This window comes from Megalops cyprinoides, chromosome 2 (genome assembly GCF_013368585.1).
Source record: "Megalops cyprinoides isolate fMegCyp1 chromosome 2, fMegCyp1.pri, whole genome shotgun sequence".
Taxonomy (NCBI): Eukaryota; Metazoa; Chordata; class Actinopteri; order Elopiformes; family Megalopidae; genus Megalops; species Megalops cyprinoides.
Window position 1 is genome coordinate 16,825,518 of NC_050584.1, and position 72,089 is coordinate 16,897,606.

Genomic DNA, 72,089 nt, shown 5'->3' on the forward strand with positions numbered 1-72,089 from the left:
GTACCACGGGGACACTGAAAAACAGCTAACAGTGGGTCAAATTATCGTTTTTTGTTAGGAAGAGTTTAGTCAAGGACATTGACTGTGCCGCAGTGTGTAGCGTTCACAACGGTAGTAGCTGGCACCCTTTTATTTTATTTGATAAATGAATGGGTAAAAATGCTGCACATTCGTTGATGTTTTGTTCCTTGATTGTAGAAATCAACTCAGGACCATTCACGATGAAATAAAAGATTAATGTTGTTTAAATCATGAGCAACAATTTATTCATGAGTCTGTATTTCCACTTTTTAAGAATCAACCACTTGTAAGAATCAATATATCTCCCAAGATGATTTCTTATAAGAAGAGTGCACTGTACAAAATTCTGAGAAAACATTGGAATATTTTAGATTTTAGGGCAGTGGATTTTGATACTATGAGGAGAATTAAAATCATACTGTTTTTACAGTCATAATGACAGGTTTTGACAATGTTGCTTGGTGTAAAAATATAAAGCGGTGCTAGCCAATGAATGGCACTGAGTGCGGTATAGTTGATGTAACCAAAAGTATTTTAACAAGTGTACTCTTAATATGCGCAGTAGAGCCTGCAGTGCGATTTCCATTTCCTCATGGAGGAAATCACTTTCTGAGAGAGGGCACGGCAGTGTGGAGCTCATCAGAGGAAATAAACATGGAAAACTGGAACGTCATTTTTGTGTCACACTGCTCAAGTATCTGATTCGCATCCGCAACACGTGAACAATAACGTCGTGGAGAGGAATGGTTGTTCACTGTTTGTGTTACATTTGCTGCAGTTTCTCCAGAAGTATACAGCCCGCAATAGGTTTTAAATGAAAAGCTCTTAAGTCAACATACCACCCTGAGAACAGTCCTTGCCAATCCCGTTCTGACAGCAGAAAGGCCCAAAAAAAAGTCTGGCCTGATTCACACTAGGGAGCAGAGCGTGTTTCATATAGATGCACAGGCATTGCACAGAGGTACTCGGTGGATGCTGTTAGCATTCGCTTCACCAGTCTCATGCATATAGTCTTTAACGGTTATTAACCTTTGGTTATTTTTGAACTTCTTGTCATGCCTCGAGTCATTTTATGTGACGCCAGCATGATGGGAGGCAAGCCGCTAATAGTTCACACACCCTCCAAGACTGTGCAAAACCATGAGGCTCAGCATCTTCCCCAGTCCTATAAAATGAATGGCATTCCCTGTTCAGATAATCCAAGTGTCTCTTTTTATATGCACATACACCAGGAGACAGAGGCAGGGAATCTCAGCTGTTAAATGTCCAACCTAGAGTTAAAAATGAACTGGGATCTGGCACCGGTTAGCAACACACCACCAAATTTTCACTGACACCATATACGGTAGATGGGAAAACACCGCTAGCATGCTTCAATTTGTTTCCGGAGCATTCTTGCAAGTAAAAGTGTGGAGATGGTTTGAATGTGTTTATTAAATGGGGGAGTTTTTTTGCTGTTGTTTATTTTGCATCCATTGAAAAATAAATAATTTGGTGTGTAGTGAGCATGTTTTAAAAGTTTAGATTAGATAACTTGCAAGAATTTTGACATATTATGGACATCCAGGTTTCAAGTTACACAAAAAGTATTGGATAAAGTAATTAATTATAATGTATGTTGCCATAACCTGACTACTACTGTCTTGTTTGTCTTTTTACACTACTTTCTTTGCAGTGTTGGACTGTTACCTTGATTCGTCTAATTGATCATAGTTACCTGTGTTTACACAGTGAATGCACAGCTCCATAGTATTTGCGGTCATTGAATTAGCTGAGCTCACAGCACAAACTGTCCAATGCAGTATGCATAGTCAACAAGCAAAAGAGAACCACCCCAAAGCAATCTGCGCTCATTTCACCAGTTTAAGTTGAGACTGTGAACCAACATTTATTTGTCTAATGTGTTTTCATTATCTGGGCTCCTGGCTTCACAAATGTCCAGGGGAGACGTGTGTCTAACCTCTGTGGTTTGAGCTCTTCCCCTGCTGGGATGGCACTGGGGTGAAACTAATCCTAACGGCGGACTGTCCTCTCAACAGGGGGACAGCCTGTCTCCTCCTCCCATCTGAGAGGAGCTCCTGCTGTGCACTGGTGTTCAGCAGTCTGGCTGCAGCGCAGCGCTGACCTGGACCCAACTGGGGAGGCAGCTGTAAGGGCCGGGAATGCCAAATCTCTGGATGCACAGGGCCTGCAAGTAAGTGGCCGAGACAGTTGGGGTTTCTCTGACAAATGTTTCCGCGGACGTTCGGCATGCCGAGGTCAAGTCATTAGGAGGGCTCCAAATTTATTGCCAAACATATCTGTATTTTAGGGTGCAGCTGATTTAAATTTAGTGCGCTAACTTTTTCAGGAATTGCTGATTGTCACAGGGACCTCTTATGGGCTTGAATAGTTGAAAACATATGAGGACTCTGGACAAGACAGTATTAATGCTTGATATATTAACTAACACCAAATTAGAAACTGTTTTGCTGTGAATGGAATTTTTGGTCACAAGAATTGTATGAGTTAAGTAGATATTATGGGGTGGTTTTTTGCTGTTTTTTTTTTGTTTTTTTTTGCATTGAAAACAGTGATTGAGAAGCATTTTGCCGTACTATTCACACTGGTTAACTACATGTAAATTGCTTACGTCCAACTACTAAAAAAATTTCCATTACCACAGCATTAGCATTTTGGTTTACAGTGTTAATCCTAACCCCATGGATGCATCAACTTGTGAAGTGGTTTTGTCTTTGCAACGCAGAAGCTTTGCAGAAGCACTGGGCTCTATAGAAAACCCAATGTGCTTTGCATTTTAGCCTTTAGCTTTCTCATGCGGTGTGGAATTCGTTCAGGACGTAAGGCTGAAATGACTTTGTATGTATATATATGCAGCATTACTCACTGACTATGGTGGACCTCCCCGCAAAGGTCACAATGTCAGAGTTTTGTTCCCACTGGATATGCCTGCCAGTCCCCTCTTCAAGGGCTTGTGAAACTGTTTTAATCCAAAGTCCAGTGTGCAACGACATTCCCATGCACTATTACACATGACACTTCCCCTTTTTTCTAAAAATTGCATTGTAGGGCTGTAACCATATACATTAGAATATTGAGAAGTCAACAAGCCACCCACAAATGTTTAGATGATAGTCATATCACATTTGATAAACTGACCTATCAACACTATTTCCATTAGAAACCTACTTTTTATTTTTTCCAACCAAATTCCAAAGCTAGCCCTGCATAGCTTGGTAATATAGTTATGGTTACCTCACGCTTTCTATCTGCTGACAGTGTATGCTAGTTTTAAATAACTATGCAGTGTCATATGTCTCTATTGTGTAAAAATCTCATCAATAATGTTCGCTGAGTCTCAGTATTTTCACAACAAGGCACAGCTGGTAAGAACATTTACATAACATGAAATGTTATGTCATGATCAAACCACAACTGTTGCATAGCCTTGTAATAATTTTAGTAATTAGTGTTTAAAATATTCACTGTTGATGGTTTCTGTGTTAACTGCAATTTTGAGGGATTGGATTTCTCTGCGGTCTGTGGATCAAGTGGTTTGAAATTTTGTGTCTGTCCTTTATGGGTCACATACTTTTCCTCAAGTTTAACTGGCTCAAAATATGTCTGATTGTTTTTTAGTTATAAGAAGCAAAAAATAGAATGAAAATTTTTAAAATGTTTGTTTAGATGTAGTTGAAAATATTAATGAAACTGGAGCTTGTATGGTGTTTGGGGACCAAATCTTTTTGTGGTATCTACTTGTACACAGTGTATTTTATTCTGTTTGATTTTTTTGTCTGTTGACTCCAGTTGATTTCCAATGCTTACTACAGCTAACTCTGTAGTATTTTACCTTCTGAGTCAATTAATTCTTTAATATGCAGCACCCATATGCTTTTTCAACAGCTAGGAGCTTACATCTGCTGCTGTTCTGTCCTGTCACAACTTCATGACTGTACTTCCTTTAAAATAGGCCATGTATATATGAAGACCATGTCCGGTGACCATAATGTACACTTGAAGCTGCATTTGCTCGTGGACGTTAGCAAGCATATCCACATAGATTTCCTGCACAAGCCAATACAGCACAGCTAGCTATCTAGCACTAGCATATGCAGTAAAATGCTTGCCGGCAACAGGCTGAAATGAGACACAACAAACTCGCTAGCGAGGTTTGCCAGATTTTCATCACACCAACACTGGTGAAGTTATTGAATCTGCATTTGTTTATGTTGGCTTATCAAGAAGCAGTCATTCACAACAGCTAGTGCACAAAGTATAATTTGTAACAATTACATGAACAGCTTGTAGTGGAAAGATGGGAATTGAGGTTGAGCTAATCAGGAATGTAGCATGGAGTTTTGAGAGAAGAAGAACTTTCCATTTACTATCACACCCACTGTGTGAATAATGCAAATAGGCCATGCAAATAAACCCAGCTAGCATTTGCAGAACCACTGAGCATGAGATATTATTCACATCTTTTGAGGTGCAACTGCTACGTTAACTCAGGTCTTACACGCAGCCATAAAAACTATCATTTAGATGAGTTGCTGAACAGATAGACAAGCTACCTTTTATGATTTGGTGGCTTGAGAATACAGCAAATGATATGTCACATTGCATTAAAACAATGTCTTCATTCAGCTGTGACTCCCAATATTGCTGAAAAGGGGGGTGGGGATGGTTCCTCTGGTTTTCACTTCCTGTTCTCTTGTTTTAACAGCTCTTTGGGCTCTCTGCTGAGGAACCTTAAACGCTGTAGCACACCTTAACCCAGTTCATTTATTTTCAGGTGCACTGGTTCCACATCGTGCCTACACGCAGTTTACTGCTCTCCTGTTCTAAGACAGGAACCATGCTTGTAATAAAGTTAGCTATATTTGAGGGATATATTTGAGGGACCCAGCTCCCATGAATCCATCTGTGTTCCTCCCTGTAAACTGTTCATTCTGTGAATAAGCTCACTAATTTTAAATCTTACACAAACAATGCCTTCACAATATGAAAGTAATGGAAACTCCAGACGAAGGTGGGGCTTAGGTGGCTATAAGAGTTGAAATGCTAAAACTACAGGGAATTAAAGTGAGAGGATCACTGCACTCTTACTGCCACCTTTCAAAATACTGTCCAACATACTCAACATGGCACTGTAGTATATGCAGTTTCATTTCAGGAAAAAATGTGCTGTTGGGTGAGGGTGTTTCAGACATTGTTTTTAGGAGATAGAATTATTAATGGAACTCAACCAAGAAAAAATGAACTAATTTAACTGTTGAAATCTAGTAGATTTATTCAGAATTTCAGTTTTCATGACATTGTTTTAGATTCTGGAGTGGTCACTATATGCACAATAGGCCTCAGACCTGCACTTTCCTCTTGCTCCCAGCAGAGCGGTGAAACGTCTGCCTGAGCATTATGGGGACTCACAGGCCTTCCCCAGGTGTGCTCTACTCCTTGTAAAACTACTACACTTTGAACTGCATTATATATATATAGGCAAGAGGTCCTCCCCTGTGACTGCGGGATTTTATCTAATGGAAGACAATTGTCTTTGTTTCATGATGACTTTCACACGTTCACCTCTTGCTTGACTGATGTTTTGAAATGTCATAGGACTTCTGTATCTCTTTCACTTGAATAATAATTTGTAAATGTGGGTGCAAGGGCTAATGATTAATGAAAATTTGTAAGGTCTGGTTATGTGTTTATTTTATGTGTGTGTATGGAATGAATTCTTTTATTTAATGAGATCATATGATCATCATGTGTGTTAATTTGTCATGCCTATTGTGGATAACTGTTGACATATCCTAATAAGAATTTCAATATGGAAAAATCTAAATTTCGGAGAGTTGGCTAGATATGTATTTGATGTATTTACAGTCTCCACTGTTCATTTACATGACAGACAGAACTAGAGTTTGTTTAGGAAAAAGTCTGGTTTCACTGTAACTTTCATTCACCACATTAAAGTACCTAAGTTCCTACTAATTTACTCTGGAGACTTTTGAAAGTTTCTGTCTGTACTGTCAAATGCTTTATTGTGGTGACACCTTGTCATCAACAAAGATCGTCTTTGAGCAAATGAAAATAGTGTTTAGTTTGATCAGCTGCCTGCTGTTCTCCTGTGGTTGTTATTCCGGATTGATAAAAGGAAAATGGAGTATATCTACAACTTGGAAATAGGCACACTGTCCATGCTTCCAGCATGGGGCTGTAGCAATAATTTCAGCTTTGAATAGCCCTATCAGTTTATATATCATAATAATTGTCATAAATGAATTGGTAGTTGGTAATATAAAGTCAAACAATCAATCAGTAGTTTCCTATTCTGTCATCATTATTAATATGTATTCCTGTTAGTTTACCTAAAGTGAATGGCAGTCTTTTCTCACCAAAGTCCTCACTCAATACATCTATGCAAGCACAGTTACATACATACTGTATTAACCTGTGCTACTAATTGAAAACTGTTTCTCAGTTCAATTGCTTATGCTTCATGCTCTTTACATTCACTGCAAGTATGTGCTTACCCCTTAATCCCTTTGACTTCTGTGTGTACATCTGGCACTTGTGTTTTCAGGGTGTCCTTTTAAGAAACATTAACAACAGTGTACACTGCACAGACCGTGAGACATGGGATGTGATGAAGGAGAATTGAACAAATAAACTATCCTCCTTCACCTCGTAAGTGTACTACTGGCTTGCATTTACCAATAGTGTCACGAATAGCTGTAAATGATAATCAGAAGTCCTGCAGATATGCATCCCTCACATATTTACTCCTTTCGCCATCAGCTTGCTACTGCAACTCATACCCTTTCATTGTATGTGGTAGCTAGCTTGCTAGCGCGCTACCCTAACTAGCTGTCATTTTGTACATTTTGGTTGCTCTTTTTTGATTTGATTCCTAGAAACAGTCAGTTCACGTTAAGTATTCCTTACAAGTAAAATGACTCATGTGACTGTTTCTCAGCATAAGGACCACATCCCCTCAGTGTTTATAGTTTGTTTCTAAAGTTTTGATTGCCCTTAGCAACCGGGCAACCTTTACTGTTGATCCCTGCCTTAAAACGGGTTCAAGGACAAGCTGAACACAAATTCAGCAGAAGTGTGATGCACAACTTAACTGCATTTGAAATATGAATGCCTGACATTGCAGAGTTTTAAAAAAGCAGTTATTCTCACTTGGGGTAGGATATGCAACCACTAACACTGGGCAGTGTAACTGCACCATGCTCTAAGCAGTCCCGTTGGCATGTAACTTGTGCTTTTGTTAAAAGTGAACTAATTTATTGGTTGATCAATCAATGACTGTTCAAAAATGCTATGATCTATAACATGTTATTTATGCTTATATTAGATACTATTACTATTACTTGTATGAGATACTATTTTTGTGATTTTTTTTTTTTTTTTTTTTACAAGGGGATTCTGAAACTGCTTATGAAATCACTCTGTGCTCCCCGTAAACTAAGTACATATTTCTGACCAAAGGTCACCAGGGGTCAGGCTGTAGGGGAAGGCATGACGCTCGGTCATGGTGAGCAGCCTAAAACAATAAGGGAAAATCCACACCACAGGATATGGGCAGCGCAGCTGACCCTCAATTAATGCTACAGTGAGGTGAAATGAAGCTGTGGGGAGCTGTGGCCTCATCGCTCCGCTCCATAACATGTGTCTGGGTTCAGGCAAATTATGGTTAAGCGTATGTTTGTGCAGAAACTCGGTCTCCCTGCGCCCAGCTCGCTGTGAGCTTGCTCTTCCACTCGCACAACTGCCTCGCGGGGCAGGATCACGAGCAGAAATCACACCAACATGGCCGACGAGAGCGGCAGGACGTGCAGAAAGGTAAAAGCCGGTATCAGACAGTTTATTTTGAAATTACAGTCGGTGTCTTCATGAAGAAATGCAGTTGGCGTTGAAGTGGAACAAATTTAATCTTTCATGCTCAGAACTGGTAAATGTCATATTTGTGTGCAGTGATATTTAGTTGTTTCTCAGAAGCTCTTCTACACGACAGTTTGCCCCTCAGCCGCAATCACGGGACATGTTTTCTGAACTGCCATTGGGTCTGTTTCCTTGGCTCACCCCACAGGGGACATTCATTTTGTAAGTGTTAAAAAAATCGTCAGTATCTTAAAAAAAAATAATAATCACACGGATGCCATAGCCGAAGTGCCGTCATAGCATAACATGGGAAAGTATTTCTAGATATTTTCAGGGTCACCAATAGTGCTTTTTTTTCCCCCTTCCTCAGCGCGCTATTGTGTTACGCAAGGCCCGTCCTCGTAGCTGGGTTATTTGGAAAGAGAAACGGCACCCGATCAGTGAGAACGAGGGGACGCGAAAAGGGAGCGCGGAATATCCCATGCCAGCTGCGCGGCCACTTGACAAATTACCATTCAGCAACCTTTAGGTCCCCAGTGCGTCAGGGGACTGGGGAGAGTTGTGAGGTTTAGAAACTTTATTTTCCTCGTAGTTAATAGAAAAACACTTTGCTGGTTAAGTGTCTAGATAAATATATGAAAGGTGTTGTTTTCATTAGGGTAAGGGCCAGAGTTCAGATTTCTCATCTCTGGGGTAGGTTTGGAGAGTAATGGTCACAGACTTGTGGCAGGAAAGCAACTTGATCCTCCAAAAGTGTGACATTGTATAAATGTTGTAGTAGTTCTACCAAAACAAACCTGCCGAACACGCACATGAAAATCTTACAAGTGTGGTGCAGAGGTGTTGCTGAGGTGTTATCGAATAGTTACGTCTGCCTCGCTCTTTCTCCTGCAATTGGTTGTTTCTGCTTCCTTTCCAATGTGTGCTACCTCTGTGGTCTGCAGCACAGATATTTAAATCATTGAGCAATCCAATCCTAACACAAATGTCCTATTGGATATCCCAATTTTCCATAGGGTTCTGTAGTAAATTGATTTTTGAGGGGCTGGCTTCTAGAAAAGGGGTCAAGGCAGTGTTGTGACATCAAAAATACTATTTTCCCCTTTCTTCTGATTGTAAATTTTAACACATCAACATATTTGTGACACATTCTGTAGGTAACTAATGGAAGAGGAAGAACACTGAAGGTCCCTTTCTAATTGCAAGCAGACATCCCCACAGCCCTGTATTAAGGCCATGGAGTCCCAGCAAGATAATCTTTAATAAAGAATGGCTTCACATTTAATCTTGGCCCCGTTCTCATATTTCTAACTTGATATAGTTTTTGGCAAGTAATGTTTTAGCACAGATGTCAGTCTTGCTAAACCACTGCAGCTTTGTTAAGTCCAGATTAGGCAGCTGTAAGGACTACACAGCATCATTTATTTCTGCTAATAGTGGAAGGTGAAGGTAAAATACCTTGACTGCTTTAGACAGGAATCTTTTAATTTTCTGCTTTTGCTTAATGAAAGTGTAATTAAAATTTATGTAACATATATTATTTTAAATGAATTGCTGGCTGTTAATGCATACATATAAAGGATACATACAAAAATAGATCTTAGCCATTGAGGTGTTTGATGTTTAAGTGTTTTGTTTGAGGATCTTAAGCCATATAGTGCATGAATCAGATCCTTAGGAGATATAATGTAAGAACAAGTTGTTGCAGGTTTGAGGTCTGTCTCAGTGGAAGATTTTGCCATGGGGGAGGGAGAGAGGGAAAGTGTAGCTTTTACTGCAGTGTCTGAGAAAGGTACATTTTGCATTTTAACTATTGCAATTACACAAAACCAAAACTGCCAACTCCTCTGGCTCTAGTAACATCTAAATCTGATTCAAAACATATACCAGAGCTTACTGTAGAGGACTGGGCATGAAGCGAATATGAGATAGTTTAGTACGAGACATAAACAATTCAGTGTAATTATACTGTGCAATTTCAAAATAACTCACTTGCAAAATTACATTGAAAGTTAATTTTATACAGCTGGTCAATGAGCGAGAGTAAATTGCAATAACTCAATAGGCATTTATGCCCCTCAGCTATTACAAATAGTTACTTGAGAATCCCCGAGCATTTATTAGTCTATTGAGTTATCAAGAGCCTCTTCAAAATGTAATATATTTCATTTTGAGAATTGGAAACGTGAAACTGCTGGTTTACCTGTAGGTATGGGCTTAGCAAGGGAAGGATGATTATTGTCTTAGTGTCGCTGCCTCAATATCTCAGTGCACTCAAATCAGGGAAAGTGCAACTTGGTCTATTTATGTCAGCCTCTCATACACGCTCAGCCGTGGTTTGCTCGTGTTGACCCTGGTCTCCCATATATGGTTGGTGAATATTACACAGTTTCACAGCAGCACCCAGGCAAAATGAAATCCAAGGTGTGTGTGTGCTGCTTTAACCTCCTGTGTAGTTCTAGCAATAGATTCTCCTTTTCTAAAAATTCTCCAGTTTACTCAGGTAACTTCAAAGAAAGGGTATACACCAACATATACACATGGTGTTAATGGATACCTACCATTAGGATACCTATTTTTGCCAGTTCGGAATATTCCTGTTTCGTTATGATTTGTTGAAAAGGTAAGGTAACCAATGTATAAAATACATGCATCACAGAGACAGGCAATGCTTCTTGCTTCTAGTTGTTTGCTACCTTGTTGTCTTAGATTTTTGGGTCGTTTTGCCTATCTTTATAATCAGTGTTATTTGAAAACAAGCTCTACTGTCTTTATGTCTTTTAAAATAGTACTTCAAAGCATTTCTATTCCCATTCTATGCTCAGTACAGTGCTGTAATAAAGTCATTTAAATGACATATTGCTAAAGATTTTAATGAACATAAAAATGACTTCAGTGATATGTATAAATAAAAACTGTATTTGCCTATGATGACTAAAACAAATAATTTAAATTTCATTTCTTTTTCTGCATTTTTTATGCATTTATGCATTTCGATCACAAAATCATGCAAGCCCTTTCTAAAAAGCTAAAATAAACTTAATGCTATTTTCCTCCAAAAGACAGCTTTTTTTCAGAGCAATCTGAATTAGAAACTGTAACCTACAGCAGACAGAATGCACTCATTACCTTGTAAACAGCAGTGGTGGCTACTTGTTGAAGGAGGACTTCCACTGCGCTGCTGGTGAGGCGCGGCGGTCTGCTCCGATTATATGAGGCTTGATCATTTACATAATGAATTTATGTTAGAGTGCGACTCAGATCTGCTAAGGTCCTTTGTCAAATTGGAAGCCGCAAGGCCAAATGAAGATTTTAAAAAAAAACTGTCGTTTGTCCTACAAAAATAAAAACAACAGAGGGAGAAAAGGGGGGGGGGGGGCAAAGAGAGAGAGGGAGAGAGAGGGAGAGAGGGGGGAAAAAAATTCTGTGCCCTCAGGGTGTGTGAGCAGAACCACAGGATTGTGCAGACAAGCAGTGATGGTTGAAGGATCTGCTTTTTCATTGTCTTAGGATCACTGATACAATCTGGAAAAGGCTGTATTGCTTAAAGCTGCGAGTGAATGACATACGGAGGGCCGGTGCGGACTAAACTCCCCAGTGCCTCCTCCAGCCTAAAGTCTTCCTGTGAAACAGTGCGGGGCAGCGTTCTGCTGTTTCAAATAGCAGCTTCCCCCTCTCTCTTTTTTTCCCCCCTCTTCCTTAGACACTCGCTAGTCACAGCCTGCAGCAGTGATCGGACAGCTCTCCTTCCCTCGCGCCGCGGCAGCCCTCTGAGATACTGCGCCGGGCTCTCTCTGGGTTTTCGCACCTAAAATGAAAAAGAAAAAAGTTGGCTCATGCGTAATTTATGTTTGAGCCCGCCACAAAGCAAAGACTCTCTGTGCAGTAGGTGGTATTTCTGAACCGGAGAGACACTCTGTAGAAGATAAACTAAACAGGGTGGAGAGAGGGAAGAGTCTGCGGATCCAGCCGTAATAATAATTGTGAGTATTATTTTGAATTCTGAAGGCAGCCTGTGTATGTCTTTTTTTACTTCCTTTTTTGTAACTGTAGTCTGTCATGTTTTAGTTTCCTGCCTGACTGCATTTTTATGTTTGTTGTAGGACTGTGCTCAATAAAAGGGGGGTTATCGTTTTATTTTCCAGACTTAGCTGTGATGTGAAAGTAGGTGAAAAAATGGAACATAGATGTAGGTTTCAGTCAACATCCAAAAATTTCTCAAGCTTGATGGAACTTTTAGGAACTTATATAAATAAGTGTCTGTAATGCTCTTTTAAAATATGTAAAGATGCACAGTAGTCTTGATATCAAAAGTTAAAAAGTAATTTAAATACCATGTAGTCGCATTCACATCATAGTAGTTCTATAGTCAATTTAAAGCTAAATTGCCTTTTTCAAATAATTTGTTGCTTTCAATCAATTAATTGAAACTATACTATACATTGTAAATACGCAGTATTAGGTTCAGAGATAACATTCAAAAGGAAAATGTTGATTTTAATACTTGGAAAAAGTAGATACATTCAAGTAGTATGTTTTAGTAAAATAAATACATGTCATAGTTAAATGTATTCATATTTCCATAAGTGCGGCGTGTGGTTTCCTGTGGTGTGTTTTCAATCTGTCTGCTTTGGTAAGATAGTTAATTTCCTTCATTGTAAGTGATTGCATCTAATTTGCTTCACAATAGTGTAAGTGCATCTTTTCAATGAAATTTGCAGATGTGTCAACCGCGCAAGACAGATATCTAAGTCTCTCACTTTGTGGGCTTGTTTTGTTTACTGTAACCCTCATTTCTGCTTTTCTTACAATAGAACAATTGCCACAGGCCTAGAGGCAAACATTACCTGGTAACCTTGCTTTTCCAGCTTCCTTAGTCTGTACACACACACACACACACACACACACACATATTAAGTCATTAAAAAAATACTGCTATCCTTTTGAAATTCACAACGGGGATATAAATACACAAAACAGGTGTACAGACCCGATCCTGCGAAAAAAAAAAAATAGAGAGGTACAATTGGAAATATTTGACAGAGTTTTCTGGTGAAGGATATCCTCACACCCAAAAAGTTTACGTCTTCCATGCAGCAAGCAAAACACAGCAGTCCCCACAGGAGAGCCTTTTCGGCAGGCAGAATAAACAAAAGCAACACAGTGAAAGCGGCTGACATCCAATGACATGTGCTACAGAGAGGAATGCACTGCCGAGGCACACAGCACGGACAGTGTGTGACTCCCAGACCAGAATATTAGAAAATAATCACTTTGCATTCTCAAGAGAAAAAAAAAATATACTACTCAGTTTGGCCGCTGAACAAAATAGTTTAAATGAATGAATCACATGTGTAGTGCAATCCCGAGGAGCAGTTGGATTAATTGAGAAATAAATCCGCTTTTGCTAAAAGATATGAATGTTCACAGTATAGGTTAGGACGATTGTCGTATGTAAGGTAATATAATCTTTTTCTGAAAATGCTATGAAACAGAAGCGGTCCGCTATACTTCTGAATCTCCCTCGCGCTCTGTATCTCACATGGCTACAACTTAAAAGTGCCGCTGTCGACCAGGACAAATACGACAGAGAGCATTTTCAAAGCTGAGAAATAAAAGAAAGGAAATAAAAGATAGAGAGGAAAAGAGCAGTCCGCGTAAAACGTTTCTTCCTCTGTGCGCAAACACGCTGTGTGGGCCTCGGTCTGCTTCATCCATTCTTTCGCACAATAAGCCTGTTTATCTAATTAACTGATAATGAGTTGCCTGATTTAGATTGTTTACTCACTGTATTTGTTTTAATAAGGCCTTCATTTGAGTGAATTAAGCTTTCCTTGATAAGCTGCCATGCAAGCAGCCTCTCGCCGCTGCGTTGTTTGCAGAAGGCCCAATGCGTTCCGTATGTGTGCGGCTGAGGTCTTTCAAAGCTGGAAATTGTGTGCGGTGAAAGACACAGAGGGCTAATTGATACTGCCCAGCTCTGCTGTTTATTAGAAAGAGACAGAGGAAATGGAACCCCAAAGCCCATTCTGAGTGATTAGCGAGGTGAGTTGTTTACTAAATACAGAGGGGTGTTATTTTGTTAACACGCCGCTGTTTGTCCCTGGAATATGTTGCAGAAAGAGGAGGAAATGAGGGCTGAGCGTTTCACGTGATCTTTAGAAATCCTCTCTCAGGAATACTTATTTACCTGTTTGTGGGTAATTGATTATTTATTTGACTTTTAAATAGGCTAATGGGGATTCTGTTCATTTGAAAGCACGGAGGAGAATTGTGCTTGACATTAATTTTAAAATGACATCTCGGGTTAGCAATGATTGTGTCTGTCGTTTGCTTGTACAATGAACAATATTACATTTAGATGAAACACCAAAGTGAAATTTTGTGTTTGTATCGACAATTTTTAAAATTTATTTTTTGTTTTCATGTTGGCTTTTAGGTAACATCAAGGAATGGTTTCATATTTTTGAATACTGTGATTAGAAGTCATATTGACAATGTAAAGGGTTTTGCACAGTTTGGATATAATATGGATATGTTTCAATACACGTAATCGATAATACATATACCATATAACACTATGTGTGATTATTATATTATTTCAATTTTAATATTCCATTGCATTGCTAAAGTGGGAAGTTTGACTTTAAACAATGATTCTCTTTCTTTTTTTTGCCCAAGTTAAATTCTCAGTGTTTTCAGAGAAATACAATAGTTTCATTATGCATTCTAGACAAGACAAACCAGTTGTTTATGTTGCTGGATTTGTTGTATTGTTACCTAATTTCTCCGCATCGTCAATGTGTGGCTCTGCGGTAGGGAGAATGTGATAAAATGTGTACCTTAAATCTTGTTTGATGGGCCCTCAAAGTGAGCGTGCCTTCTGGAAATAATTTTGAGGGTTGAAGAGCACAGTATTAACAGATTTAATGTAGCTATTCAGTGGATTGCTGGAGCACCATGTCAGATTTAACAAAATGAGAGAGACAAATTGCACATCAACAAGCCACACATCTGTGAAAAATTACACTTTTAATTAAAGGAAAGTGAAAATTGAAAATTGTCTATCTTCACTCTTAAGTTGGTATCGTTGTAGTGGCATTATGTTAAATTTTGTATAGTACAATTCAGTGTTTCACACAAAATTTTATGCTATTATGTCTTGTTTGTTGACTGACAAACTAATGCATATATGGAATTTGACTAAATAACTAAGTAAAAAAATATGTATTATTTTATTCTGTCCTAAAGAGGACACAAAGGTAATTTATGTTTGGGATTATTTTTGCACCGAGCAGTGATGTTTCTTTCTAATGAATTTTTGTGATTTAAATATTTTTCTGAACAAATGGCGAGCTTGCAATGTAACACGACCCACGTGGGATGTAGGAAGCCAGGCATTCATATTTAGTTATATGTCCATTGTTCTGTATGAAAAGTAAGACTCATCAGCATACTGTTTGTTCATTTTGATGTCCACGTACAGAGACACAAGTGAAGTGTAGCGTTTTGTAAACTGTGACTAATTTCACTCACATCTGTGTCCAATTGTTGTCTGCATCCACATTCTTTGTGAGTAGATTTATTTTTCCTGGGCCACCATGTGGACTCAGCTGACCAGCTTAAGTGGGGATTAGTTGTTTTAAAGTTATTTTGATTAAAGCGTTGTTTTTTAAACTTAGTAACGCACAGCACATGGTCTGCATAATGTATGAAACTCAAAGGAATATGTGCTGCATTGCCTATAAAATTAAAGTCCTATAAACCATGGGTGAAGGGGTCTGGGAGAGGGTGAAATTCCGAGCTATTAAGATTTTCTTTAAAATATTTGAATGATATTTAATGTATCCATCTCTGCTGTGCTCATTCTGTTAACAGTTTTATTTTTCCCATCTGGGACAGGTTGCGTTTAGGAATAGAACATAGTCCGATAAGGAAAAGAACACAATTACAATAAAGCTTGCATTTGTTCGAGGCATAAAATGTTGTTTTCCGTGTTTCTGTGTTAGAAAAAAGCTTAATTGTTATTTTGCTTTTACCTGAGGTTTTCTTTATTTGTAAACTGGATTTGAACACACAGGTGAAAAATACTTTGGGTCCATCAGCTTTGAGGCCTGTGGACTACCAGCATGCTGAGCTCATAAATGTTAAAAGCCTGGCTGGATGTTCTAAGGGAGATGTGCCATTCTGAGAATAAGTAAAGCGAAACAATGAACAAGCAGGCGCGAGTGAAGAGTGTTTTACTTCTTTCCCGATGACACTTTGAATGCTCCATCTCACCTGGCTTTGTTCTACAGCCATGAAAGAGCGCTCGGTTCAGGTTGAATGGAAATGCACATCAAAGATGCTGAATGCAGATTTTCTAAAACAATAAATATTTAGCGGTGCAGAAGAAGGGCTTGTTTTTGCTTTTAAGTCCTCCCTTCACCTGGCCTGTGTCACCTGCTGGCTGCGTAGGGAAAGACCAGCATGTTTGCCATTGCAAGTCGCAGGCGTTCAGTGCTGAGCGCAGCAAGTAACCAGCAGCAATCATTGCATCCTGGTTTCTTTTTTTATGCGCCATTGCAAAATACACGTCTCCACTGTTTATGACAGATTTATTTCCTTCTTTTTTTTCTTGGTAATCTGCCATAAATAAGTTTACCAGTCACTTTGAACAAACGCAAGTCTGTTCTTAGTGACACAGTGGGACTGGAGCTGATAAGCGTGGTATGAAATAATATGCGCGTTGAGATGGCGATTGGCAGGGAAAGAGAGAGGAATAGTAAAAGCTTTTTAAAAAAAACCTTGACAATATTCATGAAGGCTTTACCATGGTGCGATGTGCAGGAAAAAACCCCACACACACATAAGACCAAACAGCTCATGTTACCTAGGAGCCAGAAACAATTAAAAATTCATGCAGGGATTTGTAGACTTTTTAAATGTTTGGTGAGCAGGGCTCTGGCAAAAACCCCTGATATTTTTTTTTTGTTTGATAGTTGTTTTTTTTTATTATTTTGTATTGGTCTCAGTGTACTACCATTATATTCTAGTAGAATGTGAGTTAATTGTTGTTAAAAGAAGTGAATAGATCAGGAGTGGACGGCAAAATGTAACTGTCAGCTGAAAAGAGTAATAGCAGCATTTGTACCGTCATAGGAACCATATGTGGTTCCATATGTTTACCATGTTCTCATTTCCATTCTCTCCTATAGTCAGAGATGCACTTTTGCTGCTGGGCTCATACGCCGCCAGCCCGTCTCCAGATGCACCCTCTTTTCTTTGCAGCGGTCTGCAAACCTCTCCGGGCTCCTTTTAGCAGCTCCCCCCGTAGCCCTGGGCTCGAACGGGCCCGCAAGACAAAGCCCACGGCGATCATTTAGAGACTGTCAGTGTGCAGAGGGAGAGGGGAGTGGAGATATATTTCAGATAGCGTCAATCGCGGATGAAAGATCTGCCGAAGATGCTGGGGGTGTCACGCTTGACTCACTTCTGTTCAACAAGTTCATTTTCCAGCAGCTACCTCTAGCAGGCATCCCCCTTCCTGCTTACCTTGGCTAAGCCGCTTTGCATGTTGATTGGGGGAGGGCTAATCCAGTTTGCAGCTGTCGTAGACCAATGATGAATCACCTTCCCGTCATTTGGCTGCTTTCCCCTCACTTGGGGAGGAGGGAAGACCTGAAGGAGGAAACGACAGTAGAGGGTTTAACCCAGAGACAATGTGCCTCTCTGTTCCCGGGTCTCCTCTCTTCCCATTCTGCTAGAGAATAACAATAATGTTTTCTCAGACAATGTCTATTGTGTCATGGATGGGTCTGGACAGTGACACCAAGCTAAAATAACAAGGAGTGATATTGTTTTCTGCTTGGCAGGTGAAAAAAAGCACAGACTGATTCAGATGATTCTGATCCATCCAGTTCCAGGTAAGAGCTCTGCTGGTGTACTGCCAGTAGCATCGTTGAGGTGCAAGCCTTATTTAGCAAAGTGAACTGAGATAGCTAAATGGTAGTCAAGTACAGTTAGCAGACGGCTTTAACCAAAAGGATAAAAAAAAAAAAAAAAAAACATGACTTTGCTTGATTTTATAACTACTGCAGATAAAATGCAAAATCTTTTGGCAAGGTGTGTCATAATGTTACAGGTAACCTCATGTTGAAGGTAGCTACTATAATTGTATTCCAGTTTTGGATGTGGTACTGGGTGTAAAAAAAAAAAAAGTACATTGAAGTTCTTTTGGGAAAAGTTAGAAAGCACCTCTTGAGTGTCTCAGAGTGAACAGAACGGAAAGGTGGGAGAGCTCTTAGAATGTATAATTAAACTGAATGGCCATACATGAGTTTTCAGTCTGAGCTACAGAAATCAAAAGTGTGAGAGTATGATGACTTACAGAACTTTTAAATCTAACAGACGTTAATAGGAAAACAATGTTTTGACATTTGATATTGCAGATTTATGTTGGAACGTTCAGTTGACCTTATCATTGCCATCAAAGTATGGAAAAAAGCTAGGCCATTCATTTTTTTTATCAGATCAGAATGTGTTTGTTCATGAAGCAAAATATAACATTTACTCTGTGATGCATTTTAAAACACTTTACTTAATTGATAACAGAAACATTTAGAGTTTTTAAATTTAATTGAAATAGCCAGTACGATAATGCACAGAGCTACATTTTCCCTTTATTTCATTAGCACAATAATACGCAGAGAACTGTAACAAAGACAAATGTGTGTTTGAATTTGTGGGTCTGCCTTCAGTATACATTGGCCTGATCTCTTTTCCATTTGCTATGCATAATAAAATCCAGAAAGCACACGAATGAGAAGATAAAATAATGTTTTGAATGGAGTGGGCTTCAGTATAAACAGAAAAACAATTAAGGAGGTTGCCAGAGCAAACAAATGCCTCGTGAATTCCTCATTCCTTGTTACTGAAGCATGAGCTCAAACAATTACTTCAGGCACTGCATTTTTAACAAGCACATTACAATCCTGATTACAATACCAACTGAGTACACATTTGAATGAAACACAAAGAGTATGATGTTGAAAATACAGTGGCTTCAATCATTAATTTGGCTTGCATTGTAACACGTTAGTCCAAAACTGCTCCTAATGTATCTCTGTGTAAACTATTTAATGATGTTTGTTTATTGTTTTTGCCTGTTAAATGTAAAATCTTATTTCCCAAGTAAACCGACAGAAATTGTATCAAACCTGAATATGTGGATTTTATTACATTTTGCAGGTTATCAGGACTAAGCGTTTTATGATTACTCTATTGTGTTACTTTCATTCTTTTTAAAATGATAAAACTTTCTTTTTAAATAAAAACTTTTTTACTGATACGTAATATTGATTCACTCTTATTTAACATTACATGTTTTAGGTTTATTTTGAAAGCCCTCAATCTGAGTGATCAATTCGACTGTCTTCTCTGCATGTTTTTTCTTTTATATTGCCAAGAGGCTTAAAATGCCAAAGGTACCATTAACAAGGCACAAATGCTGCCATTGTCTGTTACTTGTCTACATCACTGTCCTTTCAGAGTGCCAGTGATGTTTTTTTTTCCTTAATGGTTTTGAAAAGAAGTGTGAAATTGCTTGTGTTTTACATCAGGTCTATGGAAATGCAGGATCTAGCCAGTCCGCACAGCCGAGTAAGTGGAAGCAGCGAATCCCCGAATGGTCCAAACCTTGACAACTCACATATCAATAACAATTCCATGACACCAAATGGCACTGAAGGTACGTTTGCCAGGACCTGTATTGTGTGTGTTTCTTACCGTTTCAAATTGATACACGCCGATGTGCGATTTTTTTCATCAGTAGTTAGCCATTACTTCTTAAAGTCTACCGCAGCATAGCACTTACTCATCTGTTAAATTGTGAAATGTCAAATCCTCATGAAAGAGTCAGTGCCACGTATCTCTGAATGTGATGTTTTCTATTTTTAAGTGCATAAATATAGCAATCGCCTTTGTAAATTAATAGCACCCCAGTCAGCTCAGCTCTTTGGGCCATTAATGTACAATATTCCTCATTTAAGAGTTATTATTATTAGTGTTATTATTATTATTATTATTATTATTATTATTATTATTATTATTATTAGTCCTCACCAAAAAAAGGAAACTCCTGTGTGCTCGGTTTTATAGTGGCGACTATTGAAAATGCATATTTGAAATGTGAAAAACACATCCAATGAACATTGTTGCATTTTGTGTAGGTGTAGGTGTTTATTTGCCCAGGTGATTGGGACAATCTGAAACAATGGGATATAGTCCTCCTTTATTAAAAGTAGGACGTCTTTTATTAAAAGTATCCATTTCACATGTATTCCTAAAGTGAGTAGTCTCGTGTGGTGTAGTTCTTAGATTATAAATGAAAAAGTAAACTAATGGTGCAGATTGTCATGTCTCCTTTGCCATTCTTTTTTCCCATAGGTGATAACATCACTATGCTTACCACAGCTGACTGGTTGTTAAGTTCTAGTTCACAGACCGCTGCAGGTTTGTGCAGTTCTGGTGATACAATGAAAGGACAATACTTGGTGTTTTCATATTATTATTACTGATGTCCTTCTTTAATGGGTGTCATATTTGCACATAACATTGTAAACACAGAACTCTCAGGCATTTAATCAGTTTTTTTCCACAAAACAACTTATTTTCAAGAATTTCATTGAAACACAAATTATTTTTCAAAAATGAATCCGTTTTTCAAATGACAATATAACCATGGATTTTTTTTTTGTTGTTGTTGATTTGGGCTTATCATAAAGACTGAGAATGAATTCATTTTAAAACAAAATTTGCTTCAACTATTGTGCCTTTCATTAGAAGGATATTATTTTTGGCATTAATTGTTGTGTGATGTTAAACATGTCCTAAGCATGGTTTGGAATTGGCTGGCAGCAACTCCGTTGTTATTGAATGATTCAGATGTGGGCACGAGTAATGTGCTTTCAGATTTGATGTATTGCTGTATCTTGAAGACACAGTGGGTATTTGTGGTATGTAGACTTGAAAGCTCTAGTTTGTGCATGTTCTGTGCCACTGTGTTCCTGTTATACTCAAAAAGAAATGTTGGTGTATATTCCAAAGTTTGACTGGCTTTACATCAACATGTGTTTCTCAGCACAATGAGCATAGTAGAAACATGTTAAACATGACAGCGAATGGCTTCTTCTACCATGAGGGATTTCAATGGGCATGACTCCATACCCACATTGTGAATTTGTTCTCAGAGAAATCCCTCTCCTGAGGTGAAATGGATTTATTTCAATGATGGCGAATTGTCAGACAGCTGTAAACTTGTCTCTGTCGTTTCATATTTTTAGTTCCGGCAACCATGGCTTTTTGTAAAACCTTAACTGTGGTGTACACTGTTTTAGCAATTTAATTTCATTGCACATTAATGCACTTTAATACATTATGCACATTAATACATCATTTTTAAGTGATTCTGACCCTTTTTGCCTATTTTTTCCTGATGCTACCTATAAACCTGCGGTAAGCTATCACATAATAACACTTGTTAGTTATAATAAAATGTCATTGGGAAATTATGAGGTAATGCCAGCACTTAGATGAGTCAGATACCTTGAGGCAATACAATTAGCTAAATTGTTTTTTTTTTCTGTTATTTCATTTGTGCATTGAATGTTCGAGCCCTGGATCAAAACCTGTCATAAAGAGATTATTTTCCTGTGTTTAACATTTATAGTAGTTTTTCACTGTAGGGGCAGAGAGTGATGCCAGTACTGTGGCTTGAACACACAAGATCTGACAGGGTCTTCAATCCAATTAGTTTTTTAATCATAAAAAGACACAATATAAATGTGTTTTAACTGTATTCAAGTGAATAGAAGGATAGAGTAGTTCAGAATACATGCTTACCTAACAGTGAAACATGTATATTTGAACTGTTGAAGTACTGTTCAAATACCTCTGCCTAGCTTCTGCTCATGTACCAATATAAACTGTTTCAGGAAAAACCCTTTCTGGTGTAAATGTCCTGTGAAAATGCCAATGACTGATTTTTGGTTTATAGCAATTGAATTAAATTCATGATGTGGCATTATCCCTCTGCTATTCTACTACATGTATTGCTTAATATGTATAATAACTTTAATAACAATGCTAAACTTGGGGCTATTTTGAAGTGAGGGGGGAAGAGATAATAAGAAACCAATTTGTGATGGCGGGCGGGTGTTTGGGTGTGCTGGTGATGATGTGGCCTCTTTGTTTGTAGTTAAAACAGAGCCAATGAGCAGCAGTGAGATAGCCACCTCGGCAGCCGACGGGTCTCTAGACAGCTTCTCAGGATCAGGTGAGAGGGGGAGGGGCCCCACGGCGCTTCTCACAGCTGCAGAATTGATTAGTGGGAGATGGGCTCAGAGATCCTCTGCTGATAAGCAGGGGCCCAGGAAGTGTCTCTGCAGCTAAAGCATCAGTAGATAGAAAGAGAGAGAGAGAGAGAGGGAGAGAGAGAGAGAGAGAGAGAGAGAGAGAGGGAGACTCTCAGTTCACATGCCAGCTTGGCTGAATTATGATCTGAAATAAATGAGACAGGTCTCACCGGTCGAGTGACATGGCATCCCTGTAGCCTTCACACTCTTTTTCTCTTTTTTTTTTTTTTTTTTGCGGGGGGAAGGTGAGGTTCCTTTCAACATGCTGAGTGTGTTTCTAACATACAAAGTGGCTGGAAAATCACAGATTGTTCTAAATACTACATTTCTTGAATATAATATGAGAGTTGAAATATATGAAGTTATAGAGTTAAATATTAAAAAAATTGACTTGGCACGTTATTAAGAACCTTGCACTAAAATACTTTACTTTGCACCTCAAATATAAGAAAATATATTTGAGATTAATATATGTTTTACATCCCTTGAACCAAACTTACGGTGTGAAGATGAATGTACAGTATAATGTTGCTGCTAATTTGCTTAATTTCCATTCATATTTAACTAAGGACCTGATCTGTGAATGTTAGACCCACATAAATCACTGCTATGCTGTCTCCCTTTGACAATATTAATGAGAATTAGTAATTTTAAACCACTTTTATACTTTGGGGAAAGAACAGGCTTGCTCCAACCAGAAGGCCAAAAGTCTATTCCAGACACAGGTGCTGATGTGTTGGGAAAAGTGTTCAATATCAATAATGTGTCTCAGGGCTAACAGCATACTGTGATCCTGAAAGAGAACTAAATCCTTATTTTATATGTCATGACCAATTAAACATGTGCATGTGCTGCAGAACAGAATCACTCTCCCTTAAAGAACCTGACCCCCCCCCCCCCCCCCCCCAAAAAAAAAAAAAAACTTTCAGGTGCTTAGATTATCATATTTTACAGGATTACTTACCTCAATCATGTAATGTTGAGCAGTCCTGGTTATTGCAAAAGAACATCTCAGTCTACTGCTCAACATCTCAGTCTACTACTACTTGAGTTGGATTCTGCAACACCTTAATGAGCGTGTTAGTGTGCTTTCTCTTTACAAACACAAACAGCTAAGTTCTTCTGTATTAAAAGGTTGATCAGGATAGTGTTAGTACCTTGTGACGATACAGTACCCCTTTGTTCTTTTTAATGTTTCCGGAAGCACGCATTAACATTCTTCAGACATTTGAGTACAAGAGTCCAGAGTACGTACATTAAAAGTGTGATGTTAAACAAACCTCATGGTAATTTTCTTACAAACTAAAAAACATAACATTTCAGGTCTTCCAACCTGAAATGTATCTACATGCTGGTTTAGTCTTATTGCTTTACGGTTCCTACTGAAAAATGAGAGAATCAGGGACTGAGAGAATGAGACTTTACACCACTGGTATTAAACAGATAAGCAAAATATCATTACAAACACAAAACAGCCTTCTGTTGTCTGACTGCAGTGTGCTTTGCCTTTAACTTTGCTTGGTCATATTTATGTTTCTTTTCTTTAATTTTGTAACAAAAACTTGTAATTTTTCTCCCCCCCAAAATCTCATTAAATACAATGGTTGAAGAACAAACATCACAGTTTAATGGGTGAATAGCCTCAAGACAAATAAAAAAGAGTTGTATTAATTTAAATGCTTAATATAACATATTTTTATTTGTACAGTAATATATTAGCATTGTTGTTGTTATGTTTTTTTTTACTTCTCAAAGCTAAGGTCTAAGCATAATTGGTTCAGAGAAACTCTATGTGTTTTGGGGGCTTCCAGGTTAGCACGTGCACAGTAGCTAGTGTTTTCAAATTAAAGTGGCTTTTCAGTGTACTATTAGAGGTGGGAACCCCCCTGATGACACTTTGTGTTTTTATAATGTTAAAGTAGTTACCTGTAATCAGTGCTGTCACTTTCATAGGACTGGTGCCTCAAAGGCTTAGAGGGAAACAGGGCCGCAAGCTCAGTGATGAATCAGTCTTCCCGGTGTGTGTTTTCACCAGCGGTTTCCATGGCACTTTTAAGTATTAGGAGAGATACAAAGTCAGCAGAAAGATGAACGTTTTTACCTGATTATTTTACTTCATTATTGCTCTTCATTTTTTAACCTAAAGTAAGGTTATAGAAATAAATAGAGTAATGCAATGTAATTGCTGTTTCCTTGGAATCCAGAAGTTCTGTTGGCAAAAAATAATATTTACCTTATTTTTTAATGTTTAAATATGTGCTTGCCTTTTTTTTCTTTTTACTCTCCTCAGCTATTGGAACTAGTGGCTTCAGCCCAAGACAAACTCACCAGTTCTCTCCACAGATTTATCCTTCCAAGTAAGACTTCTTTTATTTTTCTTTAAGAAAATAAGCATCATCCAAATTCATTTGGAGCTCTAATTAGATCCTTCTGTAGGATCTGGATTTTTTGACCAGCTTTGTTTGTGTGGATGTCTGCAGCTCGCATATTCCAAAATCTGTTGTAATTATTATCTTGCAAAAATTTCCTTTGTGATTTATTATTCTTTTGCAATGTATATCAGCGATTTGATTGCGATCTTCTTTTTTTTTTTTTAACCGCTTGGACCTCTATTTATGATCAAGTAGCATAATCACAATGAAATTGTCAGTTATCAAACATGAGTGTTGTGATTTAAATCCATGGTGAAAAGTAAATTTTTTTTTTACTCTCTTTCTCTTGTTTTCTGTTTTAAAAATAGCAGACCCTATCCACATATTCTTCCTACTCCTTCATCCCAAAATATGGCTGCGTATGGGCAGACGCAGTACACCACAGGAATGCAGCAGGCCGCGGCGTATGCGACGTACCCTCAGCCAGGGCAGCCCTACGGAATTCCAGCCTATGGTAATTACATGAGGGGAGGAAGATACCCCTCATTTTTATGCTATTAATAATGATGTATATACAGGATTTTGGAACACTTATAGTGGTGCTTTGTACAACCAGAAGCTCTGTGCGCGTGTCAGCCTGCCTCAGAAGTTCCTCACCGAAAGATTAGTTTTAATTTCAGACAATAGGACACATATGCTGCATTCTTACTGAATGTTTCACTGTCCCCTAGGTTTACAGTGCAGTGTGGAATGTATCATTCCTCAAAACGTTGTCAGAAGTGGAAATTTGCCACTGTCAGGGGTAAAAGCCTTATATTTTTGGATGCTGTTGTGTGGCTAAAGATTTATGTTCATGGCAACTTGGGAAATATTTGTGTCATCACTCCATTTTATGTTCCAAGAGACAGTGCTTACAGCATGGATTCCTCAGATCTGTAACTTCTGTAGGAATTGTTTTGTGTTCCAGCAGTGCCCATCTCCATTGTCTTAGCAGTTCAGATCCGCTGATTCAGCAGTGTGCTGTGGTCATGGTATGGAATGACATGACTCCAGTGACATTTTAGAGACCAGTCATTCTACTGGCCACTGCTAGGCAGAGAAGCATCTGAATGCTACATTTATAAGTGCTAAGGTATTAGGGCATGTGAGGAAGTAGAGAAGTAATCAGTGGCATTTTAAACTACGTGACTAAGTGCCTGTCTATAAGCATATCCCTCAAGTGGGTTTTTTTTTTTTTTATTTAGTCCAGAACATAGTGTTCTTTTCTCCCACCTGAGTTTCGGTTGACTCGAAACCCAACACTGCTCTGAAGTTGTTTTCCACCTGCATTGTGTAACTCCACAAATAAATTTGCAAGATGGACAGATTTTGAAGATTACAGAAAGGCTCCTCATCAAAATGCCCAATTTTACAGCAACAGTGTGAGCAGAACACAAAAACATCCATGTACAGCACCCACACTCTGTGTTTAATATATACAAAGAGAGTCGTACATTTCTCAAAACACATTTTCCAGCAATTTCAAATGAGTTCTTCAGACCGAGACAAAGAACGATATTTTATTCAAGGAAAGGTTTATGACTAATAAATAAATGCAAATGTTTAAAACAACATTTTGAACATGTTTAATAAAAGATTGCTTTTTTTTAGATAAAAATGTATGCATTTGAGGACAAAGGATGAAAACTGTGCATCATACAGATCTGGTGTCACTAACTGATTTAGGTCCATTGTGGGCAGGCATCAAGACAGAGGGTGGACTCACGCAATCCCAGTCACCCGGGCAAACGGGATTTCTGAGCTACAGCTCCAGCTTCACCACGCCCCAGACGGGACAGGCACCCTACAGCTACCAGATGCAAGGTCAGGATCACTCCTCTCTGTAGCAAGTGGCGAAACAGAAACACGTTTTCTCTCGGTCGCCTTCAAAGAAAAACAATTAATGGCATGCGCAGACCACTCCATAACATCCTCGGCCAGATGGCTGCGGCGGACGGCAGTTATACACAGTCTATATGGTGTTACAGTTTCAGGGGAATCCACGCAGAAAAAAAGGGGAAAAAAAAGGCTTTTTTTTGTCTGATGGTGGACTGCCATATTGCGCTTTCATCTTTGTGTTCCTTTTAAGACATAAGACAAAATATGTCTCAAAACCAGTAAATCAATGTTTCACTCCAGGGCTACTTAAAGTTTGTGTAAAGCACAGCATATTATCCTATATATGTCCTTTTGGACTTGTTGGTGTTGTCGCTCAGGCAGCTGTGGGAGCAGTAGTGGGTGCTACCTTCTGTTGCCCTCTCACACTTGTATGGCTTTGCGTCAGCTTTAGGGAAGATAATGTGTGACAGCAGAAACATGCCCACATGTTTTTGAAAATTCCCCAGAGCATCTCACAATAAATAACCTTGTGCGGCAGCAGATGTGCATGTGCAAACAACTTTTCCATGGTTCTTAGCGAAATGGTCGCCCTGCTGATGTAGGTTTCTGTTGCTCCCGGTGTAATGCTGATGTTCAAGTGCTACTCGCCGCTCTGTGATGCTTTAAGTCATGATGACAGTATTATGTGCCCATTAGTCTTCTGAGTTCTGCCTTTTTTTTCTGTTGGGTTTCCCTGTCCTCCAGTGCGGTCACAGCTTCTTAGGGCTGCCCTCTAATGCACTCCCCGCTGCGATTAACACGTTAGTGATCGACTGACACGTCAAGTGACAGATGACCGCCAGTGCATTAACCAGGCCAGACCAGGTTCCCATTATGTAGCTCTTGCGCCATATTGATTGGGTGTTGCCTGGAGATTGCCAGGGAGGAATGGCACAAAGACAAAGTATGGAGGCCGCAGCAGGCCCCTCACCACCCGATACTCCCCCAGTCCTAGGCACTACTATTACTGCCGGTCTGTTCCCAGCTGTCAAAGGAAATACAATTAGATTAATGTTTTTACACTTCACTTCCATGTCTAATGACATGGGGCTTTGGTGGGGCGCTAAACGAATGATACAGAAATGCACGGGACAAAGAGGTCATTGTTAACTTTGACTCGTGTAGGTTCCTATTGTTTCTTCAGACAGATGTTTTCAGTCATAACTGCATGAGCAAAAAAGGAAACTACTAAATATTTACCAAACATTACCAAATAGTACTTGCGTTATTATTGAAGTGATGCCAATTTGAATTAAAGGTATTTTCACTGCCAAAGCTCTATATACATAAGAACATATATATATATGTACATAAATTTTAATCCAGCATCAACTCTATATTAATGATACAATTGCACACTACACTTTAGAAAAACCTTAAGAGTGGAGATCAGTCATAATTTGCTGAAGGATGGCTCTTCCCATTTTTTAGTTGCTTAGCATGCGATGATGGTGAAAATAATTGGGATTTCCCAGTCTTTGCGCTCGCTGCATTCAAGAGAGGCTGAAGCCTCTGACTTTTAAAGAAGCCCATCTGGACTTCATAGCCTATTCCCAGGAGAGGTAGACTAACTTCTGCTACAAATATTGTGCACTGATGATAGACATAGCCCATGGCGAGAGGACTGATCAAGCAAAGCAAATGGACCCCCAATTGGAGAGCCATAAGGCAGACCAGTGTCTCGTCTCGAACATACAAACTGGGGCTACAAAAAAAAAAAAAAGAAAAGAAAGAAAAGTACCCCTGGGAACCACAAAGTGTCCCCCAGCATGGGTTCATTCTTCAAGTGCTGGCGGAGGTCTCTTCCCTTTTATGTGGGTCCTTGCTCTCTGCCGAGGGGACCTTTGCCCTGTAAGTTAGAGCTTTTATCACTTTTTTGAACTGTGCATTAAGCTAATTTGTTGTTCAATGGGGGTTTATACTTTTGCTTGGCGTGAAGGAGCAAACCTAACAGATTCACAGCTTTGGAATCTGAACCCCTCTCCAAAAAAAAAAAAAAAAAATAGCAGGAGCATTTTCTTATGCGTCCATTTTAACTGCTTTGTGGAGGAGAATTACGTAAATAAATAAGAGAGCCCTTTAATCTCTCGGCATTTCATTTGATAAAAGTGTTTAGCCAAAGCCGCGGCAGCCTGGCCTGGGCCACACACTGGCTCACAATGAAGCTGGTTCACGTTGGTTACGGTCTGGGGGGCCTGCCCTGATGGAAGTGATGACCAGAGGATGAAAGGCTCTCGTTCTGTTTGCTTCCCTGAACAAAGGTGTAATTACGCTTTTCTGTAAGCGCAGTAAATGAATCTCTCGTGCATTTTCATAGGAGGGTCAGCGCTAACTGAAGAAGGATTTTCAGATAAAAAAGCACTGCTCCTGGTGCTCTTGAAAAAAGTTTTGTTTCTTTTGAAATGTGTAACTTCAGAAATGGCATGGCTCAGTGATTCAGTAATGCAGTAAATAAAAGTAGAACTACTTTGGAATTACTTATAGTCGAAAAAGTTTTAGAATGGTCAACAGAAATAATCAAAACAATGTAACAGATATTAGGTAGGAGTTTTGTGAACTGATTGTGATGTCTTACAAAATATTCCATTTTGTTACTTAACTGAAATTACTTTTTGAAGTAGTTAAGCAGACACTTCAAGGAAAAAGGGAATGAGCAAAACTGTAATTTCTGAAACAAGTATTATAAGTACTTTATGCACGCTTTAATCATCATTATGCTGGGCTTTTCATGTTGTTAGACACTGCCAGCGTGCGTAAGTTTGATCTATGCAAGGGCTGGAATACTCTTATTAACTACCATTGATGTTATACACTTGATGTCCTCAAGAAGGGCGTATAAAAAAGAGCCTAACTGCTTTCAGAGTCTCTCTTGAAATAGGCAGATAAGGATAATGAAATCTTATGGTGGTTTTCAACAGAAAGCCAGGCAGTGTTTGGCAAGTGCTCAGCTGTCTGTTGTGTTCACTGATGTGAGAGTACAGGTGGAGGGTGAATGGTCTCTGAAAGAAGCAGGGACTCGTTTAAACTCACAGGGACTACATCCCCTCTGGGGTCTCCTCTCTCTCTCTCTCTCTCTCTCTCTCTCTCTCTCTCTCTCTGTCTCTCCCTCTCAGACCTTATAATTCATGTCATGTATATTATTAAGTCATTAGATGCTATCACCGTTTGATTGATTTAATGACCCAAAGGTGCTTCTTTTGAGCCACCCAGCTCAATGGAGAGTAGACAGACATGCATATTCATCGCACGGGATGTCAGGAAGGGGGCCTGCCCCTGCATTTCCCCCCTCATTCCTCTAATACAACAGTGCCACTGTTCCCGTCATTGTGAGGACAACACTGCCCTATGAGCAGGCCCTGCCCCTCCCTCCCCTCTGCCATTCACCCACCGGGACCCAATAGCTGATAGGGAAGGAAGAGGAGGGAGATAAGACTTGTGTTGCAACGTCTCCTTTATGCCAACTTTTAAATGAAAACGTTGTTCAAAAAAAATGTTATTTTAATCAGTTCCCTTTATGATTATATTACTATGTGCCAGGGCTCCAACTGGGGTGTCAAAATCAGTTGAGTTATAATTCAAATTCGGGAGCCAAAGCTGAGCCTCTCTCATGCTGTATTTTCTTGTTATTATGAAATGTAAACACAATAAAACTGTGGTGATGTGTTTGTTCTTGCAGGAGGCAGTTTCACAACAACATCGGGATTGTATGCAGGAAGCAATTCCCTCACAAATTCTACTGGATTCAACAGTACACAACAGGTAGTTACATCTTCATTTGGCTCCCCCAAGAGTCACACTTGTTTTCTTCTGTATTTACAAACATTTCAGTTGTATTGGCTTGCTGGCTTGCTGAAATAGTTTCAAAAAATGCATTTTAAATTAAAAGACACATGTTGGGTTGCCCCCTGTGTCTGGAAACATTTATATGTCTATGTGGTCATTTACATACTGTCCACATTTCATGAATCTCATAACATGTTTTGACTAATGTAGACATGGATTATCTAGTTCTTCTCGCACATCTGTAATCATGCCATGGGGAAAAAAAGGGAAGGGGTCGCAGTCCAGATGCAGGAGACAGGAGACATATGTTTGCATTTATGTTTTGGAATCTGTACTGTAAAGTAGCAACATTTTCAAGCAGGATAATCTCATGTTACCCCTCCCCCCCTCCCCGTTTTTGCAGGACTATCCCCCTTACCCAGCCTTTGGCCAAGGTCAATACACACAGTATTACAACAGCTCGCCATACACTTCCCCGTACATGACGAGCAACAACACCAGTCCCTCGACCCCCTCCACGACCGCCACGTACACCCTACAGGAGCCCCCCTCCGGCATCACCAGTCAAGCGCTCACAGAACCCCCTGCAGGTAAGGATCTCAGGTGGCCTCCTTCAGCTCTTCTTCAGCCCGGCCAGACTGATGATGATGATGATGATGATGGTGATGATCCTGACCATCAATGATGATGGTGGAAGACATCTGGCCTGTCTTGCTGTATAAATCATGTTTACTGGAAAACCAAACATTTTTCCATGCATCTTACTGCACTGAAAGGGGCTTGTGAATTGCCCTGACTCCCCTGCCTTACTTCTCCAAGTGGCAGTAATACATGCAGTGCTACATATGACAGACTCCTCCCACGTGTCATTCCCACATTTCACTTAGTGCCCCTTACTCTCTTAGGCTTGGTCCTGTATTGTTGTATTGAAGAGATGTGTGGACGCTGAGTTACTAAAGTACAGACCAGTGTATGTTCCTAAGACATTGTTTGCCTCTCTGTTGCCCACCCCCCGCCCCCCTCCCCCAGTAAAGCTTTATAGCGTGTCCAGATTACGAGGCTGCCGTCAGTTAATAGAACAGCTGCAGAAGTGTAGCTAATATTGGAATACAAGTCAGTTCAAGTACTAATAAAATTGTTTTTGAAATAGTACAGCCGAGTAAGATCCTATAATTGTACGTTGCTGCTTCTGAGGGTAGTGATTGACTGATCTTTCTCGATCGGTACGTTTTCATCATGAGCCAGATTAAACGTTGTTGGCTTCAGTGTAAAACCACTTTAGTGTTATGAAGACCGTAATGCTGTCTTGTTCTTAAATTCAAAAAGCTGATGACTGTAAATATGATCCAGCTATACAAATATATTTCATCCTCCACCAAGACACTGAATGTCTAATGTAATTAAAATGTATTTGTAGTAATTGCAATACAACCACTCATCAGAAACAGATTGAACAAGTCTTGTATCTTGTATCTGCCACTGAACAACACTGTTCCCAGGTAACGCAGAATTACTGTTTATCACGTCTAATTCAAACAACAAAACACTTTGTACACTATTCGGGCTCTGTTGGGGGAAGGTGAACGTTACTAACTTGCTTGCCTTGTCCTGCAAGGCATACCAACACTAAGACCATCTTAGATAATGACTGTGTCATTGAAAAGTCAAGACGGCAGGGGACAACTACCCAAGAAAGCTCTAGGTAGACATAAGTCACATCAGTCTTGGCACTGCATGTTGTATTTTAGATATATTTTACATTTCCAAAAGCTGAGCTCTTGAAAGAAAATATATAATGAAACCATATATCTCATCAATACAGTGCTGGTTTAACATGAAAAGAAGGACTTTTGCTTCATTTCTGTTACCTTGATTTCTTTTTTTATCTCTTGAGAAATCATGTGGCATGCAAGCAGTAAGACATAGAAGCAGAATTAACCTGAAATGGAAGCTGTTGGTCCTGTTTGTCACTACTTTCTGGTACTCTGTTCCAGCTGCATCCAAAATAAATGGCTTCTTCAGCTGTCAAATACCTTTCATCACAAAACATGTTGCGACATGGAAATGTATTCTTAACACTGAGTGTCATTAGTCAAGGTAAATGAATTCTCTGAATACACTGAATTCTCAAGTCACTGGCTATCCTTATTCCTTATTTAGCACAGTGTGCTCTACTTTCTTAGTGCCTGACATGCTATTAATAAATCAATGTTATACGCTGAAAAACAAAAGAAGGATTGCCTTGATCTCACTGCTGATTTGTACAGTATTGCATTTATTGTGCAGAGATTGCGCTAATCATGGGATGTCCTCAGTGTAATTTTTTTCTGACAGTGTAATGTTTGTGGCCTGCTCATCCAGGTATATTCTGTATGTCCATTCTCACCCTGACAAATTGTGTTGTGCATAATTACAATGAAATTAATATGAATGTTAATGAATGAATTTTAAAGTATCTGTTGCTATATTTTCTGAAATTAATGGGTTTTACATTTACATTACGTTGGAAAACTATTATACTCTGCTTTATTTGTCAAGCTTGAGGATGTGTCTTTGATACCACAGGGAAAACAATGTCTGCTGATGTGAAGACTAAGTGGCCACATGGCTCTCTGATGCTTTTGGCAAAACAGCACACAGAAAACCATGACATCATTTCTAATGAATTTTATGGAGTCATGAGGTTAGATGTTATCAAGCAAGACAGCTTTAAACGTCCAGCAGTACCACAGGCAGGGCACAGACAGGGCCTACTGTCATATGTAATATATTATTATTTTATGATTATTTTTTTTTAGAGATTACAGGCTCTTTACCTGGCAACCAGCATATGTTTCGTACTTCCTGAGATCAATCCACAAGCTTTTATACACTTTGTTACACAGTGTATTTTGATCTGTATTTTGAATAGTCAGTTAAAAAATTGGGTTGTTTATCATATCTTTACTTTGTGTATAAGGCAACAGGATATAATAGAATTGTTTGCCCTGAGGTTATTTGCAAGGTTTCAGAACATATCTACCTACCTCAGATGTGATAGGTATATTCCCAACAATTTAAAATTATGACATTGAGGCCTTTAGTGACCTAATCTAGTCTAACAAAGTGCATTAAGACAAAGTAACCGAGATATGTTGCACAAGCAAGAACACAAAGCCATGCATCGTCTGTGGTCATATTCTGTAAATGGTGTCATCACTTTTAGTATTAAATTAATGGAGTATCAGACAATGTGGGCAGAAGCTACAGTCCTAGCTATCTGCAAGGTAAAAAGATCTTACCACACTGTTCAGGCTTGAAGGTGAAAGTTGTTTTTTTTTTTGTTCTTTTTTTCTCTCTCTCCCTCTGCTTCAGGAGAGTACAGTACAATCCACAGTCCATCAACTCCCATTAAAGATTCAGATTCGGATCGATTGCGTCGAGCTTCGGATGGAAAGTCACGTGGCCGGGGGAGAAGGAACAATAACCCGTCACCGCCTCCGGACTCTGACCTTGAGGTAGGGCCCCTTCTCCTGCCGCCTTAGATGCCACTCCTTTGTCTCTCGGTCGAAGCCTCACGTACACTCACCTCTATCAGCCTCACAGACAGCAGTGATGTTCACTAACAGAACAATGTTCGTCCATCCTAACATTAAGGCTGAACATTTATATATTTCTTCATTAAATGTTTGCGTAATGTCAGAGTGCATTCAGTGTGTGAGGACTGATGTGTGCAGCTGACAGTTGTCATAAACATATTTGAAAATGATGCTATCCAGCTGAAACAAACTTTTTTTTCCCATCATAAGTGTCCTGCATATATATGATCCCCCAGCACTGATAAGCAGTGTGTTACTGATAAGCAGCCCTGAAGAAGAATTCTGTCAATATACAGCAAAAATACCCTCCTAAACATATTGTTTGTAAATGTATGATAGATTTCAAGAGGGCTGAATGGCTTTGCTTTCCTTGAGTGTTAATATGCATTATTTGAAAAATTATAGTTGATATGACCCACAATAGCTCTGACATCATAGCATGTTAACATATCCAGTTAATTAGTCTGTCATTATTGATTGCTTTAATGTAGAGGGCAGAAATGGATTGCATGTAGTGGTGGCAGAGATCTGTGGTGACCAGCGGTAGCAAATGGAGCAGTCTCCCAGTGGCACATAAATACAAACCCCCCTGCTTTATTGACAAGGGGATCGCCTTGCAGGGTACAGAGTGCACCATCGATTTTTTTCTTTCTTTCACAGCGCGTTTTCATCTGGGATTTGGATGAAACAATCATCGTTTTCCATTCCTTGCTCACCGGGTCTTACGCCAACAGATATGGAAGGGTAAGTGACATCACACCACAGCAGCATCTTATCAGCAAGCGTAGGGATATTATAAAGGGGTCAGATTAGCATGCAGAAACAGTTGGACAGCGTGTGTGTGTCGGTCGAGCTGATCTTAGTGTGCAGATAATTGTTTCTTTTTTTAATAGGTCCAATGAGGCTTCTCAAGTATTTGAATTCTCTCGCAGCTGTTTGAAATGTTTGGCTAGTTGTGACTGGTGAGACAAAACAGTTGTACCCTAAATATCCAGGCGTTCTGTTCTAATTCAGAAAGGCTTTGCTGTTTGTTTATTAGCTGTTTGTCAGTCTTCAGTCAAAGGTTCTACAATAAACAAACTTAAGTTACACTTTTTTCTTTTTATCTGTTTGAATTTTACATTTTAATAGTACTTTCTAATTTTTTTTCTTGCATTATGTTTTCATTATGGTAGCTGCTTTTGAGAAGTTACTGAGGAGCTGAAATGCAAAATGTGCATTTTATATTGAATATGTTGTGAGAATCTGCAAAGCTAATTCTTTATTAAATATGGTTTGCATGGGGTATGGGCATATCGTTGAGAATTAGGTTAGGTTTTTAGGACATCATATTTGTTATTCTATCAAAACCATTGTATCTAAATATAAACTCTCAAAACAAACATTTTGGGAATTATGGTAATCTTTAATTTTCTCATGGTTTGGAGTGACCTCACGGTCTTGAAATAACATTGATTTAATGTATTACAAGCAGTTTGTGATGTCTGTTGAATTTATGTATGTACGCATATGTGTTGTGCATGCGTATATCTGTATCATTGTTTAATACCATCATGTGGTAATCACAGTATGTATGATAGGAAAACCTCAAATTCAGTGGGACTGTGAGACGGTAGTTTTCTTCCTAGACGTTGACTGTAGTGTATTAATTCCTGAGCTAGTACCTCAGCTGGCTGTGTTGCTTTGACCCCGGGATTCCCTTTGTACTCAAATAAGGGCAGGTTCGGGGATTGTGTTTTGCTTTAGTAGAGTAAGGCCTTCTCCCCTGACCCTCCAGTGTTACTATTATGCATTTGTAAAATGATATGGTCATTTTCCCAGCAAATGTATTGAGACCCCACTAGTCATTTTTTATGGGGGAAAAACTTCTTTCACAGATAAAGATAAGTAAAATAAAGTCAGTGAAATTATAGTGTGGTTTTAAATCCTTCCTGCTTTTACTGTTAAGATTTAAGAATTTGTGTTATTTATATCGAGCAAATTTGTATTGAGTACTGAAGTTTTGACATCTGAATACTTATTAGTTGCGTCATCAATAAAAAACCTTTAGAAATAGGAGTATATTACTAAAATATTACAAACAAGCAAATGATTGCTGTAATGTTATTCAGATGAAAAAAGATTTAAAGAGCGACAGTCTGTCATGCAGCAATTATGCAGTTTTTAGTTGTCTCATCATATTCTCTTCCATCATATTTCATATTTGAATCTGGTTCCAAGGGTGACATTGCAAGGGAGCGTGACATGGCAGTTTGGAGCGAAATGACTTTGCCTTAGTCATACGTGCTGGGTAGAGGAAGGTGCCACAGCAGCAGGTCAGAGAGGACAGCTCCTCCTCCATATGCAGCACTCCCTCTCTGACTGGGAAAACTGCTTGTTGCCATGACTTTACTGCCATCCTGTAATCTGTATTATGCTGTGAAATATGACAGACAGCGATGTTGTTTTTTTTTTTTTTATGCTGCTCAGTCAATGTGCTGACTCAGTTTGTCTGCCTTGGTCATATGTAACGTTGGATTCATGAATATTATTAGATTTCACAAAGAGATGAGAAAATAAAAATTGCATGAGGCATGTGTTTTTAGATATTATTTCAAGCTTTATGTACAGATATGTAAAGTGGCTGAGGAAAACAAAAAACACATTTAGTCTGTGCCTCACAGAACAGCCACAACTTCATTACAGTGTGCGTTCAAAACTTGTTCAAACTATTAACGAGACAAAAGCAAAAAGTTGCAAAATGGTATTTTTTTTTTCCTTAGCTGTGGAGCAGGGCTCTATAAATAGAGTATCTGAGTGCACTGCTGTGGTTATCAGTTATCCTAATTGGCATCAAGGCAGCTCGCTCCCATAAAGCTGATGGGTGAGGCCAGCTGTGTGGCCATTGGGCAGGGGGAGATGGGGGTGGGGGTGGGGAGGATGGCGGGGGGGGGTAGGGGGGGTAGGGGGGAGTTGGCGCCCTGTAGATGACACTGACGCCTGGAGACAGGTGGAGCCGTGCAAGTGACAGCAGCAGCCTTTGGCCTTCTGGCCCGCTTGTATTCTTAACTCCCTCACTGAATGATTGTTTGGATTCGATCTAAAAGGATTCAGCCACCCAGCAGAACTACACGCGTCATGTGTCTTTATTTGACTCTCTCTGCTTTTTACTGAAGAAGGCTCACAATTTTTTGGGAGCATTCTCAATAATTATTCCTTCATTTTTCATTGACAGAGGTGCTGAAGTGGCATGTTAGGTACACTTTAAAAAGATCTACTTAAATACAATGTCTGTGGATGTGGGAAGCAAGTGATTATCTTTACACTACCAGAAGGTGTTGCAGGTGTTGTGATGGGATTTAGTTTCCTCTGTCATGTTAGTTAAAGCAGAACCTTGAATATGATAGGCAAGCTGCAAAAAGCTCAGGCATGTTCACAACTGGGTTTTCTTCATAATCCTCCCTGAGCGGACTACCTGAAAATTCCAGTCTCCGCAAATCTTTTTCACACAGACACACACACACAGACACACGTATATATATGTGTATATACATATATATATATATATATATATATATATATAGATATATATATAGATAGATAGATAGATAGATAGATAGATAGTGTGTGCATATGAAACATATCTCAAGCCTTAAATTCTCCCTTATTACTTGGTACTATGTTTATTTTTCAGCAGCCTGTTGACAAGCTGGTCCTCTGTAATCTACAATCTGTTTTCCTCTGTTGTGGAGGATGTATGATATACAAGTTGACAGAAGCTCATGTTCTGCTCAGCTGAAGAGATAACACGATTGTGCTGCTTACTCACATGTTACGCTTCATGAAGCATACGTAAGTCAAAAAGGGTGAAGAGAAAAGCGTACATGTCCACAGACACAAAGCCCAGTGCACAAACCTGGTACACGCCCATTCTCACAGAAAATGCGTACACGTGAGATATTGCCCTTTGATATGCCTCACAGCTCAGTGTCGACTGGATTGAAGGAGGGAAAAAAACTGTCAGGGATTCGCTAACTATTCATTAACTATTTAGATCCTAGTTAACTCTTCTCTTTGTATTCTCTTTCCCAACCATATCACCTTTACCAGTAGTGTAGTATTTCAGTAAAAAATTGTTTACCATATTCTGTAGAGCTTTTTCGCTAGTATGAAGTAATGCAGTTTATTAGCAATATTTGCTGCTATATGGAACTGAATTCTGTTGCGCATTAGAGTAGTTTTGCTGTAGTAGTCATACTGTGTTTTCTCCATTTGAAATCAAACAGAAGGTCCACCAGCAGCAGTGTGTTGTGTGTATTTCTGTTGCTGAACGTTCAATGAAATGCTGATTTTAGTCACTAATGTATTTTATCCCACATAATTAAGTCACAGGGGAATGTAATTCAGAAAGAATGGAATGCAGTACTGTGTAGATTTATTTGACTGAATGTGGAAAAGCAGTAAACCATTAAATTATTGTTTGACTTTTTCTACTGCATTAAAGGCCAAGGCGTTAGTATTTGTGGAAAAAAGTCGGACCTCAGTTTCAAATGTTAACGTCAGAGTTGAACGTGATTTGTGTGAAAAGGAACGTTAAGGAGTTTGTGGGAATTTAGTGGCTGATTATGTGTTAAATCACTGAAGGCACAGAAGGAATGGAATATTTCTTGTAGGCTTGTGACCCAATTCATTTCCAATGGATCTACTACAGTCATACATTTAACACACTCTCTTGGAGGGCACCCAGTTTTTATTACTTTTTGATGGAGTTTTCTCGTTTTGTGTAGCCTTTTTGCACCAGGAAACATACATTTTAAACACCCTAACTGATTAGTCTTAAAATGAAAGAGTAAGGTTTATTCTAAATATTATCTTTTTTGTGTTTAGATCAGTAATTTAGTAGACATTGGCACTATGACCCAGAGGTACAAGAAAGTAGCGAGAGAGAGAGAAAAATAAATGGTGGTTAACTGCGCGAATGGACTATAATTTGTGTAACAATGGCACCAATTATACAGTTTTAAGCTCAATTAAACATTAATTTCTTTAAGTGCTTCTTCTAAATGTGGACACAATGCTGACTTTGTTGGAACCTTTTTTATATAAAAAAGCTTTGTGGGTGCAACCCTTTCGGCTCTGTAACATACAGTACATATAGCTGTTCTACTGACTGAAGGCAGCAGAGGTAAAGGAAAGCTAGGCTAAACACTCATTATAATGGTATGTCTCTGTCATGATCCTGATGGAGTTTATTTGGTTATGGTTTTTGTTTCTTTATTTCCCTACCCTAATGGTTTTGCTTTGCTCTCTCAGGATCCCCCTACATCTGTGTCATTAGGACTTAGGATGGAGGAAATGATCTTCAACTTGGCAGACACACATCTTTTCTTCAATGACTTAGAGGTGAGCGCTGCTTTTTTTTTTGTTTATGTGCCGCTGAGCATTCAGTTGTTCTGTCTGTTTCTTTGCTTCACACCCAGGGCCCAGCCTCATGTTGGGCTGATTGTCAATGAGCTGTGAGTGTTAAAATGTGTATGCCACTGCCCACTGAGCACGTTTCTTCCGTACCATAATTACTTTAGCAGCATGTTTACTTTGCAATAATATTTAAGACCCAGGTCGAGATGTAGATAAGTCACAACAGAGTGTATGCATTACATTACGAGCAACAGCAGTCCATTAAAGATTCAGCTTAAGCATCAACAACCATTTAATAGCAGGGTGCCTATTTCTCAGTTACGTCCCACTGTGGTGAAGTATTACCTTGGAGCCCATGGGACACTATGAATTTTACATGCGCTGTCAGTCTCCCAAGCCTCTGACCAGACCCTGCCTCTCCTCCCTAGTGGCTGGTGCAATTTGTCAGCTTCTAGGGTTTCTGCGCGGGTTCTGTCTGTCTGTGTGTCATGCTGTGTGCTCGGTGTCACTGTTCGCGAAGGCCACGGTTCCTCGGTCACGGCATGAAATCGGCCTCCGGCCTGGTGATTCATGTGAGATAGTGTAAAATCTGCCCTCAGGCAGTGAGCGGTTTTGTGTCTGGGTGTCTGCCGCGCCTGGTGAGGTTTGAACCCTGGACGCCCGGGTCACCCAGCGCCCACGGCAGCACCGCACGCCGCAAGTGCGCATCCAGCTTTGCCCGCCATGGCGGCAGCGGGCTCCCTCACCTTGCTAATGTGAGACTGTTGACCTAAAAGGTTTTCCTCTGTGTCCTGCACTGGCTGACCTCAGAGGAGGGGAAATGTTTTGTTTGATACCAAAGTGCGAAGAGAGCTGCATCAAGCCTGCCAAGACTCATTAGTCACTGAGATGTTTTGGGTTCAGAGAGAGAGAAAAAAGGAAAGAAAATGTTTGTGCCACTTTAGACAGCAGAGTGACTCCGAAAGATTCCAATCGCAGTCGAGCTGATCAAAGTTAATTGGCAGAAATTGGCTGTTAAATATTTCCTTATGCTGCCCTATTTGGAATGGAGCAAACTGCACCTTATTTAATAGATGTGCCCCAATCATCTGAAAAATGGCAGTTTGTGACAATGCTTAAATGTGGTTTGTTCAACATCTGTCCTGTATTTTGATTTCTTTTCATCTGTGATGAAACTACTCTCAGATGAATTGGCAGTTCAGGCTGCTATAAAATTATTTAAATGTGCAATGCATATTTTTTCGTCTGCTCTATCTCAGTAACGGAATTATTACATTTTGTTCTGTCACTTAAAAGCCAAAAGTTTTTTTTCCAGTAAAACTAGAATAGCATGGAGACTGAAATAACAATCTGTAGTGTAAAACGAAAATGCTATTTTCCCCTTACATTTCCCGTTACACCCAAAAGAAAACATGTCAAGCATTTCTTGTAATTGTCTTTGATGTAAGAATGATAATGAGTTCGTTATTGACATATTTTTGGCCTGGTCCCCTGCTCTTTTCCACATATGACCATTATATTCTAATCTTTTCGGTATTAGTGCTGAGATGTACAAACTGAAGGCAGACGCCTATTGAAATGCTGTCAGCCCATGAGTGTTTCCTCTCTGCTGATTTACAGGCCCCATGTTAACAGAACTAAATACAGTACAAACACAGAGGAACACCCCGGGGCTTTAAAGTTAAGCATGCATATATTTAAAGATCCAGCACTGTCCAAGCCATTAAGGCAGACCTCTTGGCTTTACAGCTACGCAAATGGGCCGGTCTCCATTTTTGTTGTTAGCCCTCTGAATAGAGCGACACTGTGACTCTGAGGCGGCGCTGGTATTTCTCCCAGCCACGCGGTGTGAATGGTTTTTCAGTCTCCGGTGATGTTGCCGCTGATAAGTGATGATGCACGGGAAGTAAAAAAAGAAAGGGGCATGCCACAGGGGGTCTGCAGGGATCGGTTTCACTCTCGGTCGCGATTTGGCCGCCCGGCGCAGGAGAGGCTAACAAATGATGCAGTTGTAAATAAGGTGCGTTTGGTGTGACCTTTGGACAGTGCACGGGAAAGGAGAGACTTTTCCATAAATCAGCTGAAACAGCCAAATTGAATTTCTCCATAGTGGTTTAAGTTCAAATTGGACTATCAAACAATTTTTTAAAATCATTTCTCATCTTTGAACATTGTTTTTTTTTTAAACCAATGTGCACTGGCAGCATATTTTATTGAAACATTTTAACAATTCTGAGAGGAAGCCATTGCATAAATTATATAAAGTTCATTTAGTAGTAATAACTGAAAGTACAAATAAGCGCTTAGAGCATGGTTATCAATCTCCAGACTCTGCTACGATCTTAGATATCCTAGATGATATGTGCAGCACAACTCTCCTCAAATATTGTAAGACTAGCCTGCTAAATACAGTTGGTTCATAACTACTACTAACTACTATTAAGGATGTATATTACTATTTTTTATTTCTTTTTTATGCAATAATTTAATTGCGATTGATGTAGGTTAGCATTATTCATGTTACAGATACATATATACATATAGCAACACGTTTATATTTTTCGAGACCTTTCAAAATTTTAGGTAAGATTTTTATTTCAAATGACCGAATTACTAATATTAGTTATTCACATTCTCTTCTGTATGCTGTATACTAAGTGTTGGTGTGGAATATTTATCTGCTGAAAAAGCAGCATCTGCATTGCATTGATGGAGGCTTAAACTGCAGGTCTTTTATTGCTGGAGAGGTGTCAAAATTAGTTCCGTTTAATGAGCTGTGCAGACATTTCATCCTTTTGAAATGTCTATTACCTCGCTGCGATGGGAAGAGCAGTTTTGTTCCCTAAAGGCTTAAAGTTACCAGCTGTGATCCCGGTGGGATGTTTTGGTATACCGTGCATGTGCAGTGATTCAGTTGCTTAAGGCTACTAGAGTTGTCCTTTTTCAGTGGCCTGCAGTTGAAGTAAGGATATGTTCGCTAGGGGGGAAGGTTCAGTCGATCTGGACCTTTCAGAATCAGTGTGCCGAAACAGAGCCCTGGATTCACATGCGCCTGTCTCATCAGCAGGCGATCCAGCCCACGCGGCGACCCAGAGCTATGTTAGGATGCATTTAACTTAAAAAAAAAAATATACAGTCCTAGTACCTGGACGCAAGAAAAAAAAAGGGTGAGGATGAAAGCATTCCTGGCCATTCCATCAGTGCAGTAAAAGCAGTGTCCTGTGTGTGGGAACGGGGCCCGCTCTCTGCACGGTGGTGCTCCCTCACAGCGGGGAAGGGGCTCAGCTCCCCAGGAGAGAAAACAACACTCCACGTCTGGAGGACAAAGGGCGGTGGCGGAGGGGCGCAGCACAAAGGAGGTGGGAACCCTTTAAATTAGAGCACTGATACCTCTCCGCACGCATACCTGCGGGCAACCTTGTGACACGCAAAATGCGAGGCCTTTTTTTTTTTCTCATTACATCAGTCTCATATTCTGAGCAGGGATCCGCAGGGAACAGAGACGGCTTGAAGTTTCCAGTGAAACGCAGGTTTAAGTTTGCGGGGGTTGTGTGGAGAGCTGAGCCTGACCCTTGATTTTGCATTTTTGTCACAATTCTGTGTGCCGCTGTTTTGTTCCATGTCTTGGTTGCTGCTTTTTTTTTTAAGAGACTCTGTCTTTTTTTGCACCATCATCCACATTTTAGCTTTGTTTTGTATCTTGGAGAAGCTCTTTGAAAGTTTTTTTTTATTTGTGCACTGGTCTTACATTATATAGTCTGAACGTTTTACAATTAAATTCTGAACCTGGAAAGAATTATATTGTCTTGCTTTGGACTGATTCACAGAAACATTAGAATCATAAAAAGTAGTTATGAGAATTGTTTTCAGTAGAGGAGTAGCTGGTTTATTTTCGTTTTTTGTTCTGTGTGCATCATTTTCTCTCATGCCTTGGGTGAGAGTAAGGGGTTGGTGCTTTCCGCAGTTTCTTCCCTTATGGCTGCATAGTGTGAGCTGGCTGGTTGACCGCTGTGTTGGTAATAATAGAGAGAGTAATGGTTCAGGAGTGTGCCAATCACCTCTGACCTCTCACACGTCCCTGCCTCCTGCCACACACACACACACACACACCTCCAACACCTGAAATACATTAATATGACTCAAGATTAGAATAGGGGCAATGGGTTTGTGAAAAACCATAACATGCACAACATGCTGATGACAAATGAGATCATTTTAAAAACTTATTACTTGTCTTCTGTTAAGTTCAGAGATGCAGTACCTTGCCAGGCTGTGTACAGAAAGCTCTGAAGAGGAGTTGTCTGGACAAATCCAAAACAGTCTGAGACCCTGTTTTTGACAGGGTTGAGGTTTAAAATGCAAAAATTTAAGATGTTTAATAAGTCATTGATATCTCATTTCCTTGTGAAGTTAACGGGTACAAGTTTAGACAGAGTCAGAGTTTGAGGAATGCATGTGTTTTTTCCTAAGTTTTAAAGGAAAGAAGGTGATATCTAGAAAATAATAACAGCATAATTTGCAGTTATGAAATGGTATGTCATTGATAAATCTCTCTGTTTACTAAATGAGACAGATTTTTGGAGGCTTACCAGGCAGAAAAAAATGATTAAAGTGCTAATTTTATCATGTAATTATATATATACTGAGATTCTTTACAGATCTTTGAATTTTTAAACAGAGGCTGATTCCCATAGCTATTTCTGTGATATTCTCAGGGGTCCTCTGTAATTTTTCCAGGGGATTTTTTTTTCATCTCTGTAATTTTAGGTCAGAATCACTATTTTGGTTTTTTGCTTGAAATTGTCAGGAGTATCATGCTTAAGGGTGAAGAGGTAAAAATGGACTCTTATAGAAATTTGCCAAAAGCCTTTGTATTCACTACTATGGTAATAACAGCAGTACCTTTTTGATACATTTTGTTGTTGTTAAGACAATCTGAAGGATGATTATAGCTTTTGTTGCTTAAATCTTTCTAATTAAAACACTGTAAGCTGGCTTCTGAGAGTGCCACTTCCCTCAGGCATTACAGTTATAATGCTATTTTTAGTAGCTACCATCTCTAAAATGAAACCTTTAATGAGCATTTTCACATTTTCTTGGTTACATTTTAAAATTACATCACCAATTCAAAGAAATGCAAGAAAAGTCCCTTCTAATTTTTTTTTTTTTCTTTTGCATTTTGTCTCAGGGTATCTGGCGAAAAAAAGTGGAGCACGAGGATACATGCATGTATTTCTAGAAGGCCGTGTTTGCTGTGCTGTTTTAATTCCTTTGCTGTTCAAGCACAAATTGTAGATTGGAATGAAGTAGGCTTGAAGAAGTCTCTTTGTTCTCCATATCCTGTGCCTGACCCGCAGGTAATCTGCGCCCCTTTCTTCGGCGCGGGGTAATTGTGGTGGGAAAGCGGGGGAAATGTGAGGGTCACGAACCGCAGACCAGACGGGGATGACAGCTCCTGCCAATTGAGTGGCAGCATTGAGAACCTGCGAACCATAGATTGGGCTTTTTCACATGGAATTAGCTTGTACGGTGCGAGGAATGCTGTGATGATGGCTGTAATCGCTCACACTGTGGCATTGTCGTGGGGCTGCTCACCTGCTCGGGGAGCCAGCTCCTGTACCTCAATGGCCAGGAGTACTTAGCCGTCCAGAAGGGGAAGGGAGAGAGGGAGAGAAGGAGGGAGAGACAGAGAGAGAGAGAGAGAGAGAGAGAAATGTACCTCCTGCTCAAAGAAGAAGAGAGGGAGTGTAATGTAATACGGATGTTTCCTGATCCAGCAGTATGACAGGGGGAGGAAGGTTTATAGTTTTAAATAATCATTTTCTTTCTGACATTGTGCAGCTCTCTGCAGAGCAGTCACCACTAACCTTTCCCTCTGCCCAACAGGAAGAATCAGCCAGTCTGTGCTGATTGCCCACTGACAGACACATGGCGAACAAAGGAGGCACTGATAACTTCCTTTAAAACCAAAAAAAAAAAAAAAAAAGCTTTAGTGTTCTGGAATGGAAAAGGAAACACAGAGAAGAAGGGAAAGGAAATAAAACAGGGTGATCTGAAAGTGTTTATTTTTTAGTTTGTCATTACACCGTTTCCCTAGTGGTTTCCACGCAGCACCATACCTGCCTCACTCCTGTAGAACTGTATATAATTGTCTATTTTCCATTTCAGGAAAAAAGGAGAAATGGACATAGTTTAATGAGGAAAAAAAAAACAAAAGAAACTTGACGAACTGAACAGCAAGACAAAGTGTTTGCATTAGAAGTAATTAAGTATGGGGCTTCAGTGGAGGATCTTAGCACGGTATACAGTAGGAACATCTGGTGTGAGTTAGTGGTGATTTTCAGGTTTGTAAGGACCGCTGCTTGGTGAGGGAGAACAAGAGCCTGAAATAAAAAAAAAAAAAAGTCAGAATAGTGGCAGCACGAGCTGGATCAGAAACTCCACTCAAACGCATAGCACAGCAGTGTGCTCACTGAGCCTGTGGACACCTATGCCTGGCCTCACCTAGCCTGTCTCCCACCATTCATCTGCCTGCCACTCATTTAGAAAATGCCTCTTAATGTTGACAACCCCCGCTAAGACATTCAGACCCGTGTTGTCTCCTTCAGGGCATAAATATGTCTCGGCCCTAGTCACTGGTTTTGGCTGTGTTCATGGGAGCTTAAGGAGCACGCCCCATGAGTTACTGTAAGACAGTGAGCTCGGTAATTTCCATTAGCGAGCCGCTCACGCTACCAGAGTGGCAGTCAAGTGGTTTATGTGAGCCCCAGCTGTGCTCTGTAATTGTTGGAGGTTGCGCATTCTTTCACTGCTCTAACCTTCGTCCTGGAGGTCCGGCGTCCCACAAATCTCAAGCGCCGTGTTAATTGCATGTTGTAATAACTGCCGAATTAAAAGAGCTTTTGAAGGCCATGTAAACACTATGTGCTTCACAGCAGATTGGAGCTGGAGAATGCAGAAATGACACAGAGGGAGAAAATGCAGCGGTTGTATGGTCTTTTCCAAAGTAGTGCTTCTCAGTTTGTTACGCATTCTGAGTCCCTCAGTACATGGTCTTGTATTTTTCATCAGTTCCAGTGTGTGGATACAGTTCAATATAAGTGACATACTGTATTAATATGAAGTAAACTGCAATGAGTGGTGCACTGTATTTGTGTTACTTAGGGACTTTGTTTGCAATGTTTAAATGTGTTTAGTTAATATCCAATATATCTTATTGTTCAGGCTTTAGGCAGGGCATTCATCATAGTATACATGATAGTTATTGTTTGACTGATTATTAATGAACACTGGTTGTGTTGATGACCTTGTGAATACTATTACCCAACTCCTATGAACAATACTGCCTTGGAAATCCATAGGTGACTAAGAGGCCAAGTGCTCCATGTGAAGAATGACCACTCAAATCAACTTGTCAAACAAAGTTCTTTTCCAGCTTCAGTTCTGGAGCTGCGCTGTGAGCCATCCCGCTGGAAACGAGTGTGACGATGAGAGCGCGGAGATGAGGTGGTGCAGGAAGATAAAGGGGTGTGGAAAAGCAGCACACAATGAGCTCTTCCCCGTTAAATAACTTCAGTCAGTGCTTTTCCTTCAACTACGGATCTCTGATATAACCAATGGCACAAAGAAGTGCCAAGGGCTTTTGAGCTGTGTGATTGCATTAGCTTCATTACCAGTCAATTAGTAGATAATTGGGCCATTCCAGTGATTTACAACTGAATGGAATTTGAATGGAGTTCCTGCCTCTCTCTCTGCAAAATGTGTAATTTTAGGTTTTGGCTCGCCTATACATACAAACACGCCCCCACTGATTTCAGGGATTAAAGTTCTTTGTTGAACTTCAGAAAGGAATCCCTCCCCCTAGAAATAGCCTGTTTTCTTCTGAGTGAAAAGTGTTAAACAAGGAGGGGGGGAGAGAATCATTAGCGGAACTTCTTGACTTAATGATTTCAGCCTGTCCAGGACTCTGCATATGACAAATTGGCAGTGCAGAAACATTAAAGAAACATTGGTGACTTTGTCCAAAACAGATAATGCAAACAACTTGAGGAGTTCCTGACCCATGTCTTCAATTGGCAGTCTATCTTTTCAAACAGCTCGCTCACAGCACTACATGTGAGGCCACATTGACTTTCTCCCCCCCACCCACCCCCTTATCTGAGGCTGTTGACCCCCGGAGAGGAGGAGAAGGTTACAGGGTCAAAGTCTTTTCCTCTTTGGATCTTGAGGCTTGCTGGGAGAGGCTTGGCGAGAGAATGGCTGCATTAGAACAGGGGTTGGGGGTCAAGATTTTAATTCTGTTAAAGAACAGCTGGTTTGAGTTTCTCCTCACGTCTCTCTCCCCTCCCTTCCCCACAAATCCAGGGAGATGAAAAATTTGTTCAGAGGGGAACCAGTAAAATAAAAAAGGTTTACGGTCTAAAGCCCTTACTTCTGCCCTGCTGTTGCATTAGACAGGAATGCAATAACGTCAGCATTTGGCCAGGTTCAGATGGAGTTAAAACAAGGAAGTCATTTCTGTGTTTTGGTGTCTTAACAGTCAGTTGAAACTTAATTACAGGCTTAATCTGAAAGCAGGGAGAAAAAGAACATTTTAAAATGAAAGGAATTCTCTTTTCATGGTTTCAACTTTCAAAGAAATGGTTTCATAAAACTTAAAACAGGTGATGATTTAGATGTCTTTTCAGCCATAGACCTGACAACATCAAACTTTTTTTTCTGTGCTTGAATCTCCAAAATAGCACCAGGTATACAAATGCAAACACTAGCATCAATATCCACTTCCTTAAAAAGGAGGTGGAAACACAGTTGGTGAGTATATTAAAACAACCTGGCAAACAAACTTGCTATTCTTTTAAAAATGTTGCAACCATTCACCGTAAAGCAGCAATAACGCCACTTTCACACATTCAGAGGAGTAGTTGGCAGTATTCTGTGCATTGCTGACTTTGAAAAAGATTTCCATCGCCCTCCCCATGTGAAATTTGTTGATCTGAACACCGAAGCGAGGCTCTCTAACATTCTGCGCTTCTGAGAGGGGGGAAAATGGAACTCCTATAAATGGTAAACTAATAACAGATTTTCAGTCTGCTTTCTCCAGAAAGCTGGCCCCGGGCTGTGTTGGTGTGTGGCTCAGCAGCAATCAGAGGTCATAATTTCATTGGCGGTTAGCATCAGGTTCAATTTTTCTAGTACGTTACATTTACCAGAAAGTCTGGTTTGTGTTACTGTGTACACTGGCTGAATCAGCTCCAAGCTGCAGAACCATTCAGGCACTCCAAGAAGAGAGACCCTGGACGGAGCACACACACACACTCATTTTGTGCAGCTATCTCTTTGTTCCTGTGCAAGTCCATATCTTCATATATTTTACTGATAGAAAATGGCAGATACTCACCAGATGGCTATTAAAGCCTGCTGATAATATCTCAATTGATTGTACATGCAGGTAGGCATATCAAGACAGCCACCTAGTGGTAGAAGAGCAATGGGCAGAGCTGTTGGGGCCTGTGCCCAAGCTTGGTCCACTGTGTTTTGGGTGGGTGGGGTATGCTTTGGTAGGGGGGGGTGGGGGTGGTAGGCGTATGAGCCAACTTAAGGTGGACAGAATCACGTGTGTCCTTGTGTGTTAAACCATGGTGATATGTTAAATATGATCAAGCTGTATGAGTAGAAATGAAACCTGTTAGCGTAGCCTTAGCTTGAATCATGTCATAGCCTTAGCTTGAATCATGTCCTATAACTACACCCTGCTCACTGCATCTTTATTATTTGGTTTAGGAATGTGACCAGGTCCATATCGATGATGTTTCGTCAGATGACAACGGTCAGGATCTGAGGTACAACTGGCTTTCTTTCATTGGTGATTTATGGCTGTGATTTCGCTGTACCCAGTGCCACAGTTGAGTTGTACATTGCCCTAACCGCCGGTCTCCTTCCAGCACGTACAACTTTGCCACGGATGGTTTCCATGCTGCGGCGACCAGCGCAAACCTCTGTCTGGCCACCGGCGTGCGAGGAGGGGTGGACTGGATGAGAAAGCTAGCCTTCCGCTACAGACGAGTAAAAGAAATTTACACCACGTACAAAAATAACGTTGGAGGTAATCCCCAATAAACCGCTCTCCCAGATTGCTGAAAGGAAGTGTGTCTAAAAAGGCCTGCATGTATGTTTAAAAAAAGCCCATTTGCAGCACCACTAGGTTAGGGTACATTTTGAAATAGCGAAGTATTTGGAGGCAGTTCCAACTCAAACAATGTCTCTTTGCCTTTCAGGTCTGCTTGGTCCAGCCAAAAGGGAAGCCTGGTTGCAATTGCGAGCAGAAATTGAAGCCTTGACAGACTCCTGGTTAACACTGGCACTGAAAGCACTAACATTAATCCACTCAAGGTAGAGCTTTGCACATGAAAATTACATACACACATACCCCACATATCTGTAAAAAGCACATGCCATAAACATTTCTTTTATGTGAATGTAAAACTAGGAAAATCACAAAAAGTTATGTGCTGTTTTTAGAGGTCTTCATTTTTTGTTGGTTAAGATCATGCATATTTAAGAAAATGGAGCAAAGCACTAATCTGGAATAACGAACTGCATTCAGTAAGTCATTTCTTGACAGTTCTTATGGAATGACAGATGGTAACATGCCTAACCTTCAAAGTCCATGCTGGATTTGAAGTCTATGTCTGTGCTTGAGAATGATTTTCCCCGTTTCTCTTCCAGGTCAAACTGTGTGAATATTTTAGTGACGACAACGCAGCTCATACCCGCTCTTGCAAAAGTCTTGCTTTACGGACTGGGAATAGTGTTTCCAATAGAAAATATTTATAGTGCAACAAAAATTGGTAAATATCATTTTGTTTGTTTGAATATGCATGCTCACACCCACCCATACACACAAATATTTATATATATATATATATATATATATATATATATATATATATATATATATAGACAGAGAGAGAGAGAGAGAGAGAGAATATGTACTTGAATACATATGAATACATATACATACACAAGGTTGTACACTTGAGTGCTACCTGTGTGGACCCTGCCTGAGCAGACCCGGCGAGTGGCCGTAATATATAATAAGATAGGACGCGTAAACAGAGCGAGACCCATGGCGTGTGATTGTGTTGTGCTGCGCAGGGCGGACACTGGAGAGGGTTGATGTTCAGTTCTAAGGAAGAAGTCTAATCAGGGCCGGGATTATTTTCTTGGAGCTCAGCCTGAACCGGGCCTCTGCTCCCTCAGCCCTGCATATGAAACCACTTCTGCAAATTTATGTCATTCCACACAGACATTTTTTTTTCTTTTTCCTCCCCGTGTTTTCAATGCAAAATAAACATCAACCTTCGCATTAGTGCTGTTTTCAGCTAGATCACTTGTAGCAGGGAGATGTACTACGCTCTCACTGCGTGCTCTTTGCTCCCCGCATTAGCACGTGAGCCTGATTTAGCTTGTTATACTCCATTTGTCCCCTGCCCTGTGCGGGAGAAATAGAGAGGGACACACTTAATGCTTCTCTTACTTTTTTTTTTTTTTATCAAGGCATTGATCTCATCAAGTCTTCTAAGCTGAGCCTAAGTGTTTACACTGCACGGTATATTTTAACGTATTGTGTATAACAGCGTGTTTTAAAGAGATTTTAGGTTCGCATTAAATTGACATCGAATTAAAATGATATAAAATTGTGCCGTCAAGGACTAAAGCCCTCCTTGCTCTCTGCAGGAAAAGAAAGCTGTTTTGAAAGAGTAATCCAGAGGTTCGGGAGGAAAGTAGTTTACGTTGTCGTGGGAGATGGAGTGGAAGAGGAGCAGGGCTCTAAAAAGGTAAAAAAAAAAAAAAAAGGAGCTCTCACACAAGTTACAACACATACACAACTTCCTTAATGTAAGAACAGGAACTCCCTGTCTCAATTATCCCTTCCCTTAGGTTTGATCACGTTTCTATCATGCACAAGCTTATTGAAAGGGTGTCTGTGCTTGAAAACCTCCATGGCTGAATCTCTGCCATTCTTTAGACAGCCTGAGCATGGAATGGACGACATGGCATAATTATATAGAATTTCTGCCCAGAGCCTAAGCAGCATAAATATGTGTAATGCTATACAAGTCCTTTCAGGCATGTTAGAGGGGACTTGCCCATAAATAGAACATGCATTTAAGAGGCTTAAATCATTGTTGGTGAAATTAGGCTATTTACTGCAATGACAAGCATATTAGAATAGGTACAAGGAGACGTGGCTGGAGCAGTCTTTTGATGTACACTATGACATGGCTGGGTTTCAGCTCAGGTGCTTCATCATCCCAGTGTGTTTTTTCCCTTTTGTTGCTCAAACAAGGAGATTTATGTTACCTGCTGTCCATTGCCAAGGGTTGTGCATTCAGCTTCTCCGCAGGGCTTTGATGTAAACCGAATTCCTTCACAATAAAGTACGAGTCCAAGAATGTTCATTAATTAGTGGGGAGTTGGCCAGCTTACCTTGACAGCCAGCACTGCTTTCACTGCCGAGGTGAAGAAAGGGAGGCTTTCCTGAGCATGAGGCGCACGGTTATTATTTCCACTGTCAAAATAGCATTTCTCAGGAGGCTGCGCGCAGAATTTGTCAAAACAGGCTCTGTTCTGACCCAGCTAACTCACCGGGGTGATGGAACTGTACTGCGAATAGGAAGAGATTGGCTGGTTTATGAATCGTCCCTGGAGCAGAGCCCGCTGCAGGCTGTCCGGCAGTGTGCAGGCATAGGAGAGAGGGCTTGTGAAACAATGGCATCCTTTCGGAGTCAAATGTGTGGATGGATGTCTGGTTATGATTGATGAAAGCGAAAGTGATTTGTTAGCATCTGCGGAGTTCAAGTGTCCTGCAGTGTGGCACTGTAATGAGCTTCTATTTTAACCTCCAGACAGGCCGTGAAATCAAAGGCCTGTACCACAGCCTACCTTAAACAGTGGTGCAGTGTGGACAGCACATATTAGGGGTGACATTGTGTGGAACTTTGGCCAAGCCCAGCATTAGTGCAAAGTGGGGGAGGTTGGGGGGATGGTGGTTAGAGTTGGTTCTCAGAGAGCTCCAAAGAAACAGGTCTCAACCCCCCCAAACCCACCACCACCACCCCCCCAGTTATTAATTCTGTGAATGAGAAATGAGATAACATCTCAAAGCTTTTAAACTTAAAAGCAAAGGCAATTTACAAAACAAAAGGAAAAGAGCATTTTTAGGGTCAGTGCAAGCTTTACTAAGCGGAACGCATGCCTGGGAGAACATTTACCTTTGATAAGACTAGGTAATGGTCCGCGCAGAGGGGCTCGAGGACTCTCCCTGACAAGTCCCTTTCACAGCCCCTCTGACTCAGATTTCTCTCCCAGATTCCACACAGCCGCTCTCAATGAACAATGCCTCATTTGCATTGTTGTCTTAAGCTATGATTGGACGTTTACTGCTATCCTGCAGCAGCTTGGCAGTGCTTTTACAAATACACAAACACACACACAAACAACCTTATACACACACACACACACACACACATATATACATGCTTGTGTGTGTGTGTGTGTGTGTGTGTGTTTGAGAGAGAGAGAGAGAGAGAGAGAGATTAATGCAGGCTGCTCAAAGCTCTAAGGTATACCCCCTTCATTCACTAAGGGGTCTTATCCAGAAAAGCCTGCCTTATCTGATCAAAGCCTGAAAACCCCAAATCCAGAAATGGAGCTAAGAGTGAAAACAGGAAAACATCGGTATTATACTTAAATGCGGCCTGTCCCAGAAATCTCGCCAAGTCTCTCGTTCGGTTTGGAAGTATCAAACTCAGGGATGTTCAGATGTTTCTGGGGGCTGGCCGGATTTTTGCACAGATTTGATGCTTTCCTCGGTCTGCTTTAAATTCCAGTTCCAAATTCAAGTTTCCCAGAGATGCTGTCTACAGATGTGTTGCTTTGACGGGGACTATCCCCAGTGCAACGGAGCGTGCCCCAGTGGCACTGAGGAAAGTACAGAGTCGGAGTTACAGCTCTGAGACACTTCCTCCCTCACGCACTTCATTTTGTTTAGGGAGGTAACAGCACTCACCTGCCAGGCATGTCTGGGGAAGATATTGTTCTTTTTTTTTTCCATTTTATTTCCATATGAAACGTTTGTTTGCTGACTGGGTGTATGCTTTGTCTCTGTCACAGCACAACATGCCGTTCTGGAGGATCTCGAGTCACTCGGACCTCATGGCTCTCCACCACGCTCTGGAGCTGGAGTACTTGTAGCAGCGCGGCGGCCGCCTGCGACCTTGGAGCCCCGCACCATGCTCGCCACAGACCTCACAACACACCTCCTCTGTCTCACGTCCCCCGCTAGAAACTGAGCGACACGTCCGGCGTGTTGACATACAGCCACAATTCGTCTTAACCCTTAACCTTTTTCTAAACGGAGGAGAGTGAATTTATGGCAGTGCAGCTGCTGGCCCCGGTTACTGTGAATTGGCTGCTTTCAAAAGCCATCAAAATGTTTTACAGCCCTGTCTGTGCTGTGCCTCTACAAGGGTTCACACCTGTGAAGAAACCAGAGCTACCGACGTCTCAGAGCCCTGCAGGACTTCGGTCCCACTCTGCCTCGCTGCGGTCTCGGGCTCCCTCACGTCTCGGCCTCACTTCAATGGTACAAAGACAGTGGGGCTCGTCTGCCCATTGAGAAAGCCCTCTTTTGATCACCGTTGTCCCTGGTATCCTGTGTTCTAATTTATGGACTGAGGGTGCGCGAGTGGCAGTGTCCCGCGAAGGTACTTCTGTGTAAGACTTTGTGCCTTTCCCACAATGCAAAGTACTTTTGATTCCATCACACCAAGAAGAAGAAGACAAAGAAGTAGAAGAAGCAGAAGAAGAAGAAGTTTATGAAAAAGGTTTTCTAATAATTTAAGAAAATAAACTTTATTTACATTGCTGAGACAATCGTGTACAGAAGAGATCTTTTTTGTGTGTGTGTAAATTTATAATCACTGGACTATTCCTTCACTATTCGTTGAGGTACATGCTGTTGGAAGGTGGCAATGCATTTTAATTGAAGTATCGAGGCATGGTTGCACATCAAGCTTGTGCTGTGCCTTAAAAGTGTTGATGTGTTCAAGTTTTTGTTCATTATATAAATATGTAGATAATGGGATTTTGTGATAATTTGTTTTGTCAAGACCAAAAGCATGGATGTCAAGTGTCAATGATTATTTTATTTTTGTTCAAACTGTTCTTTTACTTCTCCCTGCTATTCTGTCCCCCTTTAAAGTTAGTGACGGCCTTGAGCTCCCATTCGAATCTAATCAAAACTGAAAGGCTCTTTAAAAATTTTTCACTTTATGTAGTTCAGTTTTTTTCAGGGGTATCTTACTTTAGTGTTCAGATCTCTGGAAGTTTAACTTTGAAAATGCGTACTTGAGATAAGTCATTAGGCTAACACTCCCACCTCCATGCATCCATGAGAATAATAGCATAAAGCATGTTCTAAAAGAAATTATTAAAGTTGGAAAAGGGTTTAATAACACAGCAGTCTGGCACTGGACAGAGGAAAAGGTTTTAGAAATGGTCTGTCTGTCTTTTGCTGGACTCTGTAACCAACCTAACTACTATCTGAACAAAGTACGGTTTAACCTCAGCCTCCCTTAGAAGAAACATTGAAAGCTTAGAATGTGTTTTATTACCTTTTTTACAAGCGCTAAAACAAAAACTCTTGTACACCGAGCATTATTTTGTATGAAGTAGTCTTTTTAACAAGTCATGTTACTTTGATTTTGAGTCGTATTCCGTGTCCTCTATGATCGCTGTAGTTTAAATCCATAGTACCTATTCGTAATGCTAACGTGAATATGGATTGGCATATCACAGGTCCCGGACCTTGAGGAAGCCACTGCTCCAGAGGGCTGAGAACATGTGTGTGCTTTCAACTGTGAATTTCCTACCCAGGAACCTACCCGACCTGTTTCTGATTCTCTCTGCCCACACATGGTCACTGTAGATCTGTTTCTACTGGTGAGGGCCTCGTTCTCCTAGCCGACATATTACACCGTCTTTTCACCACATATGCAATTTTTGCTCTTTTGAAAGCAACATTTCCCTGGTATTGGGGACTACATATTGCTGCTAGATCAAGGTAACAGTAGACAATGAAATGTTTTATAGATACAGTACTGCAAGCTTTTTTTATGTTGCAATCATAATGCAAACTGGAAAATTTACATTACCTGGGCCTCATTGTTAAACACAAAGTTTGTTGTGTCTGCAAAAGATGTGTACAGATTTTTTGACATTATTATTTGTTTGTGTTTAAATTAATAAAATTGATTTGTGAACTGTTAGCTGTACAATTCCTTTATTCCAGTAACTGAGATATGATTATTAAAGTCCTGGTGTTCATAAATGCTGGAATTCTTTGTATTTGAGCAAGAAGAATAAAGCCACTGGTGTAGATGCCAGGTAGTTAACATTTATTAGTTAACACTTATTATCTGAATGATTAATACATAAATGATTTAGTACAAGTACACTGATTTTGAGCATCTTATGGATGCTTACTTATTGATGTTTTATAAAGTAATACACATGCCTACACACACACACACACACACTCTCACCATATATGTATATACTCATGACCCGTGAAACTTCTGTTTTGCAAGAGTTGTCACTATTTTTATACTTTGGTTATTCCAGAGAAGTAGATATGCCAAACATGGCATTAACATGAGGAAGAGGTCCTGTTACCGAGACTGTTGCTGCAGACATTTCATACATATCATGCAATATAGCTGATATTCAACTTAGACTTCTCCTTTAATTGCAAATACATCGCATGCATTTTGTATTAGAATGGCTGACATTTGGCATAATACAATGCAACCCTTTTTATCACTTCCTCCTTAGTAAGTTGTCAGTTCTCATGCTTTTGTTTTAAATTTTACTCACAAGAGTAATATATGAGAAGTGTCTGTGCTAAAACATCCCCCCCCCCCCCCCCCCCCCGGTCTCCCTTCTTGTTTTGGTGAGGGATTGAATGAGCTACCTGAAGGATTTGTGACAGCGTATACGTAACATGTCCGCAATTACGGAAAAGCCATGGTCTCCTGTGTGGAGTGGAACGGGGGTGAGGATATCCGGAGCAGTGCTTACTTGCCTTTCTGTCAAACCTCATGGCACAAAAAAAGCATCGTCTCTTGATAGTAGTGTAGTTCAGTCAGGAGCCACAATGGTGTTACCAGTCTCAGAAACTAATTTAGGTCAGGAAGCAAACAGAAACAAGATCTACTGGAGGTCTAGACCAAATAAAAATAGTCACCCACGCACTAATCATGTTACAAATCTCTATTCGATCGTTTGTTTTACTTCTGTATGTAAAATGACCATGTCTGTGATGGTCATTATTATTATTATTATTATTATTATTATTATTATTATTATCATTATTACTGATTCATCAAGAAACTTCTGGGGTGTGTCTTACTGTGCTCCCACAACTCCCAGAAGCTTAAAAATACCAAATTACATCACTGCCAATCAGTGTGTTGAGATTTTTAGACTATGTACTGATGGTGTCCTCAAATGATTTGATGAAGTTTGTCTGTTCGAACATTTCAAATATCAGTTATATATTTGAGCTACCCTCACACAGTTTTCTTAAGACAGAATTTAATGAAAAAACTGGACACCTAACAGTGTGATGTAATTGTTGTTTGATTGACTGAAAAAAGTGTTAGTGATTTTTGTTTGACGTATATCTTGATTTTCTTTTTCTGTGAGCTACTTTAGTAAGTAAAATTATGGATGCAGCTTAAGAACAAAATTACATTTTAGCAAACAAGTAGTTTAAACATAACTATAAATTCATCATTTCCAAACAGTTACAAATAAGTTTTTAAAATAGTTCTACCTGCATGTAGAATGATTGATAATATAAATAACTTATATTTGGTTTACAGTTCACATTTTATGAGCAATACGAGCATCTGTCATGTTTAGACCAAGACCTACACAAGTTTGTTCATTATGATACAGCTTATATGTAATCAGTAACTACCAGCTAGGAATATTCAGTTACATGTCTGCCCCCAAAAATTGATTACTAATGTTTCAAACAAAAGAACCAGCACTCATTACAATTACAATGCAAATAAGAAAAAGAGGCCCTGAAACTATGATTTCCCAAAAAAGGCATCAGTACTTTTTGCTGTGTCTCATCCAAGCCTGGCAAAAAAAAAAGTCTTGTTAGACCCATGTTTGATATGTGTTGTGAGGCTTCTGCTTGCGTCGAACCCTTAACCATCCCAGTGAACAGGTTTTTAAAAGCCCTCTGTCCTTATGGAAGCAGACAGGAGTGGACAGCACACACTAGTAATGGAAAGGACGCTCACGCTGTGACTCCAAAAGGCCGTAAAAGGGAGACGCTTCACTAATGTTGCATCCTCTTTACAGTTGGCCTGATCGTTTACAATAACACTTCTGCTCTGAAAACGTTTCGCGGAGCCTCTGAGGATATTTCAAAAACATCAAACCCCCTTGCCACAGGGAGTGGAGTTAGTTTAAATAACACATGAAAAATATTTATGAGGTCTACTTTATGAGGTGGTCAAAGCAAAGACAGTCCAGCATGTAACATTACACTGGATGAGGAAGAAAGGCTTTCTCTCAAACCACATAGGAGAATTAAGCATGCATGGAATTTTATTTAGACACAAGCTCTTTAATATTGAAATCAATTATGTTTTCAGATGCCGTCTGAACGATAGTCCAGAGAGAAGGACTTGCCTGCCAGGAACAGCAGTTTGGTCTGTTATCCATGGAATGTAACAATACAATGACCTTATATTGTGCTTTTCCCACTTCCGAACAGCTGAAAGATGGAAGACTGTCTGGGGCCTTGGCTCTCCCAGAGAAAAAAGGGGACCTTCTTCACAGAATGGGGTTTTGTACTCTTTGATATATTTCTCCTCTGCTCACTCTGAAAACAGACGACAGAACTGCTGGAGCTGGAATGCCTTTTTGGCAGTACAGTGAGGAAATAAGCATAAGGTTTTACACATTTAAAAAGGGTCTTTCTCACTGTGTCAGATGTGCTCCACAATCACGTGTTATTAAAATGCATCCTCTTTCATCTAGGATTTTTCTTTTGTGACAAAATCAAAATAGAAATAAACATACTGTTCAGAAACAAAACGCTCTATTTCTCATAAAACACGCGTTGCAATTCATGGCCTAACCATTCCATACCGTACTTTCTGCAGAAGGTATTTGGTTGATGTTTAAATGTGTTTAAATCTTTAAGGGGTGGATTTTACAATGACAACAAGACTGTGTGCTATCTGCTCTCCCCCCGGCCTCCCATCAGCCCCAACAATAAAGGCCCAAATACAATCCCCTCTTATAGTGGGCTGCCACGCCGGGACGTCCCACCAAAGAACCCGGCACCCATAAAACTGTAATGCAATCATAAACAACACCGCTGTGATTTACAGCTCTGCCCAGACAGCAATTTCATGCAGATTTACATAGAGGGCCACTAACAGTGCATCACAATTGAAAAAAAAAAATATTATATTACATACGTATCAAACAAAAGAACCCGATCTGCTTGAATCGCTTTACAACCAGCGGGGCTATTAATAGTTACACGTTCCCCCAGATGCAGTAGCTAATGTGTTTCACACTAAGGGAGTTCATTTTCGTAGCGAGCTGCAGTCCAGAGAGAAAACGCGAAAATGGAATCATGCCATGCACTGTTCTGTACGCACGCTCTCCTCAGCTCCAACAGTAACAGTATATATTAAAAACATAGCGAGCGGTCTCAGTTATTTCATGACCATTTTCTTTTAATAACGCGCACTGTATCTTCGGGCGAAAAAACAGTTTTTAAGTGATTGTTGCCTCAGCTCATGGAGTAGTTTGGACAGCTTTCCAGTTCTCTCACTGTCGTGCATCCCCAGTTGTTTCCATAGGAGAGTGTTCGGGAAGGCATACTGTCATAGTGGCATTATTAGCACATTGCTAAATCAGGCCCTGTTTGTTTGTTGGTGCTGCCCTGACTCCTTTGGGCAGCTGGCACTGGGGAGGGGTAGCAAGTAGGAGTTTGGGGGTCGTTTCTCAGGACTGATGTCCAGAGCCTGGCCTGTCAGCACGGAAGGGCATTTACAAAGAGGCTCCGACACTGACATCATCACGTTCTGAAAAAGACCTGGGGGCCTCCTGGTCTTTGTCAATGAACTGTCAGTGGGCGCATTGTCATGTTGAGGTCACGGGGGTTTAAGACCGAACACACAGAGTACACAGAGCAAAGCGAGATTGGTTTGCTGGAATGTTCGCTTGATAAGAAATAACATAAAAGACGGGGGCCATGGTTTCCGTTATTCCCTGACCACTTTCTTTTCTTCTGAACACAATTTCATTTTCTGACTTATATTCACATATATTTTTCCGTGTGATCAAATTCTAATTCAGTCTTCATAGTAACTATTCAAAGTACTCTTTAGCACAGAGGAGAAACTGTTAATCCCTCTGAAACTTTTTGTTTCTCGTTGGTTTTTCCTCCTCTAAAAGTGTGTTTCAGTATAATGGGCGCGCGAGAGAGCAGCACAGGCAACGCGTGTCATTTATGTCCACCCTCAGCTGCTGCCTCCTGTCAGTGCTGTCACTCACAGCACAGGGGCCACAAACAGCAGCGAGCGGCGTGCGAGAGCCGCTCCAGCAATTCCTGAAATCGTTCACCTGTTTTGCTAATAAAGTCCCTCTCTGCGCCTCCCTGCGCCGTTGATCTCTTGTTTGGATTAGCCGGAGAGGTCTGTTTCGGGTGGGCCTGCAATCACAGTGCGGGCGTGCCAGGGGCCTGGGAAAAGGAGCGGGGAAAAACTGCACGCCCCCCACACGAGCTCACCTTCGCGTCCGTTAGCCGAAGGAGGTTCGATTCGACGCTCTCACCCCGCCGGCCTGCGCGACGTCACCGTTTTCATGCCCTTCGCTATGGGAAGGCAACAATCGAAAGTCAACGGGGCCTGTCATTAGACAGAAGGCGTTTTGTGCAGGGCTTGCGGCAGCAGTTGGCTTTTGTACTGTCTCGCAACCTCCACCTGCACTTGCGGTCAAACCGCGCACTCAGTAATATTTTGTAGGCCCACCAAGCAGTGAGTGGCAGTGAGTTATATGGCTGGCCGAGGCCTCATTTGGCAGGCGGAGGCCTATGACTCCTGCTTCCCCCTGCTCTGCGATGTGAGCTTCTGCCTCCCACGGGACTTAATTTGGCTGTGCAAGCTCACACAAGACCTCCCTGTCTGGTGTTAATTGGTCCGACTTTCTCCTGTTATGGCTCGGATTGGGTCCAAGGTCCTTCTCTGCTGGCAATAGCACGAACCTCTCAGCGAGTTTAATAAACTTTATTCCGTCCGGTTAATAAAACAGCATTGTGTCCAGCCTTGGCTTGTTCTCATGCGATTATTCATGTTTTTCTTTCTATAGGCCATGGCGGAATCGTGTTTGCCTTGATAGCGGCGCTGCATGCTCAGAGTTTCCCTTTTAACACGGTTGCTTTCCCGTTACTATCAACTTTATTTTTCTCTTACTCTCCAAATTCCATCAAACTGCACTGAGGCTTTTAAAAGAATGTTCTACAACTTTATACAGACCGCTTGTTAATTAATGAGAACTCACAGAAGAGTAAAACATTGGCCTCCACACATGGAGAGATACTCTACATTGGCTTTTACATGAACGTGCACTATTCACTGTTGACAGAAGCAGCTCTCTCTCAGCAACGCTGCAGTAAATACATTGTCTGCATTATTCTGAATAGGATACATTTTGCACTGTTGCTGCTGACTGTAGCTGTGGGCTCAGTGTAACATTTCCAGTCTACCCCCAGCGGTGTGATTTGTGACAATGTACGATCGACTTGTTCCTCATAGCAACTGGTGCTCAGAGATACTTCATGGAGCTGTGTTGTGAGCAGTGAATACAATCATGATACCCCTGCCTTTCCCACTGGCTGAGGGAAGAGAGCCACAACACACCTGTGTAGCATGTGATGCACAGAACGTTACGCCGCTGTCGTCGCCGCAGACATGGCTGAGTGGGGAAAAGAAAGGTTTTCAGGATTTCCCTTTCTCGGCGCTACTTCAGCTCGCTTGTTCACGTTCATATACACCACCACCTCGTTATCGCGTTATTGCACATGAAATGATATGAGGAAGCCGAAAACCTCTACAGGAATGTTAAGCTTCCGTTCCAGTTGGTTGGAACTGTTCCTCCTCCTCCAAAAGGCCAAATATTATACATCCTAGGTGATTCCAGTCTACGGGAGGATTACAAAGGGTTTAGCAGGCGGATGAGGGAAGCGAAGTGGTAAGTGACATTTCTGGTCTGGGAATATGGCAATCAGCAGCGTGGACGAGGGCCAAATCCTCTAGGAGGCCTGAAAATGCTAAAAAGGCTTGGGAGAGTGTAAACAAACTCTGTGTTCTGAGGAGAGGAGTCTGCTGGGACAGATCTGTTAACCATCAGTGGCCGCGTTTCATCTCGCCGCTCTCCCCTGGCCCGTTAAAGGGAGCTTTGTGTACCTGCTCGCAGACAGGAGCTGGGAATTTGTGGAACAGGAAACCGTGGCCTTCCCCCATAGGCCCTGCAACAGACACTATATACAGTATGCTATTCTCCGCACACCTTCCCCCAGCTAGCCACTTAGGAACACAAACACTGAGAATGGCGAGGGGAAAGTCTCCGCTGGGGCGGGGGGGGGGGGCTCTGGAGACGCTGCTCTGCGCTGCATTCTAAGCAGTGCGGCACTGAAAACGAGGCAGAAAATGGGGCCTTTTCTCAGAATTAATTATCCAAACCGACGTGAAACTAATGTTACGCCAACTCTTAGACCATAGGTCTCGTGGCTTAAAAAAAAAAAACAGAAAAAAGCCACGGGAGTTCTTTTTGCCTCCAAAGGACAAGTTTTGAAATTCAAGAGGTTTATGGGTCTACGTTTAACGATTTCAGATGCATTTTCAGGCATGTTGATTGTGAAAAATATTGGATCATCAGTGAAACAAATAGCTTTTCATTCCCCTAGGGCACCTCGGTATGCACCATTCGTTTCTGATGCATGGCGCAGCAGTGTCAATGCACCGAAGCTATTTTCTAACAAGCAGTAGATGTACTGCGAGGTGAACAGGAAGAATATCTTTTATCCTTGATCAATAATTCATGTTATCTCAATCCATTGACCCAGTAACCACATTAAATCATTAAGGATGCTCGCTTTGGAAACTGAGCGCAGAAGCGTAAAGTGGCAGCTCTGCATAGTGTCGCTCTTTCAGTTTGTTCAGCTGTTTTATAAGTTGTTCAAGGGGAACCGATCAAAGAGCACTAGTCAAAGAACTTCCACTACTGCTTTTTCTGTGTATGTGCGTGTGTGTGTGTGTGTGTGTGTGTGCGTGCGTGCATGCGTGTGTGTGTGTGGCTGTGTGTATGGTTGTGTATGGCGGTGGGTGACAAGTGTGCAATCACAACCTGTCTCCAGATCACCCAGCTCTAATTCAAGCTTGATTTTGCAGTGGAATTTAGTTCCTACAGATGAGCTGTGGGTATGTGGTTTTGAAACAGCCACTGATGAAAGCCTCTGTGTTCAAGCACTCATCTTTAGCGGTATGGTTTACAATTTAGCAATAAAAGATGGGAAAGCCTGTATCTGCAGCACATGCTCAGATATACTGATAATGTTATGTGTCCGCATAACATATTTTTTGTTTTTTGTACTCTGTCTGGAAATATTATTAGATATTATAATTTCTGTTCATGGCATGGCTTTTGCTTATGAAGCTGTCATAATTGCAAAGGAACAAGTAGCAGCATAACAGCACCAGTAGATCGTTCTCTTGTTATACTTCAGTCCCTGTGTTAATCTGGTAAAGTGATCATATATGTGGCAGCTAAAAAAAATTACACTGACCTCGTAATGATATTACCTCATAAACACAGATCTCCTGCAATTAAAAGAGCTTACCTTGCACAATACCTGCAAACTGTTGATGGACAGGGGAAGGTGAGGAAAGTGCTTCCACACATGTGTGAACATGTGTACATACATATATGTCTGTGTGCATGTGTTTGTGTGTTTCCAAGAATACCACAGTGCCACTTGTGAAAACAACACCTACAATCATGGCTTGTTCATCCTTACCCTCAGCAACCACCATTCCCCCAAGGAATATACTGTGTCCCTCTGCCTTCTAAAACCTCCCTCAGTGCCCAGGAACCAGGCTTACTAGCACTAGGATCTTGTTGTTAGTATCACTGTAGTGTCTATTTACTTGTGTCAAATCACTGGTGCTCTGTACCTACAACCAGGATCTCTAATTATGTCATTGAGAATACACACAGCATGCCAACGGGATGCTGTGATCCTCTCTGACTGACAGTATTCATTTTGAACAAATCCAGGATGAAGTAATAATGAAGAGGAATTGGCTCTTGGCTCCAAGAAGATCTTCCCTTAAGGGTGCGCAGAGCAAGAAATCACAATAAACTGACAGGGAGCCTTTCGCACGACTCCTTAGCACGGACAAGATCGTTCACAGAAATCGACACACGTAGACGTATCTGACGTTCCGCAGAGTTAAAAAAAAGGGGTCGCTTTCGAGCTGTCACGCACGTGTGTTAATTCAGAACAACAGCGGTGTTGAAACGGGGGAAAAAGATGCCTACCAAAACAATAACAAAAAAAAAAAATGAATGGCTCATTGTTAATATCCTCCTGTCTCTCCTCCATGCTATATTAAAAAATCCATGTAACTCGATCGGATCAAACGCGCGATAAGATCTTAATTCACTCAGCATCCCTGCAGGCCCCCACCGCGCCGTACATATATAAATGATAAGTGATGTTCAGGAAGAGGCAAGCACTATCTAGATCAGCAGATATTCTTCTTCTCAATAAATTCTTTCCTAAACCTTGAATTACATTTTCGGCTCCAAGAAATGTCCGCATTCACCCCCAACCCCCCACACCCGACCCCCCCACGTCAGGCTTTTTTAACTTATTGGGAAGGTATGAGAGGAAACCGAAGGTGTTAGCTAATAGGTTTGTTTCCAGCCTGTGTGTCTGTGTAACTGGGCCAGGGCTCCATGACAACGGCGGGTCAGCCCTGTCCTCTCCCTCTAATTGTTTCTGACCCCGTAATGCGAGACGCGCTCTCACGGCAGGTAGATTTCTTTTCACATGGCAATCACTTTTGAATTTGTCCTCTGCGTCTCTCCCAAGTGCCACCGAAGAGCAGGGGTGTGGGCTAAGCAGTTGTGAAAAGAAACGACTTCGCCTTTTAATTTAGCTCCAGACCCACCCACTTTCAGGGTGGGAAAAGGGGTAGAGAAAATCAGCCATAATAATTATGAGTTATTTAACATTCTGAAAATGTGGAGTTTACAAATGTGGGTTCCATACCCTTTCATTTAAATACAAATGCCTGTCCCGCCATCGAAATACTCTCAGTGTGTAATCCAGAAATGAATTCTTTGCTTAGCTGAAACGTTTTTCAAGGGCAACCTGCATAGCTTTTACATATTATCCATTTATGCAGGTGGAGTTCTGTTGAAATTGCTCAGGTCAGGTACCTTGTTCAAAGGCAGCAGCCCATTTGGCCTTGTCCAAGTTCAAATCCTGTTCCCTAACCACAATGCTAAGCCACACTGCTGCCACATGAATCCATAGAAAAAAAACATAACATGGCTGACCATTGAGCTGTTTGCCACTGTTGTAGGTGTCAGGTGAGCTGTGTGGCTGATCCACTGATGTGGAGTGAAGTGGTGTGTCTGTGTGTGTGTGTGTGTGTGTGCATATGCGCATATATATGTGCGTGTCTGTGTGGGTTCATGTATGTGTGTGTGTGTGTGTGTGTGTGCATGTGTGTGTGTGCATGTGTGTGTGTGCATGTGTGTGTGTGTGCGTGTGTGTGTTTGCGCATGCGTGCCTGTGCATGAGTGTAGCGTGACACTGGGAAGGTTCACTCCATCACTGTGTGATGGTTGGTTTCACAGCAGTAAACTTCGCTCACCTCCAGTCCAAGAACACGAAGGGTTGCAACTACTGGAAAATCTCCCCTCATTGTATTACTCACCGTGGAATCACCATCATTCTTATTTGGACCTGGCTGCAGTGCCACTTAATTGCAAGTAAACTTGAATGTATTATGCTTGCACTTGAATGGAGGTGTATGCCACACTAAGGCAAAACACGCTGATGTTAGACTTAGGTTTCTTTGTGCTATACTCCTGTCACTGATTCTGTTGAAGGTAAAGGAGTTTGTCAAATACAGGCTGTCTTGCTCTTACCATTATTATCCTTTTATGCAATGGAACTGGAACTGGTTCTTGTCCTAAATGATCTAAATTCCCATTCCTGCATTGTTGCCATGCAGATGAAAAAAGGCTCTTCGGTGCTTCCTGTCACACAGGGATATTAGGCTGAATTTCTATTCCCTCAGACTGCAGTGGCAGCTGTTGCAGGGAATAATTTGATTTGGCGTTTTATCCGGGAAACGAGCCCCTCTTCACGAGCCATATTCCTCCTTGGTTTTCGCGTCGGTTTGCAGCCCTGAAAAGACTTTACATGACATTAACACATTTCAGAGAGCATTACAGTTTGAAAAGAGATTTGTCTAGACAAAGGCTCGGCTTATTTGTAGTTAAAGCTTAATTTCCTGTCTGGGCCCTCTCCTCCCCCCACATGACTCCTACACATGCACGATTGCTGGCGCGCTGACAGGTAAGAGGATTTCAATTAGTTTACCTCTGAATGTGCTCACAAACGTGATTAATGAAGGCAATTAGTCTCTGTCATGTCTTCCCATTCTGCTCGGTAAATCAGCAGCCAGCTCTTCACTGACGGTGGAGTGTAAATTACATCACTCCGCGCTCTCAGCGCTGCTCTTATGAGCTTTCCACCTCTTCTTCGTGAGGAGGGCTCGAAACACGTTGGTCAAAAACAATCGGCTCAAAAGCGGGCCGCCTCCGTTTCCTGCGAGCGCAAACACGTCGCTGTGCCTCAAACACTATGGCTTCGATTAAATATGTAAAAACCCAACGCCATCAGTGCGTATATGCAAACCTGAGGAGCACACATCCATGAAGTTGTAACTGGGCGCTGTTGCTGAGTGTTTTTTCATGGATGTGTTTGTGCTTGATGCACGGCCAACGCATGTGTGTTTGTTATTATGAACTTTAGGAGGGAGGAAGTTGGTGCTCAGACCATAACACATGTTCTTCATAATTAATATGTATACAGCATTTCCTTTAGTTATGTTTTTCCCTTCACATTTTTCAGTTACGCTGTTCAGTCCATGTTACATAGTTTCCTTGATTTACCTACAGTCTTGCACTGAATGACAATATAGAGAAACGTACCGTGGAGTTCATTTGGCTGTCATAAAACAGAGGAACGCTCTCACTGAAAATTTTGAAGTAAAACCAAATTTACAGAGCCACTGATAATGTTTTGCTAGCTGGAGGGAAAGTGGAACTTTGCCAACTGTAATCACATCCCAATATTATGGAAGGAGCCCCACCTGCTCCAAAAACCACGGCATGAAAACTTCCTCTCAATCTGTTCTCCCTTTCGGAGTTCATGTTATTTTCTCTTTCACCATGACCCGTTAGTCCCACACCATGCAAAGCAAAATTATAAGTAAAAGAACATTTCAATAACATGGAACTTGAATCCAGTGAATTGGCAGTGTGTACATATTGTAAAAACATCTTGTGCTGTGTGCGCATCGCTGTCTTCACAGAGTTTCAGCAAAATTCAGGCGTCGAATTTACCAACGGGAACACGCTATTCTAATCCACATGCATTTTAAATCAATTAGTCATCAGACAGAGAACAAGTTCTGGATCATTTTCAACTACATTTATTTTCCATGCTTTCTAACCACCAAGTACAGTAGCGTGCCATTGAAGGTGTATGCTGTGTGTGTGGTTGTGGGTGTGGGTGTGTGCGTGTGTGTGTGTGTATGTGAGTGTGCCTGTGTGTGCCTGTTTGTGTGTGTGTGAGGAGGAAGGAGAGGGAGAGAGGGAGAAACAGCAGAAGAGACTCATTTATTCAGTGGTTTGTTTTCAGAGATACTTTCACTCCTTTATATGCACACAATGATTATAGCATCTGGGGCCACAAACAGACCTGTGAACACCTGCCCAGAAGACTCGTTGCAGAGAGACCAGAACATTTAAACAGTGTACCTTTCAGTCATTTTCAATAATACAGCTATTAAACTAGCTGAATAGCATAAATTCAGTGTTTCCAAGCGAATAGTTCAAAGTCACTCACTTGGAAGGGCCGATTCTCTGAATTCCGTCCTTTTTGTGCCGACAGTGAAACACTTTCAAGAGGCGTGCTAGTGAGATAGGGCTTGCATATTTTCATGTTATCCTATTTCTTCATTTCCTGTATTGGCTGAGAGTTACGAATAGTACAGACAGTAGTGAGCGCCCAGACATCACTTTCACTCTCAGTGCATGTCAGATGGAGGATACCAGTCTGACAAGCTTGTTCCTTGTGGAAATGGGATGATTAGAAGTATTTGGCATTCCCTTCCTATCACCGTGCTATAGAAGGAGACTCTTGTGAGGGGAGGGTCCCCCCCCACCTCACCCCACCCCCCTGTACTTCACCCCCCTGTACTTCACAGTGCATTTCAGCTTGACAGAAATTCCTACCAGGCGTAAGCTGCGGCCGTCTCAGTGCGCGTTTCATTTGCCAGAACTTGCGAGCGGCCTGGTTATTTGCTCCCAGAGCCTGGCTTAAATGGGAGCTCACTTGTCAAGCTGTCATGTTATAGGACAGTGTTACCTGGGGCAGCGGGGCCCATGTCTGCACTCTAAGAGCAGGCCGTTCACACAACCCCTCCAACAATCAAGTCAGGGCTTGTAACCGGAGAAATGCTATGGAGCAGCGTGACGTGGAGAGAGGAGAAGAAGAAGGGGAAAAGAAAACTTTTTTTTCTGTTGTCTGTTTTTTTTTTTTTTTTTTTTTTGTCAGAGAGCCAATCCCTCAGTGTTCAAAGCTCTGTCAGCCCTGTAACACTTTGATATTTTTTTTCCCAGGCTTCAAAAGAGCACACCAACAATGGACTTGTGACTTGAGGGTATGAGAAGGTAGCCAATGCTATATTAGTTATCACCTCTTATTTATGTCGCTGGCACTGGTTTCAGAACTTTACTGGGTGGAGGTGGGCGTTTTCGGAAGGAAACTGGCTTGTTAGTGGTTTCTCAGGCAGCATGTCCAATGCCGAGGGATATTTTCTGGTTTGTGCAGATCTGAAACCTCTGTGGCAGGTAACGCAGAGGGCAGCGCCTCACGGGGTCCTAAAACATGTTTTGTGAGGAGCATGAAATGACTCCCTGAGATGCCGGCTGATTGAGGTCAATTAAGTCTTTTAAAGTGCACACACTATACATTTTCCATGCTTTGTTGTGGGATACTGGTCATTAAGTCAGGGAATGAAAGATCATAACTGGTGTTTATAGAGAGATTTAATGATTAATCACAGATTTTTTTTCCCTCTGCCCATGAAATGTATAGTGCAGTGCGCAGCACTTTGGAATGCTAATTGGGGCGCTGAACTACAGGCTAGAAGGTTATGAGTTCTCCTGACAAATGTACTTCTCAGATTGCCTGTGCTGAGTAAAAGGACAATGTCTAACGTGCTAGTCGCATTCAATGTCCTAGATGAGGATGTATGCTAATGAAATAAATTACTTAATGTATTACTTATCTTTCCAATCTCTACATAAGTGATCAGCTTTGTATTTATTTGTTTATTTATTTTAACAGTGTGGTGCAATAAATAATTTACGTCTCTCCTCACTTCCTCTGTTTATTGCAGTTGAATAGATCTGCAATTCCCCATAACTAGGACTGCTTGTTTGGTGTGATGAAAAGCTTTTGCAGGAATACTTGCATTTAGAATAGCACTGCCATTGCCTAGCCCACCTCAAAAACTAACATAATTTATACACTGTGCCCATTCCTCATAGTTAGGATACATCATTTCAACAGTTGAATAGGCCATAAGGTCTGGCAGGGATCATCATCTTCCCAAGACTATTGAAAAACAGAGGGTGAAATGAAATCATTTTGATGATTTTGACATTTTTTCCTGGTAAGCAATAGCCATGAATTTATAATTAATTGTGACTTTTGTTTATTTTAAAAGAAGGAAAGGGGAAATATCAACAGGGGAAACTGAGAGATTAGGATGTAATGGAAGGGTGGCTCCATTGCTAACTTATAATTTAACTTTTTATTGTCATTTAAGAGTGGGTCATGTTGCACGGTTCCCCTGGTAAACCACCTAACCAAAATTCAAATGATGTCATTTTGATTTTTTTCATCCAAATCAAGAAATCCTTCTACAAATATATATATATATATATATATATATATATATATATATATATATATATATATATATATATATATATACACACATGAAAATACATAAATTGAAATAAATAAATCAATCAATAAATAAATGAGAAGCCAGTGAAAGACCAGTGGGAGAAATGAGGAGGAGCATACTGAGTAAACTCCAGAAAAGTGCGTCACAAAGTAAATAAGAGACCGGAGACTCTGAGTGCTATCTTTCACTGTACTTTCTCTAATGTGGCTGTCAACTGTCTATGAAGTTCCTCTGTCATCGTCAGGCAATGAAGACACGCATCAGCTGTAAAGAGTTCTTTAAGACCATACCATAACGGCACTGTAGGGCAATGAAAATTCACAATTACCACCATCATCAATGACAGCACACTCCAGACGAGGTAATGTCAAGTTAGAAATGCAACTGAGTTGTGTGAGGATATTTCCCAAGAAATCTCGTTGATGGAAGTTGCCAAAAACAGCTTGAGAGGCCAAAAAAAAAACAGCTTTTCAAACAAATGCTTGGGTAAGAACAATGTGGAAGGCAAAGGCTTGGATTCAACACCTCATAGACATCTTGGCTAAAAGAGCATTCTATCATGCCTCAAATAATCTAGAGGAGACATATTTTAGGGTGCAAGATCACTTTGCACTCATGGCAATGTCCTTGGCAGCATGACCTGAAATACTGAGATCCTTGGCTCCCAAAGCTAGGTGTCTTAAAGCCAACAATTTGAACTCAGAAAGACCTCGGTGTAATGAACTTACCAACAAAGTACTAATGATTTTAATGTTAAAAATGACATAAGTACCACTATTTACCACCAAATTGGATCAAATAATGAGAAGTCACAAACAGTCAAGCTATGGTCTATACTATAAAAGCAATTCTTTTTTTTCTTCACAAATGTAATGTATTCAGGTTGTTAACTGGTAGACTGGAGGGGCATGTATGCATTTCGCTGAATCACTGGGTAGCTGGCATGAACCAAAATATTAAGTTGGCCAATCAAAAGTCACACATATGAAAAATACACCATGTCAAAAGAGGACATTTCTGGTTTGTGCACATCTGGACAAGTAAAGAAATGAATTCTATGTATGGATTTTCTCTCTTTCAAATGCTATTAATATTGAAAGCTAACTTAAGACCACAGCATCCTAACAGATTCTCAGATCTTTGTAGGGTGGTCTGTATGCATTGGAATGAGCTCACTGTGCTAAGGTCTACATCAACTGAACTTCTTAAACAGGCAGATTGTATTTGTATAATATTTTACATGTTAAATAGGATACTGCATTTTTCTTGTAGTCCGCCTCTACAAAATATTTGTCTTCTTTGCAATACCATGTGACATCAAACTTTTATTATTATTGTGAAATAAGTAGTTTTATAAACATTGTTTGCCAGCAGCAAATTATCACCTTGGTGAACACTGCAAGCCTGACAGACATTCAGCTCCACGGGGAAGTGCCTCAATTTTATAGCACAGTACTGGTGCATCAGCTCATTCCATCCCCTCTGTCAGCATAGGAGTCAGGTTAATGTAATACATCTTCATAGAAAGGAAGCAGGCTCTTGCTAACTGGTGACTGACTCTGCTCAAATCTGTTTTATTGTGAACAATCACTCAAAAAATATTTCTTTGTTTTCAGAAATTAGATATTCCTCATCTAAGACCACTACCTATATTTGGTAGCCAGTTGGGGTTCTTTCTAGAGCAAAAGAGGCAAAATAACTTACTAAACGAGGCAACAGCAGTGACCCATCTAAGTTTCAAAACTATACTATGACCCTAAGGTCTAGCATTCACTATGCCACAAATGAGCTTGAACAGACATTAGAGAATAAAATGTTCCACAGTCTTCCACAGCTCAGACCTAGCTTGCGGATTTTGTTCCCTGCAATTGATTAACTTCTCTGTAAAGTTTAAATTGTAAGGTGTCAACATTTATGTTTTTTCAATCTCCTTTTTTTAACAAATTGCCTCTCTGCATTACCTCTGGATGATGTCCAAGTTAATATTAATGAGGAATGTTGTGAAAGCGAACCCGTTTTTTTGTTTTTTTGTTTTGTTTTGTTTTTTTTTTTGTTGTTGTTTACAACTTTACAAATTTCAAAAGAATTAAATAGTTCAATTCACTTTTTAGAGACTATAAAGCTTTTTTTTTTCATTTTACATAAACAAAATATTTGTTATGCATGTTAAACATGAAATTAAAATTATATCCTGCTGACATAACCTTGGGCAGAGGATTCAAAGCATTCTTAAGAGTCTAAACCTTAATGTCCAGGATGATTACTACAAGTGTCACTTACATAAGT

The 72,089-nt window shown here is 40.6% G+C and overlaps 1 protein-coding gene across 13 annotated transcripts; it reads left to right on the top strand.

The window, feature by feature from the left end:
- Positions 1-10,463: 10,463 nt before the first annotated feature.
- Positions 10,464-55,572, top strand: eya1 (EYA transcriptional coactivator and phosphatase 1). 13 transcript variants are annotated; one of them, XM_036520774.1, is made up of 19 exons: positions 10,464-10,537; positions 17,769-17,819; positions 19,515-19,642; positions 20,341-20,406; positions 22,151-22,228; positions 24,598-24,664; positions 25,048-25,193; positions 26,405-26,542; positions 30,273-30,355; positions 30,783-30,969; positions 33,734-33,876; positions 34,618-34,701; positions 39,250-39,339; positions 49,135-49,193; positions 49,296-49,456; positions 49,629-49,743; positions 50,080-50,201; positions 51,091-51,191; positions 53,530-55,572. In XM_036520774.1, the coding sequence occupies exons 3-19, from the start codon at positions 19,519-19,521 to the stop codon at positions 53,608-53,610; spliced, it is 1,845 nt and encodes a 614-aa protein (XP_036376667.1). In that variant the 5' UTR covers positions 10,464-10,537; positions 17,769-17,819; positions 19,515-19,518; the 3' UTR covers positions 53,611-55,572. The 13 variants fall into 13 exon arrangements, with proteins under 13 accessions (XP_036376667.1, XP_036376666.1, XP_036376669.1 ...); XM_036520773.1 differs by lacking the exon at positions 10,464-10,537 and adding an exon at positions 11,714-11,897; XM_036520776.1 differs by lacking the exon at positions 10,464-10,537 and having other exon boundaries at positions 17,591-17,819; positions 26,420-26,542.
- Positions 55,573-72,089: the final 16,517 nt, after the last annotated feature.

What these genes read in the sequence shown, in the direction of transcription:
- eya1 (XM_036520774.1), top strand. Translation starts at nt 19,519, where the DNA reads ATGGAAATGCAGGATCTAGCCAGTCCGCACAGCCGAGTAAGTGGAAGC. An exon ending in TTTTCTTCAATGACTTAGAG is followed by an intron (nt 39,340 to 49,134) that starts GTGAGCGCTGCT and finishes TATTTGGTTTAG; the next exon opens with GAATGTGACCAGGTCCATAT. An exon ending in AGGAGCAGGGCTCTAAAAAG is followed by an intron (nt 51,192 to 53,529) that starts GTAAAAAAAAAA and finishes TCTCTGTCACAG; the next exon opens with CACAACATGCCGTTCTGGAG.